Source organism: Budorcas taxicolor, chromosome 4, assembly GCF_023091745.1.
Source record: "Budorcas taxicolor isolate Tak-1 chromosome 4, Takin1.1, whole genome shotgun sequence".
Lineage (NCBI taxonomy): Eukaryota > Metazoa > Chordata > Mammalia > Artiodactyla > Bovidae > Budorcas > Budorcas taxicolor.
In genome coordinates this window covers 79,983,445-80,055,533 of record NC_068913.1, presented here as the reverse complement: position 1 = coordinate 80,055,533, position 72,089 = coordinate 79,983,445, and the positions used below count along the sequence as shown (strand labels likewise).

At 39.9% G+C, this 72,089-nt stretch overlaps 3 protein-coding genes across 3 annotated transcripts; 1 reads left to right on the top strand and 2 right to left on the bottom strand.

The window, feature by feature from the left end:
- Nucleotides 1-7,856: 7,856 nt before the first annotated feature.
- On the bottom strand, nt 7,857-10,610 carry C4H7orf25 (chromosome 4 C7orf25 homolog). Its single transcript, XM_052638869.1, has 2 exons — nt 10,483-10,610; nt 7,857-9,559 (listed from the first exon to the last, which is right to left on the bottom strand). Exon 2 carries the CDS (start codon nt 9,536-9,538, stop codon nt 8,273-8,275), a length of 1,266 nt encoding a protein of 421 aa, XP_052494829.1. The 5' UTR covers nt 9,539-9,559; nt 10,483-10,610; the 3' UTR covers nt 7,857-8,272.
- Nucleotides 10,611-15,003: 4,393 nt separating this feature from the next.
- Nucleotides 15,004-26,533, bottom strand: PSMA2 (proteasome 20S subunit alpha 2). Its single transcript, XM_052638672.1, has 8 exons — nt 26,485-26,533; nt 23,062-23,138; nt 22,362-22,494; nt 20,906-21,028; nt 20,074-20,155; nt 18,542-18,615; nt 17,052-17,109; nt 15,004-16,967 (listed from the first exon to the last, which is right to left on the bottom strand). The coding sequence occupies exons 1-8, from the start codon at nt 26,523-26,525 to the stop codon at nt 16,851-16,853; spliced, it is 705 nt and encodes a 234-aa protein (XP_052494632.1). The 5' UTR covers nt 26,526-26,533; the 3' UTR covers nt 15,004-16,850.
- A 231-nt stretch (nt 26,534-26,764) lies between these two features.
- MRPL32 (mitochondrial ribosomal protein L32) lies at nt 26,765-32,156 on the top strand. The gene is made up of 3 exons (XM_052638989.1): nt 26,765-26,895; nt 28,740-28,921; nt 31,385-32,156. Exons 1-3 carry the CDS (start codon nt 26,766-26,768, stop codon nt 31,637-31,639), a joined length of 567 nt encoding a protein of 188 aa, XP_052494949.1. The 5' UTR covers nt 26,765; the 3' UTR covers nt 31,640-32,156.
- Nucleotides 32,157-72,089: the final 39,933 nt, after the last annotated feature.

The window sequence follows — 72,089 nt, the reverse complement described above, 5'->3', positions numbered from 1 at the left end:
TATTTCAGATTCTTTTCCATTATAAGTTACTATAAGATATTGAACATAGTTCACTGTGCTACACAGTAAATCCTTGTTGTTTATCCATTATATATACAGTAGTGCCTATGTGTTAATCCCACAATCCTAATTTATCCCTTTCCACCTTGGTAAACATCAGCTTTCCTCTGTCTGTGAATCTGTTTTGTAAATAAACTCATTTGTATTTTGTTTTAGATTCCACATAAAAGTGATATATTATTTGTCTTTCTCTGTCTGACTTACCTCACTTAGTATGATAATGCCTAGGTCCATCCATGTTGCAGCAAATAGCAATATTTCATTCTTTTTCCTGGCTGAGAAGTACTCCATTGTATATACATATGTACGTATATACATACATATACATACACACATATATACACACACGTATACAATGTGTGTTTTATATGTATTTACATATATATGCATATATACTTATGTTTGCATATATTTACATATTTATATTTACATGCTATATAAATATTACATATTATATGAATGTGTATTTACATTTATACATGGCATATACATGTACCACATCTTCTTTACCGATTCATCTGTTGCTGGACACCTAGGTTACTTCCTTCTTCTTTTCTGGATATGTACCCTGGAGTGAGATTGCTGAATCATATGGTAACTCTATTTTTAGCTTCTTAAGGAACCCCCATACTGTTTTCCATAGCAGCTGTACCAATTTTATATGCCTACCAATAGTGTAGGAGGGGTCCCTTTTCTTCACATCATCTCCAGCATTTATTATTTGTAGACATTTGGGTGGTGGCCATTCTGATCCATGTGACATGATACCTCACTGTAGTTTTGATTTGCATTACTCTAATAATTACCAATGTTAAACATTTTTTCATGTCAGGTGTGATTTTTTTTAGGTGCAAGCAAATTCTTTCTAAAATATCTTGTCTTTCTCCTTGTTTCCTATGTAATGGCCTTGATTTAAGAATAGGATAAACTCAGCTGAATGAAGAAAATAATAGAGACCCAAGTTTCATTTGTTGTTGTCATCATCGTCATTGTTATTTTTCAGAGTTATCTCAAGCTTTGCCACCTGAGAACGTTAAGTCCAGTACTTACAGAAAGAATAACTGTTCCATCTAGCTGATGCTCAACAGATGATTATACTGTGGTTACAAAGCCAGATAAACATGAAGCAATCATGGAGGGACCATTTGCCCTCGCTCTCAGGAGACCAGTCAAGAACCAAGACAGGATTAAAATAAATAAATTTATATTAAAAAAATAAAAAGAAACTAGCAATGAAAAAAAAAAAAAGAACCAAGCCAGGAACCAGAAGTCAGCCACGTTACTGACTTGGATGGTTGATGCTCAGAGTCCAGTGGAAACATCAACAGCCCCACTGGGAATTCCATTCCCTATAAGCACTCTGTTCCCTGACTTTTACATGGGGACTCTGGTTGGCATTCCATTTTGTTTCAATTGGCCTATTTTTTTGTCAGTTTCCCCTCTTCATTCATGTACCTTTCACAATCCACCACTCTGCTTGGCTCCCACCCTACCACCCTTGATAAATACGGAAATAAAACAACAACTCCCCTGTAGTCAAGCCATCACCTCATTCAGCTCTCAGAAATACAGAAATGAGTAGGATCTAATATTATAGCATCTCCCATTTAATGTTCTTCCTGCAGAATTTTCGTTAGGATTGTAACCTTGTTCTACCATCACATTTTTTTTTCTTTTGAACTGATGTTCTATATTCTAGAAATCTTGCAGAAAGAATATATATTCCCTACATCCAATACACGTTGTGCAAAACACAAAGAGAAAGGGCACAGCAGAGAATGCACAGACACCCTTTTAGGAAGCAGAAATAAATTTACTTTCTGTTCTCAACTCACATTGTGCCCATTTGTCTTTTTTCATAGACCAAGACCACAAGAATCTTCAAAAGAAGAAATGCCAAGAGGGCTAGAATCTCAGCAGATGTTGGCATTAATAATGGAGCAAATGAGAACTGATGACAGAGACATCAAGTCTGAAAACAACACAAAGAATATAAATACTATGAGATAGTTCCCCCATCCCTAACTCTGCCTATTGCCAAATATTTTCATTTCTTCCACGTTATCCATGGTAAAGTACAGAACACGGAACCACACATCACATCCGAAAATGCTCTGCTGGTGACCTTGTTTGTTTCACTCCTTTTCATTGTAGATACCTTTAGATAATAAATTGATAGTTATTAAAATCACAGAATATTTACTATGAGCTTATTTTACTTATTTACTATGAGCTTGTATCACCACCTTAAATCAAAAAAGGATTTAAGGTGTTTATAAAGTGAAAAGGAAAAAGGGTAAACAAAGGCCAGAACTTTACCTAAAATCAGAACTGAAGTAGATCTTTAGGAATAAATGTCACTTTGAGTTTTTGAATTATTTGCCATTAGCACTGACACCCCACCCCTATACAATGTATCTTCCCACAAAAATCTCAACCTCCCCCTTACTCCACACTCTACCCCATAAAGACACACAGGACAGGTGTCCCAAACCTGTGTGCTCTCCCCCACAGACACAGAAAATAATCCTTATTAAAATTGTTAGGATCCCTAACAATACCCACCGTTAGGGAACCTGTGTGGTCATGCAGTGCTATTCTCAAGGTTCTCTACTTGCCATCTCTGAATTATTGCCAGAATTATGACCAGGAGTTAAGGAAAGGCAAATAATTATTTTAGGATTCAAATAAAAATCAGAAGGAATTGGAATTCTCAAAATGAAACACAGTTGAAACACAAAATAATAAAGGGTCAAGTGATCCAAAATAAAAGGATCCAAAAGTCTGTGTGTGCATGCAAGCACACGTATATATAGCATATGAAGTCTATATAAATGTATAATTTATTCCCAAAAGAAATAATCAGCATGAAAATCCGAAGCAATCATATGTCAAAAAACTGAAAGTATGACAACTAGCAAGGCCTGATGGTTACTAAGCCTTATTTTGTGTCAGATACTGTTTTAAATGTTATGCATAGAGTGTCTTATTTCATATCCTTATTTTACAGATAAGGAAACTAAAGCTTGGTGAGGTAAAGTCACTTGCCCAGGGCTCACACAGAATGGCAAAATGTATCCAACCAGCTCTGCTTCCCAAGCAAGAGCTGACCATTACTGTGTGCTGCCTCCCAGTGGCCAGAGCTGGTAATTACCAAGCCTGAATTTTGAAAGTCGCCTTAAAGCTCAACATTCAGAAAACGAAGATTATGGTATTCGGTCCCATCACTTCATGGCAAATAGATGGGGAAACAGTGGAAACAGTGGCTGACTTTATTTTTCTGAGCTCCAAAATCACTGCAGATGGTGATTGCAGCCAGGAAATTAAAAGACACTTACTCCTTGGAAGGAAAGTTATGACCAACCTAGATAGCATATTAAAAACCAGAGACATTACTTTGCCAACAAAGGTCCATCTAGTCAAGGCTATGGTTTTTCTGGTGGTCATGTATGGATGTGAGAGTTGGACTATAAAGCTGAGCGCAGAAGAACTGATGCTTTTGAACTGTGGTGTTGGAGAAGACTCTTGCGAGTCCCTTGGACTGCAAGGAGATCCAACCAGTCCATCCTCATCCTAAAGGAAATCAGACCTGGTTGTTCTTTGGAAGGACTGATGTTGAAGCTGAAACTCCAATACTTTGGCCACCTGATGCGAAGAGCTGACTCATTGGAAAACACCCTGATGCTGGGAAAGATTGAGGGCAGAAGAGGGGACGACAGAGGATGAGATGGTTGGATGGCATCACCGACACAATGGACATGGGTTTGGGTGGACTCTGGGAGTTGGTGATGGACAGGGAAGTCTGGCGTGCTGCGGTCCATGGGGTCGCAAAGAGTCAGACATGACTGAGCGACAGAACTGAACTGATTTTCCTTAGTGAATATAGTTTTGAAAAAAGTTACTTACAAACAGTTAGGGGGTTCGCATATTTAAAGGAAGAAAACCATGCCAAATGTACACATACATGTGTGCAATGCTGGATCTGTGCTATAGGTGTGCGTTGTGTTTGCTATATACCTTACTGGCAGATATAGTTGTCATCGAAGAAATAAAATACAGTGCTCCATTTGAAATTAATTTTAGTTTAGAATTCTATTCATTTTGCATGACTCCTTAAATCCTTCTGATGACGTATCTGAGAGGTGGAGGAGCAAAAACAAAATTATTTCCTGGAATGAAATCTTTCAGATTAAAAGTGTTTGTCTCCTGGGATAATCCTAATGTCTAAATTGGAAAATCTTTCATATGAATGTCTATACTGCTTTCTTCTTAGGAAGATCCAAAGAGTCAGCCAAAACTATGGAAAGAGACTGAAAAGAATAGGTCACATCCAAAGTCCTTTCAAAATACAATGATATAATAACATAATGCCCCTAAAACCTGCATAGAGTTCATCAATGAAGAAAAAATGGGAGCGTGATTCAATTCCACACAGCAGAAATGCTCCCAGGATCAGAATCCACCACAGAATTTTTAGTATCTGATTATAAATGAGAAGAAGAGTACAAAGGATCAGGGAAGTTCTAGAGCCAAGCCTGGAAGTGGTGCATATGCCCCACTCATATTCCATGGCCACAACTAATTTCAGAGGAGGTTGAGAGATGTGTTTCCACTGTGTGCTCAGGAGAGAAAGGAAATAGGGTTTCATAAACATAACAGCACTTTCCCAGTCACACACACACACACACACACACAAAGGCAAACTAGAAGATTTAGCAATGCACAGTAGATAAAAGACTCATGTCCATACTATACAAAGAGTACATGTAAGTCAATAAAAAGATGGAGAAACGTACTAAGAAAAACAGTCAAAAAGTGTAAAGTAATTCAAAGCAAATCAAGTGTACAAATGACTCAATTGGCTGGTAGTGTATCTGGGGGCTTCCCAGGTGGCACTAGCAGTAAAGAACCAGCCTGCCAATGCAGGAGACATAAGAGACTCGGGTTCAATCCCGGGGTCGGGAAGATCCCCTGGAGGAGGGCACGGCAACCTACTCCAGTATTCTTGCCTGGAGAATTCCATGGACAGAGAAGCCTGGCGGACTACATTCCATGGCATCACAAAGAGCTGGACACAACTGAACACACACACACAATGATTTGAGGCAACTGGCCTGCAATTACCTGAATTAAGATATAGCCACAGGGCTGCAGGCCGTCACAAGGGCCCTGTCCTCAAACAGAACAGCCAAAGTTCTCATTTTGGGGCAAAGGAGTGGGAGTAACTGGAACACGTCATACTTGAAATATTTCTACCCTACTTACAGGGTACTATTTTTTAAATTGATGTGAAATTCAGAAAACATAAAACTAACTGGCTTACATTCATAATGTTGTGTAACTACCAACTTTATCTAATTCCAAAACATTTTCATCACCACAAATTGTTTAGGGCAGAACTGACATGATACATTCATTTAATAAACATTTATCAAGTATCTGTCATGTGTCAGTTTGCTCATATTATTTTTCAGAGCAAGATTATTTTACATTTAAACATAAGCAAAACTTACCTAAAGGAGGTTAACTGGACCTGGAAATTTGGAGGAGGTCATTAACTATTTTAGCAATTGTCTCAATGACTATGGGTTAAGTAGGTTTTTTAGTTCTTCTTCAATTTTAACTATTCTCTAAGAAAATCATTTTTTTGATATTTTGAAGTATCTTTTCATCAATTTATTCCAAAGACTCTCTTGGCTCCTCCAGAATCAGTCACATGGTGTTAGAAAAATAATAAACATGTTTTCTGAGCTGATTTAGAATTTAATGAGATGACATCTCAACCTGATAGGGAGCATGGCTAACTTCTAAGCTTACTAAAATAGTATATATCTATTGTATATTTCCATATAATTAATCTTCTCCAAAGATGTTTTATATCCTTCTTGGTCTTGTAACTCTTACGTTGTGCTTTCTGGTTTTATTGCTTCCCTTGTGTTTTTTTACTTGTCTTCTCTTACTATATGGACCACATTTATTCTCCATGCTGGCCCCTCACTTGAAAGTGATTCAATTTGGTTTACTTTTTAGTATTGGTTCTATTTCCTGTTTGACACCCAAAATTATATTGCTCTATTTTTCAGTGGCATGCCATCTGACATGGCAGGCACTTGGTAAATGTCTATTCAACAAAGGAATAAGTATTAGGACAACTGCCTTGAATGGGCTTCCCCCAGTGGCTCAGTGGTAAAGAATCCACCTGCAATGCAGGGTTTGAGCCCTGGGTTGGAAAGATCCCCTGGAGAAGGAAATGGCAACCCACTCCAGTGTTCTTGCCTGGAAAATCCCATGGACGGAGGAGCCCGGCAGGCTACAGGCCACGGGGGTCACAATGAATCAGACACAACTGAGCTTGCACGCCTTGAATGCATCTAGTACAGAGCCATGACTATATCCCACCATATTGCACTATCATTTTTATAATCCTATCTTTCCTTCCTTCAATTATTCCTCCACACTACAAGTTTTTGTTGTTTTCCTAAGAGATTTGATCCTGACCAGATCTTGAAAGTCACCAATGGCTCTCTAATGCCAAACTCTTCAGAGAACTTGGCCTGCTTTTCTAGCTTCACCTCCAGGTTTATAGTGTCCACATGCCTGGACTCTGGACAGAACCTCATAGTCAGACTTCTGTACCTCCATCCATGCCCTGTATACTTCTTGTCAAACCTCACACCCAAACCCCTCAGAGGTTACTTCCTCTCTGACTTCTGCTCCCCACACCAAGAATTATTCCCTTATTGTTTCCACAGTATTTTAAACATTATTTTCAAAAATTCAGCACATTAATTATACTTCAATTGTTCACCTCCAGTCCAGACTAAGAACTCCTTAGAGCAAAGAGCAATTATTCATCTTTTGTACCAAAAACTGTTATAACGCTAGGTACTTAATAGTACCAAGGATCAATACTTTAGGACTTTACTAGGTACTTGAGAAGGCTTAAGTGCAATTTCTAACACTAGACAATTTCTGTTGCAATGAGTTAAATCTACCTCTCTACACTAAATTGGAGTCCCAATCACAGCCATTTCCCCCTAGCAAATGTGTTTAGTAATAAAATCTCTCCTAGAGAAACATCCCATACTCTTAATTTTGCATTTCATTTCCATTATCACAGGCACCCCCAATCACATTTCACCTACTTAACACTGTGGCTGGAAATAAGTTTACTCACAAAATAGGGGTCGGCACAGTAGAAAAGGCCAGGCTGTAGAATCACAAAATCAAGTTCTTAACGCTGGTTCCTACACTCAGCACAAGTTAATACTTCAGCTTTAAGACTTAAGTCCTGATTTTTTAAATGTAAATACATTATCTACTTTGCTAATTTCTTTTCGCTGCACATTAATAAAACACCTAGCACAAACGGACATGAAAATTCTTTTTAATTACAACTGTATCATGCAGCAGGCATGAATCTCCCTGGGGCTATTTCATGAGAGAGACGTAATGGGATAATGTGCCTATCCCTTGCCACTTGCACAAGAATAGTATCTATAATCCAAATACTGGTCATGTGGGGGCTATTTATAAGTAAAATCTGAATTATTTTATATATTTTTCAATCTATTCAAATTAACATTTAACCTTCCACATCTTAGGTGTGCAGTAGTATGACTGTTGTCTATCTTTTTACAACGGTATTTCAGATTCATGGGACTCTTGTGATCAGACTTCACTGTTTCCTTCTATGTTAACGTACATAACCACCAGGCTAGACCCTAACAGATAGCAATCAGTATTTTTTTGTTGTTAATAATGGCCATAATTTTGGAATCTAAAATTATCTGTAAACAATTAATTCCCAGGCTCAACCCGTACCAAATGCTAAATCAATATAATGAAAAGCAAGCTTCAGAGGTTGCTCGATATTTAATGCGAGATGCAATGTAGCTACAGTCAAGAGATGCGATTACCATTGGGGAGATGGAGCCCTACTGAATCAAACAAATCAAAGTATTGTGATACAGCTGCAAGCCTTACAGAGATGTATTTCTGCTCTAATTATAACGTAGCCAGTTTGATAAATACGGTTGTCTCTTATGCTTTTTCTATTTTAGGTTATTTACTTTATAGATGAGACACACCATCAACTGATTTAATAAGAGTTCTAAGTATTAATTTTACCATAGATTTTTTTTTCCAATTAAGATGGGGAGACACAGGCTTTGGTATAAATAACTTATTTCCATGACAATAAAGGATATCATTAGTGTTCGTTGTCAGTTGTGCAGTCCTTTGGTAAGGGGGTAGCTAGGGCCTCTTTGCTCTCAGTAAGTGCTCTGGGCTGATGGATAAACACACTAAACTTAACACCCTGGTTGTTGGCAGCCCTGACAAAACCACTATTGGCAGTCATTGTAATGGCTTTCAGGTTGTCTCCTGTCCCAAAAATTGTTAATGAGCGGCTGTTAATTTTGGAACTAGCCACTAGTTTCAAGGCACGCTCAGAAGGCTGGTCTGGGACCACATTAATTCGCTTAATCAGCATCGCAGCTCGCTCTCTCTCCCCAGGTCCTCCTAAGGTATCTAGAATAGATTGAAAATCCTTGACAGCAGATTCGCAAGCAAACAACTCCTTGTCCTTCATAAATGCCTCCAGCTGTGGCAGAACCTGCTCTTTCCTCTCCTGCTCTGCTTGTTCCGTGAGCACTTTTTCTTTGAAGATAAAGTGGCAGCCTCCATAGCTGAGGGCAGATACGTAGGTGATTAAAGTAGTAATGTCCAAGTTGACTCTTTTGCACACGTCCACCTTGATTTCTGTAGGAAACGCGACACTTGCTAGGATGTTTTCTCGATCTACCCGGGTCACCTGCAAAAGTTCAGGGCCCTCATCATCTGATTCACTCTCACTGGGCTGGAGCTCTTCACGGTGATCTAACAGAGAATTCACTGCTACTATGTCCCCCCTCACTGATATGCCCATTTCTTTCAGCTTCTCTGCCATGGGGCTGGAGACGCTATTGTAAAATGCAAAGATGATGTGAGGGTTGCTATACTGCACGGGCTGCTGGTGACTGGCCTGGAGGAAGTCTTCAGCCTGCTCAATAATGCTTTTGTCACCATACTGGCCCCTGCCCAGCCAAATATTATGCAGAGCTTCAGCCTTGCGGCCAATGGCTTTCACCCAAGTATGACCACCATTTGCAACAACATCCACCACAAGGGTCTGCTTTTCTCCAAAGGTGTCTGTGTAACCGAAGACATGGAGAACACTGACCACTTCCTCCAGGTTTTCTGCTGATTCCACGATGGCTCTGAGGTGTGTCAGGTTAGTGCTCTGCAAGTGAGACTCCTTAATAGCTACTTTTCCAGCTTCTACTTTCTGTAAGAATTTTAATTCCGCCTTCAACTTGCTGCACAGCTTGGCCCCACCTTCGATGCCCCCTTTTCTTGATCTGGAAAGTAACTCTGCTCTCTTGATCAGTTCCTTGGCTATGGCGATGCGTTCACAGAGCATGGAGTTTGCAGACATGCTGACAGCATTATTCCTTTCCTATGAAAACAAAACAAACCAACCGCAAGCAGTTTTTCACTCAGGACTGTAAGATTTCAATCGGACAGCAAAGATTATGGAGGCCCCGAGACTATGAACCTGGGATTCTGGGTGTCTGGAGTGACTTCCTCTTCTGAGAGCTAAAGAAAGGATGACAGCTGTACTTCCGAACTTCTTACCTACGCTGGTTTTCAAGACTCTACACTTTCATTTTTTCAGCTTTAAAGTCTTGGGATCCACAATATAACCCAGGTTAGGATAAAATGCAGCGGGCTGGCAACCTGCTACATAAGAAATTTCCTTATAAGCAGCCTTACTATTTGGCTGTCAAGATATTTTAGAAGGCTCGGAATGTCACGATAAAATGGTTAAAGTATCCACATAGACTAGCTGGTTAAAAAATTGTCCAAAAAAAAAAATTATCCAAAACAAGAGACTTTCCTAAATTGAGCACTCTAAGCTTTTCATACTTGGGTCTCCTTCAACCTCCTACCTCGTAATTCCCAGGGGCATATGGTACACGCGCCAAGCAATCAAGACTGCCTGTTCCTGCCTGTGACGTCAACCCAGCCTATTTCTAAAGACCGAAGGAGCCCACCGACTTGCCTGAAGCTCCCATTCCAAAAGAAAAACCTGAAGATAAACTCCACGGAGCAGCCCGCAGCGGCCCGAGCGGGCGGGCCTGAGGTCACTGGGCCCTTCCAAGCGGGCATTCGGCCCTTTTGGGTCCACCTGCACCGCTGGCCCCGCTGGGTGGGCTGTGGCTCCAAAATCCCCCGCGACCAGCGCCGGGTCTGCGGCGCGGGCGGAGGGGGCTCGGCGGCCCGGCGCCCACCACCCTCCCCGAGGGGCCAAGCCAGTTAAGTCCCCTCCGAACCTCAGAAGGGGCGCCCCGTACCCTCTCCCCTTCCCCGGTTCCTCACCGACAGCGCCCAGAACTGCGAGCGCAAGCAGGGGGCCACGTGCACGCGAGGCCGGGACCCGCCAGGAAACCTCACCCGGCAGCCCCCACCCAACTCAGGCCTCCGCAGCTGCTCCGCCTGCGCAAGCCCTACCGCCTCAGGGGGCCTAACGTGTCACGTGGCCCCGCGCCGGGTGACGCCGAGCCCGCGATTCCCAGGCGGCAGCGCGGCCTCGAGAGCGGGGCTGACGCTAGCATGGCGGCCATGTTTGTTGATGGCACCGACTTTTCTTAACTGCCGCCGCGGAGCGAACCCAGGGACGCGCGGCTTTTTGGCTCTAGGGGAGGGGCAGGGTGGAACTTTCAGGACCGCGCCTCTCCCACTGGACACCGACTGCTCGATGCCCAGGGTGCCTGGTTGGCTGAACCAGCACCCTAGCATTTAATCTAATAGTTAAGACTTTGCCTGGGGCGGAAGTCGGTGCCTTTTGGTGGAGAAAATTTCCCGGTGGCGCCCAGCTCCCCTCCTCGGGCTAAGCACATCTCTTTGCCGTCAAGCTCAAATCCCTAGAGTGCCAGACGACGGTTGTTGTAGCAAATGCTTGGCTCATTTTAACAGAAAACTGGCAGGAGAGGCTTGTCAGAGGTTACACAGCTGGTAAGTCCTGGAGCTGAGACTTCTGACTCCAAGCCAAAGCATTCACCACTGCATCATCACGGGCTCTGCAGTGTCATACATAGATCCTCTGCCTTTCTAAAGACAAATGGTCAGTGGCTTCCGAAGGGCTGAGAAATTGACATTAACCCTGCTACAGTGTCCAGAGTCACCCATAAAGTAGAAAGTGAAGTCGCTCAGTTGTGTCTGACTCTTTGCGACCCCATGGACTGTAGCCTACCAGGCTCTCCGTCCATCGGATTTTCAGGCAAGAATACTGGAGTGGGTTGTCATTTCCTTCTCCACGGGATCTTCCCAACCCAGGGATCGAACCCGGTTCTCCCGCATTGTAGGCAAGACGCTTTACCGTCTGAGCCACCAAAGAAGTCTTTAAGCCCTCATTCTAAAAATTAGAGAATTTGAAGTTAAAATGTATCCTATGCCTGCCTGCTGCTTTCAGTTCAGTTAAGTCGCTCAGTCGTGTCCGACTCTGCGACCCCGTAAATTGCAGCAAGCCAGGCCTCCCGAGTTCACTCAGACTCATGTCCATTGAGTCAGTGATGCCATCCAGCCATCTCACCCTCTGTTGTCCCCTTCTCATCCTGCCCTGAATCCCTCTCTGCATCAGTCTTTTCCAATGAGTCAGCTCTTCGAATGAGGTGGCCAAAGTATTGGAGTTTCAGCTTTAGCATCAGTCCTTCCAAACAACACCCAGGACTGATCTTCAGAATGGACTGGTTGGATCTCCTTGCAGTCCAAGGCACTCTCAAGAGTCTTCTCCAACACAGTTCAAAAGCATCAATTCTTCGGCACTCAGCTTTCTTCACAGTCCAACTCTCACATCCATACATGGCCACTGGAAAAACCATAGCCTTGACTGTACGGACCTTTGTGGGCAAAGTAATGTCTCTGCTTTTGAATATGCTATCTAGGTTGGTCATAACTTTCCTTCCAAGGCATAAGCGTCTTTTTAATTTCATGGCTGCAATCACCATATGCAGTGACTTTGGAGCCCCAAAAAAATAAGGAACAAACCCAGAAAGCTAAAAAAAAAAAAACAAGACTGCACAGGAGACATGTCAATACGTTTTTGGAAGACCAAGAGCAGTGAAACTTACTCAGTGCTTAACATATGGCAGGCATTGTTCTGAGCGCATTTCACATATTAATTTATTCAATCCTTTTAGCCTCAAAGATATACTTTATTTGAACCAGAAAGCCTCTCTGCAGATGGAGTAGTTAGCATAGACAAAACTGCATCAAGTGATTCACAAAGCAGAACTCCCAGAAGGTTCTGGATACCGGGGTAGTTGAGGCAGGACTGGAAGTGGGCACTGCTTATGTTGTATATCCAACAGACACAGATGTCCTCTCTCCAGTCCTGTGAAGCTGGGACTGTTACCTATCCTTCCCCAGGCAGAAGTCTAGCATTTATGATGTTGAAGATAGGGGATTAGAAAGGTTCCAGACACATTACAAAGAATGCAAGTCACTATCCTGAATAGTAAAATGCTGTTGGCCCCTTTTCTGCCTCTCACAAAACAAAGGCACTCCTGTTCCACTCCCCTCATCACCCTCTCCCCCAAACCCTGTTTTTCTCTGGATTAACAGAGCACATGAAAGACCACAGAGAAATGATTTTTAGGTGATATTTGGCATCCCCCAGTTGGTGGCTCAGACGGTAAAGAATCCACCTGCAAAGCAGGAGACCTGCATTTGATTCCTGGGTTGGGAAGATGCCCTGGAGGGATGGCAACCCACTCCAGTATTCTCGCCTGTAGAATCCCTTGGACAGATTGGTGGGCTATGGCCGCATGAGTTGGACATGACTGAGCAACTAATCACAGCACAATAAGCAGGTCTGGGACTCACAAACAGCACTTACAAACATTTTTGTTTGGAATCTAAAGGAAACAGAAAGCAGAACAAATGTTTTGTTTTTAAATATCTTTAAACTAACATTCTCAGGTGGCTCAGATGGTAAAAAAAATCTGCCTGCAATTCTGGAGACCTGGGTTTGATCCCTGGGGTGGGAAGATCCCCTGGAGAAGGGAATGGCTACCTACTCCAGTATTCTTGCCAGGAGAATCCCATGGACAGAAGCGCCTGGCAGGCTACAGTCCAGGGGGCGTGACTGAAGAGTGGGACACGACTGAAGTGACTAACACTTTCACTCAGATGAATCAAGAGAATTTTTTTCTAAAGGGGAGATAATGGAGTATAGGAAAGAGTTCTTCAAATTTAAAAATGCTATCCCAAATCTTAAAAACATCAATAGAAAAGTAGAAAGTGTCTACTCAAAGTAGAAAAGGCTACTAAAAAGTAGAATTTTAAAAGCAGGTGAAAAATACAGCAAAAACAAAAGGATCTAGTATCCAATAAGAGATTCAATGTGGAGACAATTCTTTCTAGTCTAGAATTCTTAAACCCAGCCAGTCAAGGAAAGGGGAAGAGGATGAGATGGCTGGATGGCATCACCAACTCCATGGACGAGTTTGAGCAAGCTTTGGGAGTTGGTGATGGACAGGGAAGCCTGGCATGCTACAGTCCATGGGGTTGCAGAGTTGGACACAACTGAGCAACTGAACTGAATCAAGGAACAGAATAGTTTCTACATGCAACTAGCTTAGATTAGAGCAGAAGAGAGGGTTCTTTCTTGGAATGGTGTGGAGGGTAGGGTGAGAATTGTTAAGATTACTTGATATCTGACCAAGAGGAAAACAGACTGAAGAGGGTTTTACAATCTTATTGGGGGGGAACTGGTAAGAATTAGTGAGACACAGAAAAAAACAAAGCAACAAAGTGAGGAAAAGCAATCACAGTATACTTGCGTGCTGTCACTTCAGTCGTTTCCAACTCTTTGCGACCCTATGGACTATAGCATGCCAGGCTCCTGTCCTTGGGATTCTCCAGGCAAGAATACTTAAGTGGATTGCTACACCCTCCTCCAGGGGAGCTCCCCAACCCAGGGATGAATCCATGTCTCCTGTGTCTCCTGGGTTGGCAGGCAGGTTCTTTACCACTAGAGCCATCTGGGAAGCCCTCACTTACTTACATACCAATAAAAAAACCTTTTAAGCTCAACATTGTGATCTAATTAAAGCACAGGGGAATTGAGGGAGGTATTAAGAGTTCAAAATTCTCATATTGCAGAAGAAAATGTTTATATGGTAGTTAACCTTTTGGAGTCCAGAAATGACCATATAAGCCTACTGTTCTGAAATATAGGAGTACCTGATAGAGTACTTAAAAAGTGAAAAGTGATGACTGGATCAGGGACAAGGCCTTTGATCAGGGTTAGCTGTCCAACTTTAAGCTCATGCTTAGGAAGCTATCATTTGGTAGCCAAGTATTGCTGGTTCTATAAGGTCCTTTGGAGCAGAGTCATGGCAGGAAGTATCAATTGAAGGGCCTGTGTGAAGTAATATGACATTAATACAGGACCACTGGACTGGTTTCAGGAAATTAGGATTCTAAACCAAAGGACTTACTCTTACATGTTCTCGGGCAGTCCACTGAATATTAGCTTGTGTTTCTTTACAACAGGGACTCGGAGCTTGCCTACATTTGCAATAAGGACTGAGAGCACGCATTTTCAGCCATGAACATAATTGAGCAATAGATGAAAAATCCTCTGATCATACTTATTAGCTAATTAGCACTTGATAAAGATCCGTATTACTTTTCTTCCTGATCCCCCTTTCCTTTTGAACTCCCTCCAACCCCCACACATGAATATTGAATATGTCCACATTTCACTGCTAATAACTGTTTTACAAAAACTTGAATTCACAGTTCAGTGAGGAACTAGAAAAGAAAACAAGTGGAGGCAAATGTTTTAAGAGAAGATACAAACAAAAAAGAACCAAAAATGGAAAATGTACATAAGGAGCATGATGATACTTAAAATAAGATTTTAAAAGCTAGAATCCACAGGCTAGAAGACTGAAGAGTTTGGAAATGTGTAGAGATGCATGCAATCGGTTTCTAGACCAAAAACTTTTCAGTTTCCCAAGAACTGAGACAAAAGGGAACAACTTATGGTCAGTGAAGAGAACAAACTGAGACCCAAGGGAGAAGTGTTTATGGAGAAGCTTCAGTTGAACTGGGCTTTGGATTTAATGGGGCAAGAGGCAGAGATGAGACTCTGGACACAGATGTGCTTCAGCTCATTTTTCCTCCCTTTATTCCATAGGATTTATTCTGTTAGCACTCCATAAGAACCTCCATGTGCTTTTTGTCCTAAATAAAAATGCCTCTTTCCTTCTTTGAAGAATTTTGGCATTCCTCTGATTTCTTAACGTTGGACATTAGCGAGCCTAAGCAAATTCAAAGGAGCTGAAACTAGCTGAAACTTAACCATTAACCTTGCCAGGCCTTTCACTTGCAGAATCGAGGTTAGTCCTGAGAAAACCCTCTGAGATAATTACCGTGTGCAGTCACTCGGCCAGTTGGGGGAGAGGTGAGACCTAACTCCAAAACCATTCCTTTTGACCACTAAGTTCTTTTTAGCATTCTGGATTCATAATGTACTAAGAGCCAACAAGGGGAGGCTATAATGTTAAATGAGGCCTTCAAGACAAACGTCTAAAAACAGTCAAGTTGGCATCTCTCATCTCTCATCATAACACTCCTGCCACTCTAGGGGTTACGGTGACAGTAGGGAGAACTGGGAATCCTGACAAAAATACTCCAAGATAAGTCTCTTTCCTAAGAAGGCTAAACTTAACCAAATCTTTTGAGATCTCTTGACCCACATTTAAGTCACAGAAATCCCCATCTCTTTGTTGGTAAGAAAAATGACATTCATAAATTATGTTCTGTGAGCAAGACTAATGACAGGATTTCTCTCATCCTACGAGGCCTTAAAAAAAACAAAGAAAGCTTTAAGTGCTATGCCTTCACATATAATGGAAACAGGGTTCCGATATTCCATGATTAACTTGCTGCTGGAAGTCTTAAAGTGCAGTGAAGGTTCTGATTACAGAGGTTTCATGAATGAGGGAGAGACTTAAGCCGTAATTCTGACATTTAAGGATTAGTATTTTATTTCCAGCACTCACATTCATCCTTGAGTTAGAAAGGTCTAGCAGACTCTAGGGGGCTCTTCTGAAATACATTTACGCACTAGTGATGGAAAGCCAACAGGAACTAGCACACCGCTTCTTACGTATCTACACGGTGCATCTCCTACAGGAGACTGTGGCTTAGCACGCTCGGCAGCTCCAGCGCAATCTCACAGAACAGTCTAGGTTTCACTGATCCACACCTGATGGTGCCCAAAATACAGCTATGCTTCCTACCTTGCCTCAGAATCCACGAAAGTCTACAGATTCTCTCAGCTCCAAAAGCAGTGTTTACTGAAATCAGGATTTTGCTTTCCTGAAGCAGACAACATCTGACAGTAAAGAAGATGACAAAGTTTGACTTAATCCAAACTGTGTGAAGACTAAAGACCAATTTCACCATTCTGCTTTTCAATGTAGTTTCCAGAAATCAACTGTGAGGGAAAGCAGGAAATATAACTATGTTAAAAGTTTACTAACTCCTAAAAAGCTGGAAGTTAATTTAAGAGTTTATTATGATTTATAAGTCTCATTTTAAAAACATCAGTCCATCAAACCATGTAGAAATAAGTATGCAAAAAGTCTGCAAAACAAAACATACTTTAAACATGTTTAAGTAGAGAAGTTATCTGAAATTCTGGATTTTCAGTCACTTCATTATTTGCATTATTATGCAATGGCAGCCAAATAATCCTTAACTTCAGTTGGGGTGAGCCTCCTAAATCCGGCTTCGTTGCAGATTCCAACTTCAATATTATCTTCTGTCATCTGCCCTTCAAAGCTTTCCTGATAAAGGAGGGGAAAAGGTCAATTTTCCCAGCAGTTAATTATAAAATCACTACAAATCCAATCATTAGATATTGAACTAACCTTTAGGGTTAATATGGCTGTATGAATGGCATCTTCAAGTTCCAGATCTTCATTATATCTAAAGAATTTTTTTTAAAGAAAAACGACTTATGGCACTATTAAGATGATTCATGACTAAGAAAACACAATGATAGCAACAGCATAAGATTTTTAAACATCTAATAAGACATTCTTAAAAATATTAAGTTACAGATTGATTTTCCTAGTCTCCTCACTGAGCTGTCCCCAAAATAAGAAACTGACAATTATTTGGGGTGCATTCCTGACATCATGAAGAGTGTAACCCTAACACGAGTTTACTTAAGAAATTTCCTTAAGTATAAGTATTTTAATATGATCAGCATGTGGTGGCAATATTATAACAATTTATAAAAATAAAGCGGAGAAATCAAACCTCTATCTAGTAAAATTTCATAACGTTTGGAAGACTCACCAATAATAAGTAAGAGGAAAAAGAAAGTGCTTTAAGATCCTAAGATTATTTAAGCTTACTAAGTAATCCCAGGTCTAAGATTTTTAAGTAATCTTGGCATTAATATTATCTGAGAATGTATTGAAAAGGTTCATTTGGTGGTTAAAATCAATTGCAGACTCCTCCCATCCAAAACGTAGGACACTTTTTGGTGGGCTACAATAATGCCAAGTCTAGAATACAGCTGGAATTAAGTGAGGGCAGTCTGCTGTGCTGGGCAGGGGCAGATTTTTATGTATCATTCCACTTTTTATCAAGTACATACATCACGTCTTTTTTTAATTTTGTTTTTTAATTTATATTTGGCTGCACTGGGTCTTCGTAGCCATGCGCGGGCTTTCTCTAGTTGAGGTGAGCGGGTGCTACTCTCCTGTTGAGCACAGGCTCTAGTTGTAGCCCATGGGCTTAGTTGCTTTGCAGCATGTGGGATCCTCCCAGACCAGGGATCAAACTTGTGTCCCCTGCATTGGCAGAAGGAATCTTAACAACCAGACCACCAGGGAAGCCCCATATGTCACATCTTTAATCTACCATCAACACCAGGTACTTGGGTTCACTACATATATGCATTTTTTGGAAATTGTCAAAATGAAAATGATAGAGGAGCTTGGCGGGCTACAGTCCACGTGTCCTCAAAGAATCAGTCATGACTGAGTGACTGAGCACACATACAAACTGTTATCACTTAAACCATTGAAAAACTTTCTTCCCAAATTTTTTACTCCAAATCCAATGGTCTCTTTTTTTTGAGATGGTAGAAAAAAATGAAGTAAAAAAAAATAAAAAAACATTTAGGAAAACATGAGAATGTAGAAAGAGAAGTGCTTAAGAAATTAATATTACCACTTAATATGTTGAAGGCTGGGGAGCCCAAGGACAGACAAGTAAGTTTGTTCTATCAGTAGCTAGGCTTGACTACAGTCATGCAACAAATTTGTTTATAAATTAATGAAATTATTTACAGAGAGCTGAAGACTGTAGAGTAAGTGTGGTAATGAATCTAGTTTTATAAATCTACCTTTTCTCAAGGAAAGTCTTCCCATTCACATAGTTCTTTCCCATTGCTGTGGCTTTCCAGGCAAAGTAAGCTCCCTAATCAGGAGAGGAAGAGGAAACAAAAACAAAAACACACATTTTAAATCATTAATATAATTATTTACGACTCTGACATTTATTTCTCAGTTCCATAATTTGTCTCTAACTTCTAAGATTTTCAGAATATTTATTGGAATGCAATGAGCTATGTCACAAAATAAATTAATGTGATAACAAAGAGGCATGAAGGAACTTTTGGAGGTACAGCATCTTGATTGTGTTGATGATTTTCTCAGGTATTTAATACATCAAAACCCCATCAAATACGTATAATTTACTGTACAAAATTTATGTAAAAAAAAGAAATGAGGTTAATTTAGAGCAAATAATCAAAAGTAATATTTTAGCTTACTACGATTGAAAGGCTCTAAAAATCATATCTATCTGAAAAATGGTGACCATTGGTGAACAAACTAAAAAGACACAGCTTTGCACTAAAAATTTTCAAAGGTGTTGATTTTTGTAATCTAAAGTTACACAAAAACAGCTACCACATCATATATGACTCATCTACTTAAAAAGTATATATGCACACATGTACAGAAACTGAAAGCAACAGACCATATTTTAAAAGAAAACAAGTGACTTTTAGCTATAACAGGGGGAAAGGGCAAAAGATGAAAGCTGGATTCCCATGATGGCGGCTCTGCTACTCTCAGGAAAGGAAGATAAGAGGACTTGGCATTTAGCTTCAGAAGCTCAGATATGGGGTAACAGACACTGTCAAAGTTCCTCAAATACTTAATTTTTCTGATTTAATTAACAACCTAAATATTTTTGCTTTTTCAAATTACAAAGCTAGAATATAAGATGTGCACTGAGTAAACCTGACATTACCTAATGATCTATAAACTATGAAAGATCAGTTTCTAATAGTGAATCTTTTCTTCTGGGTCTCCTCACAGTAAACATGAGTGACAGACGTGAGACACACGTGGAGGAGTGGTGCTTCTCCAGACACCTGCCAACCCAGACACCAATCTTCTGCTTTATAGCAGACGACTCATTTTGCAAAACATCAAAGTCATGACAGTAACATCAGTATTTGTGCAGAAGAGTCACTTCAAGTCAACCCCAAGATTAAACTAATGGCAAAGGGCACTGCCCACTCCCAGACAGGTTTTAACTGAACTTAAAATTAAAATTAGCTTTAATCATAATTTTTAAAAGAATTCCACAGATTTACAGAAATTTGATAACAACTACTTCAACAAATCATTCTAAGTATGTGAAGTTAATCAGCATGCCAGAAGAACAGAGGGCAGAACTAAAGGAGGTTCCTTATCAGAAGATGAAGTTATCAACATTTTAAATGTACAAGTGAACATGTATTACTTCTAAAGCCCAAATGGAAGAGAAAATACTCTAATTTGTAAGGTTTTTATGGCTTCTATTTCTATTAGGTACTCAAAGAGCACTTTAACAAACTCCTCAAATACATCTAATGGTACTTACAGATGGATCTGACTGAAATAAATATGGCCGTCCCTCATTCCAACCACAGATAAGTAAAGAAACTCCAAATGGGCGAACACCACTGAACAAAGAGAAATGAAAATTAATCGGCACCTTCATGGTGTTAAAGTCAACTTAATGTAAGAAGTTATTAATACTCTCAAGTAAAGCAAGTTATCAGGTAACTGAATTAGACTTCTGAGTTCCTTAAAAAGCATTTAACACCTTTCTAAACTAATCAATTCAAAATGAATTTTCTTTATGGTACTGAGGAACAATAGTCAAATCATTTTGGTAAATAGACTGATACAAATATTGGGGTTAATAAGTGTGGGTAACACTTCATGTCCTAATAAAATAGCAGATTTCAGCAAATGCAGCTTTTCCACTGGTTTTACATTTCAGCAATTACCTCATCATTTTCACAACCAAACTCAAGAACACTGGAATTAAAATGAATACAGATGTGTCAGTTACTACTTTCATCAAGTGCTTACAATCATTTCCAGCTAGAAGATAAATGTGGAAGCAGCAATGACTGCCTGCCCATAAAGAAATGTTTTAATCACTGTCAAAAGGACTTTATCTAGAAGCTGCTTTCTGCTGTTACATGAACAGCAAGAAAACATTTCTGCTTTCTCTTTAAGAAAATATTTCAGGTCCAGTTAAGATCAGAACTATTCATTCATAGTGGTTTTCTTCACTGATTAAGGAAATACAGGAATACTAAGTCCTCTTTTTTTTTTCCTGAAATATGTCTACTTTTACAAAGGTAAGATGATTTTTTTTCCCCCTAATTCATGACACATTTCAAATAATAAAATCAGCTTACCCTGACTGGGTGTATTCCTGCATCACAGAAGCTACTCTCTGGACCAGCTGAGCTGTGGGAATGGGTTCTTGGTAAACGAGATAGTACTGCTGAGCTAGTTTTCGAGCTCTGTGCACAAGTACCCTGAAAACAGAAAAGAAATGAGACAATTAAAATTCAGATGCTTTACATCCTCAAGACTCATTCACCTTCTACAGGCATACAACTATAGCCCAAGTCTGACATGCATCTCTTTAATAGTAGCTCTCAGCTGTAAAGCAGTCTTGTTCTTACATCCAATTACAGTTAACTTACAAGAAAATATCAGAGCGTCACTGAAGAGCTAAACTACAGGAAATGGATGAGAATAAGACAGAAGGAAAACTATGGACTAGAGGTATCAATCAGTTTAAAGAGACAGCTTTAGTGCACAGGAGAGCTTTATCTCTTGTCACAGCATCTTCAAGAGTATGCCCCCCTTACCCCAAGAGAAGCTACCTTAGGATTTGATATCACTCCAGGCAATACACTAATATGCACACACATGAACCCACATACACGTGTTAAAGCATCTCACTTTGCCTCAATCGTGTCCACAGACTGAACTTCAAAGAGTACCATGAAACTATTTATACCGTAAAAAATGTAAAATTTGTCAAAAGTGTAACGATTAAGTATATTGGCAAGACAAGCAAGATTTACCTCTCCCTGCTCAGGTGCTACTGATCTGAGCTCCACATCACCCCTGTGAGCAAGCATCCTGCCGTGTCTGTTGACACTGTGAGTGGTGGTGCACCGCAGCCTCCCTCCCTGCAGTGGCAACAGGTCCACTGCAGTGAAGCCCGAGCACAGAGCTGCTGCCGACTCACGAAAGTGAAATTCTGGCTCTACCTATCTGTTCCACAAAATCAGTAACGAAGTAACGATAATCCTTTCAATCGTTAAATGACAAACACAGAAAACTGTCAATCTCTTTAAAACTTGCTGGTACCCTGATGGAACCAGATTACTCTCTTCCTGTGAATATTAGAGAAGAGACTACATAAGCGTCTGGATCCTAACTGGCTGTCATACTCTACAACTTCCAGTGGCCTTTTTGAGAATTCTGTCCTTTTGCTAAAAACAGAAATAAATACAATGAGGTTAACTCTGGATAGTATGCTTTCTTTTGCTGTCTGGTAAACTTTTTGAAAATAAAGTTTATTATAACATGTATTGCTGAGGCCTTGGATGGTAGAAGAGAAGAGAGATGACAGGGCTAAGTACTGTATCCATCTCCTCTTTTAACAAGTGAGGCGCACTGAGCTCTCCTTCAAGTAACCCCCAGTCTGCCTCATACTGGCAAATAACTAACTTCAGCTGCTGCTGTTTAACTGAGCAAAAAACAAGCAGGTAGGCGATTGAAGGAAAACATCTCTTGTTTTTTCTTCCCAGAGTATCGAAAACAAGGAATTCACGTGATGGTGACACAAGGTACCTGTAATCTGGGCCCATGCCACTATACACCAAACCTATATGCTTGGTGATTGGTTCCACTTTGTGGACACTTCGCTCATCATACAGAATGGACTTCTGTTTCTTCTCAGTTGCTAAGACCACGCCATTTGCAGCTTAAAAAAAAAGAAAAGAGACTTGAATGCTTAATCATTTAAACACTCTGTTTTAATAGTTTCCTAGTTATAGCAGCATTTCTGCCAAACTCCTTTATTTTCTTATTTATAAAACCTTTTCTTCTGACTTTCCATATTAGAATCACCAAAGGAATGGTAAATCAGCTTTCCCTCAATGGTCATCTGTATTGCACAAGAAATCCCTGAATTAAAGGTATTATGCAACTTTTCCTAAAGTATTCTAGGACACCTTAGGGTACACAAGTTTTAAAATTATGGAATTCTGCCTACTTGGCGTACTGTTCTTGTAATTTGAAATTTAAAAACCAATGATACATTTTTGTAAGCTATCCTTAAATTTTACAATTAACCTTTTCTAAGTTAAAAAATTTAATCATCTTCTTTGGTTTATTACTTCTTTAAACATCAAAATACTGTAGATTAACAAAAAGAACTGTTAAAAATTATGCTGCCACAACTATTTATTTTTACATTAATGGCCTATTAATCCCCAAAGAGCATTACAACTAATAATAGGAATCTGAAGTGAATGAAGCATTTAATTACCTTTAATTCCCACTGAAGGAGCTCCTCCAGCTACAGCAGCCAAAGCATATTCTATCTGGACAAGTTTACCAGACGGGCTTAAAAAGAAACAGATATTGCTAAATTTCACATTCTCAAATATTTATTATAGGAGCATCTCTGAGAAAAGGGCAGGCAAATAGGCCAAATCCACTAATCAAGCATCAAGGAATAGATGGGCTTTGAAAATGTATCAGAAGTCACATAGAAACCAAATTTACTAGGTGATTTGAACATATACATAATGAAACACTAATCTCTTTCCTTTGGTTATTTTTCTTGTCTGCCATTTAAAGCAGCATCATTATTCTTTCCCTTCACCACTCACCAACAGTTTTCTCATCTGTAAAATGGGGATAATAGTGTTACCTAGTTCAAAGGTTGTTGTGAAGATTAAATGAAATGATGCCTTTTGTTCTTGGCACAAAATTAGCACTAAGTAAACACCAAATAGTAATGTTATGCTGTGAGCTGGTTATACTTAACATATCTGGTTCCACTGAGTTTGACAGTCAAATACTAGGTCCAAACTGGCTTTTTAGGTCATATATTATTTCAGTCTAGTTGTTGAGTGTTAGAACAAATACCATAAACATCACCAACCTTTCTATTTGATTGATAAAGTCTTTGAATGAAAATAATTTGTCCAAAGTGAGACACAAGCTAGGTCCACATACCCAGTCTATAATCTTTAGTTTCAGAAGATCATTTGTTTCATCTTCATAAAATTAGAGATACTGTCACTCAAGTCTCAACTTACATCATGCCATCGCGCTCCAGAGACACAACTACCCTTAGAATTCAAAAAACCCCTCTGACAAGACAATTCCTGTTTGCAATGCACTTCACCACTTTCTGGTGAACTCCTTCCAAGTCATTCTCCACACCTTAATAGAAGTGTCATTTTCTCAAGAAAAGCTGCCCTGACCACCCAGACTGAATCCCACACACTCATACCTAAGTGTCCCATGCTTCCTTCTTGGCCCAGAGTCAACACATTTGAATTATTTTGTAATATTCACAAAGTATAAGCTCTGTTCAATCAATACACCAACACATAACTGATGACCAGGTTCATCTGACTGACAGACATACATCCACACCTATTTAAGGAATAAACCTAGGGGTAGCAGTCTAAAGATTGTTAAATGACAAAATTAGCTGATTTGGGCAGTGCAGTTCCAAAGCACCAGGATCTCTATCAGGGATAACTGAAAAAGACAGCCCTCCAGCGAGTTTTCTTATTTTCCACTCTTACTTCCATTCCCTGATCCGGAGTTGCTTTTATATCATAACATCTTCCACTTAAATCCTTTAATCTTTTTATTCATTCACAATCAAAGCTCCTTACTCTGGCCTACAGGGCCCTGCAAGACTGGTCGAGACCCAGGATAACTCCCTGCTCACTATACTCTAACACACTGGCCTTCTATCAATTCAGTCTTTCTCAACTTTAGCACTTTCAAACATGGTTTTCCCTGTCTGCAACTCTCCTTACCCCTAAATTTTCAAATAGTTGGCTCCCTTTCATCTTCCAGTCCCCTCAAACAACCCCCAAACATTGGTCTTTCCTGACCACCCAATCTAAAGTTACATTCCTTCTTTCACCCTCTCTTAATAAAAATTCCTGAGTAAGGGAAAAACATTCTTCAGAGTGTATGAGTAGGCACCCATTTGTTTACCCACTGATTGTCAATGAAGTCAAAGTCGCTCAGTCCTGTTTGACTCTTTGCAACCCCATAGACTATACAGTCCATGGAATTCTCCAGGCCAGAATACTGGAGTAAGTAGCCTTTCCCTTCTCCAGGGGATCTTCCCAACCCAACCAGGTCTCCCGCCTTGCAGGCAGATTCTTTACCAGCTGAACCACAAGGGAAGCCCAAGAATACTGGAGTGGGTAACCTATCCCTTCTCCAGCAGATCCTCCTGACCCAGGAATTGAACAGGGGTCTCCTGCATTGCAGGAGGATTCTTTACCAGCTGAGCTAAGAGGGAAGCCCACTGGTTGTCAATATCCCCAACTAAATGTTATCCTCAAGAACACCTTTTCACCCTATAGTATAGTCTCTTATCACGTCTACCATTAATAATTCTGATTACAACAGGGTAGAAACAATTTTTAAAATCCAAAACAGAACTGCACCATCATATTAAAAAAAAAAACAAGAGTGTGTTTAAACAAGGAAATTTATTATAGAAAGATTCAGTCCCTGATAACATATGGTTGCTTCATGTTTCAGCTGGGATTAGGATAACACTTTCTTAAAGATAAAGGTCCAGGTTTTGTCTCTGAATACGAACAGCAGCGACCTGTCAAACTTTGTTTCATATCATTGTATATAGTATTTTAAGAAGACATTACACAGTAATGCAAAGTGTATTAATTTTGTCGTCAGAAAGAACCCAGTTTAAATATTAACCTATGACCAGGGAGGAGTTATTGAATTTGAGTTGTGGTCAGCTCATCTGTAAAATGTTTAGAAAACATGTATCACACAGAGTAGCCTAAAGAGATGGGACTAAGCGCCACCCACACAGAGAGTACTCAACAAGTTAGATGCCGCCCGTCTTTAGCTGTCAGATAATATTTTTAATTAAATAAGCCATTATTGATCTGTAGGAAAATGGCCAAACTGAATCCTTCTCCCGTCAGTACAGCCTTTGGTGACGGTTTTCTTACACCGGGAATGATGATAGTGCATCTCTGATTTATTTTGAAAAACATGCTTACATAAATATTCTAAAGTTTAAAAGCCTATCATCTTTCTTTAAATAAACATATCCCCCTTCAAAAATAACAGCCCCACAGCAAATACGGCCTATTTTGGAGCCCACAAAGACAACGGGCTAGAAACACTACCACTTTCACTTTCAGTTCTTGAGCTTCCAGTAGGGGCACCGAAGAAATCGAAAGCGGGAAAAGGTTTCCGAAGACATTAGCGCCAAATGGAAGCTAAGACTAGAACTGAACTGTAAAGTTGGGTCTTTCCAAGAAAAAGGAACCCCACAGGGCTGACCAAGATTCTGACCTCCAGAAGCTCCTGAATCAGGCCTACTTGAGTCAGGAAGAAAGAGTTCTGAACAGGAAACCTGGAAGCAGCTCATTCAAAATTGCCTTTTTCTCTAGTTCCAAAGCGAAAGAAAATCCCTGGGCGAGGGCCTCAACTTCCCACAGCGCCTAGATCTCCCAGGATACCCTGACTCGCGTTCCCACGGTCCCCAGGCACCAATGCTCCCCAGGCCGCGGGAAGGCCCCGCAAATGACTTGGCAAACTCGCATTTCCACCCCCATTTCCTACTAGGCCCTCAGGAAGCGCCAAGTCAGAGACCAGGAAGGTAAAAACCTGGCCGGCAGAGCTCCTGCAACCTCGGTTATGTGGAGGACCTCGGGAGTCCCTTCCATACCTGAATGTAGTCAGCGAAAAGCTGTAACCACGCTCCGCCATCTTTACCCGAAAACCCAACGCACATCCGCGCACATGCGCGCTGAAGCCAGTTTCGTTTCTTTTTCCCCGCCCCTCGCGTTCCTTTCTAGATTTCTGATTGGAGAAAAGGCAGAGCCGCTCCAGAAGCATGCTGGGAGTTATAGTTCCAGGTGCGCGTTTGCCCGACTCTATGTCTATGCGCATGCTCAAGGTAGGGGCGGGACCCAGAGGCCTGGTGGGAGTGGCTTTCGGCCGAGCAACATGGCGCCCACCATGCTGGTGCTGCTGGTTCCGCCGTTGCCCGTAGCCCGAGGACTTCTCCGGAACTGTTGGAAGCAGCTGCAGCGAAAACTTCTGCAGAGCCGACCAGGTTTTCCCAGTCCTCCATGGGGTACGTAAAGAGGCCTCCGTGGAGAGGGGTTTGGACTGGGGACTCCAGGCAGCGTGGTGAAGTCTGCTCGTATTTAGCCTGCTCCGGTGTAGGGATCGTTGTCCCGGACATTCACTTGCTTAGGAACAAAGACAGCAGTTTTTGCTCCCCAGTCCCCTGCAAAAAGGAAAAGAAACGTCCTCTGACTGTCCCATTCCTACAGAGAATGTAACCGAAGTGCATTAACTTAGCGTCAAGGGACACCGCTCTCTAGATCTTCTTATCTTTTCTTTCCAGTCCAGTCCACCACCTAAAGCAGTTTGCCTTCTGTAGCATTTGAGCTGTGTCAATTGACTCTTGATCCTTTATTTCCCCTGAAAACTAATTTTAAATGGAAATATCTTGGGTGTTAAAATTGTCGTTGCCTTGATATTTACATCCTACTCGATTTCGAAGTTATCCCGAACATAATAATGATAATACTCAGAAGAGCCCACTAAATGTCAAGTGAAGTCGCTCAGTCGTGTCCGACTCTTTGCGACCCCATGGACTGTAGCACGCCAGGCTCCTGTGTCCATGGTATTTTCCAGGCAAGAATACTGGAGTGGGTTGCCATTTCTTTCTCCAGGGGATCTTCCCGACTCAAGGATCAAACCCAGCTCTCCCGCATTGTAGGCAGCCGCTTTTACCGTCTCAGCCACTAGGAATGTCCCGCTAAATATCAAAGTCAACATATATTTCGTATAATCGCCACTTTCGTATAATCTCTTCGTATATTTCATATAATCTCCACTACGATCCCATTAGGTGTGTCCACTTTTGAACTGAAGAACTAGACTCAGAAAGGCCCCATGGTCACACAGACCTTCCAGAGCCTGTGCTATTAACCACTGGTCTGTGCTTAGCAATACTTTCAGGTATATTGAAAAGGAGTATCAGTTGTTAAGTGTTAAACAGGGTTGTATATTTTTAAGAGTTCCTAAAATCAAAAGAAATATTACAGGCCTGAGGAATATAGCAAGGAGAGGGGAAACAAATCTTTTTTTTTAAGTTTTATTTTATTTTTAATTTAAGGATAATTACTTTACAATACTGTGTTGGTTTCTGCCATGCATCAACATGAATTGGCCATAGGTATACATATGTCCCCTCACTCTTGAACTTCCCTCCCACCTCGCACTAATTTTTATAAACAGTTTAGAAAAACAAAAGTGAAACGGGTTGGTGGTCACAAGAGTAAATTAGTATCCTAGAAAGAGTGATGAATTAGTTCTTTTCCTTAGAGTACTTTCCTTAGGGAACAAGACTAAATATTATGAGAACTAAGTGTCTTAAAGGGCCTATCAGGTTATATGACTGAGGAGCTAACTCAATTTGAATATAATTTTAAAAAAAGACAATCAGCATTTATATCTGTGCTGGTAGGAAGTGGATTTTGAAAGCCTCAAGCTTAAGATTTCCTTGTAACTAGCTACTGCCCATCAAGTAGAATGTGGACAATTGAGTGAATTTTAATTTTTTTTTTTTTTTGCCTTGGTTTGTTTAAATTTGGTGCCTCTCACACTTTTATTCCTGTTTACTAAACCCCTCAGTTCTATATTTTAAGATGAGAAACTTTTGGTAGAATTTCACTGATTCATTTAAGCAGTGCCACTAAATATTCTGTTCTAAAGTTATTTCAGGTATGAACTTTTAAGTATATTTTAATAGCTACTAAGGTTTCCTGTTAAATGTCTATTGAATGTAATGTTTTAAGTTACATAGGCCTGCTGATACATTACTTTTGATTGTTAAAGAGAATGATACTTGGAAATGGTCATTTCAGAACTAGAAACCATTCTGTATCTCCATGGTTTATTTTGTAGGACCAGCATTAGTGGTCCAAGGTCCAGCTATATTTTCAGAACCAACAAGTGATACCAGTGGAAGTACAGAGACGTCCAGCCTTTTGGATAGTATATTTTGGATGGCAGCTCCTAAAAACAGGCGCAGCATTGAAGTGAACCGGTGTAGGAGAAGAAACCCTCATAAGCTTGTTAAAGTTAAGGTAATATGGTGATTTTCGTGGGTGTACTTTTTCTCATGTCCACCACTGCATCATCTCTTGATTTGTCCATATAACCTATGAGTAAATTATTTTTAGATCCTGTATGTCTACCTTTCCCTGCTCTAAATAAATCCAATATTCTTGTTATATATGTATGCATCTACTGTTCTGTAGGCTAAATACTCAGAACACAGTCAAGGAGGGAGTTCAGAGTCTGGACAGAGGACTGGGTTATAAAGAGTCTGTGTGACTTTTGTATTGTGAGCTGTGCCAGTCCTGAGCTGTGTGATTTTGAACTATATGTAAATAAACATTTTAACTATTGCAGAGCCTAAAAGTCAGAAGCAGTAGATCTGTTCAATATGAGGTTTTATTAACCCCGACGGATTTATTCTCTTCTTTTCCTGAGTCCAATGAGATACTGTGAAGTAAAATCCTTAGATAAGTAGTAAAAAATAGCTAATATCTTAATAAGTGCCTTTGATGTATCTAAGTGCTTTACATGAATTATATTTTCAGAACAGCTCTCTGAAGTAAATATTGTTTTGCTCAGTTTGAGAATGAAGAAATTGAGACCAAAAGAATTCATCTATGATCCCAAACTTTGGAGAAGTTTGGAGAAGGAAATGGCAACACACTCCAGTATTCTTGCCTGGAGAATCCCAGGGACAGAGGAGCCTAGTGGGCTGCCATCTATGGGGTCGCACAGAGTCGGACACGACTGAAGCGACTTAGCAGCATGATCCCAAACTTAAGTGGTAGAACCAGGATTTGAGTCCTGGAAATGACAACCCACTCCAGTGTTCTTGCCTTGAGAATCCCAGGGATGGGGAAACCTGGTGGGCTGCCGTCTATGGGGTCGTTGGACACGACTGAAGTGACTTAGCAGTGTCCTATCGAAGTCCTATTCTCTTGAAACATTTTTTGTGTGTGTTCCTATCCTTAGACAATTCTAGATCTCAGTGCTCCTTCTCCGTCTCCCCACCCCCACCCCCAGCACCCACCTACCATCTCCCATGGGTACACTTTCTTCATTGATCTAGTAACAAAAACTATAGTGTTTATTACCTTTGATTTATTAATCTATTGTTTTAACAGCCATGATTTGAGTTCATATTTATTCCACAGTGTTCCCCAGGGCAGTGCAGATAGAACTCAAGGACAGAAAATTGACTTCCATAAGCCTCCACATTCAGTATTAAAACAAACCCTTAGAACATAAGCTCAAAAGTATTACTGAGTCATGGTTGGGACCACAGTTAAAATGTGGAACTGTAAAATACTTCATTAATTTAGACAGTTTTCTGTTAATATATAATTTGTTATGCTGAGGGCTTTGTTAGGAAAAGAGCACTTACTGACCATGGGTATTTTTTCAAATCCTCGAGTTGAATGTACAGTCCAGTTTTCCACGTATTGGAGTAAGATGAGAAGTCAGTGAATCAAATGATTTGCAAGGTTCTTTTGTTTCTTTTGGGTTTCCCTGGTAGCTTAGATTGTAAAGAATCTGCTTGCAATGTTGGAGACCCAGGTTTGATCCCTGGGTTGGGAATATCCTCTGGAGAAGGGAATGGCAACCCACTCCAGTATTCTTGCCTGGAAAACCCCACGGGCAGAGGAGCCTGGCAAGCTACAGTCCATGGGATCACAGAGGGTTGGACATGACTGAGTGACTAACACTTGTTTCTTTTAGAAAATGAAGTTCTTGTTGTCATCTGCCTCATAAATGTTTGTATGTTAGTCTTCAGACATATTTAGAGTTTCTTTCATGTTCCTGTTTACTATTTTTCTTTATATTTCAAATCTACCTTTAGAACCCACTGAAAGGACTTCTTTTAGAGGTTAGAATTGTCTTATTAAAATTGGATAGATGTATAAAAACCTCACTAAAATACCCTCAAGTTGTAATATATCAAGAGTTTTACATTAAGAAATAATCAGTGTTCATTTATAGGAAGAAAAATCACACCCCATACCAACTATACATCATACAGGAATTTGAATTGCACTGTGATAATCAGGGGAAGCCCACTTGTAATGTGTTTGTCATCTTGTTCTTCCCAGGATTGATTGAAAGGAAGAGTGAATTCCCTTTGCCTTGGTCTCTTAGTTAAGATGCTGGCTGTGTGGATCACCCATGGGCTCCTTACCAGATGTTTAGTTTTTGAGGCTGGGGAATAGAGTACCATTTCACATAGTAAGACTGTTGTATTTAAGTAATAATGTACCAGATTCAAAGTTAGTAAACCTGGATTCTAATTCCAGTTTTCCTGGAATTCAAATTGATTAATTCAAATCAATATGTGTCCTTAGTTTCCTGATTAAAATGAGGTTGAACTGGGTACTCTGTGACCTTGTGCAGGATGAACATTTCCAAAGAAGTTTAAATATAAGCCTCATCCTTGATGATGTGTGCATTTTGTTGCCTCTCATTAAATTTTCTTTCTTTCTTTCTTTTTAAAGAACAATATAGACTTTTGTCCTGAATGTGGTCACCTGAAACAGAAACATGTCCTCTGTGGCTATTGCTATGAGAAGGTGTGCAAGGAGACAGCAGAAATCAGAAGACAGATAGGGAAGCAAGAGGGGGGCCCTTTCAAGGCTCCTGCTGTGGAGACCGTGGTGCTGTACTCGGGGGAGACACCCTCCGAGCACGATCAAGGCAAGAGGATCATTGAGCGAGAGAGGAAGCGGCCGTCCTGGTTCACCCAGAGTTGACATCAAACGTGTTTCAAGAGGAAAGCTTCACATAAGACTTTTCTCCTGAAAAAAGGAAGATTCTTTGCTTTTACATTGGTTGTGTGCTTATTTTTAAGTCATCGATGTAGCTTCAAACATCCTATATAAGCAGTTAGTTTTTTTGCAGGTAATTTGCACAGGAGTAAAGTCGAAATGTTTCTGCAGAGGCTCAATAGATTTCTGTGTCTGTTTCTATTATATAATGAAGTTTCAGTAAAGATAACATTTTCAGGACTGAGAGATAAAACATAATTTAAAATTCATAGCCAAAATTAGGAGTCTGGGTTCTAGTTTTATTTGTTTGCGACTGGTTTTTCTCACTTAAGAATACTTACATGTATGCTTTTGTTTAAGTAACACCTGGAAATAGGTTATGTAAATTCTCGGTATCATTTTTTTTAAGATGGTAGCTGTAGCAGTAAGAAAAAGGTTGTTCTGTTTCTTGTTTTTCTTTTGTCTTAGCAAATTAAAATTGCCTTTGTATGGCACTTGGTACGAGACATAGTATGTTACTTTTTTAAGATGAAATAGTTCTTGACATTTTACATTAAATCACAGTAATATTCAGAATTCATTAGATGTTTATGAGATCTGTAATTAATAGTTTTGGGAGAGAGATTTTTTAAAGGAGATGTAAGTGAATTCCATAGCACACAGAAAATGTACTGAAGGGATTGCTCTTGCATTTTCCTTCTAATATGACCTTTTAGTTTATTTCACGTTTTATCATATTTACCTCTATAACAATGGCTTTTTTAGCAATGCAATTCATATTTCCCTCTCCTTCCCCCATTTCTGTGTCTACTGTGAGTCCAGAGTTTGGTGTTTTCTGCCTCATGAAAAAAAAAATATTAGAAGTGAAATAGCTTATTAAAACACAAAGTAAAAAAATATATAGTTGAATGAAAAATCAGTATGCAAAATAAGATAAAGCCCAGGGATATATTTAAAACAAAGTGCATGCTGCAGTGTCCTGAATACTTATAAGAATTAGGCAGTGAATTCAGCACTGAACTTGCTTTTGCTTGAAAAGGACATCCATACATGAGTCTCCACAAGTTGACACGTGATCCAGAGCTGTACCTCTACTGTGGTGTTGTAGACAAACGCCTGAGGTATGTCTTGCCCCTGAGATGTCATGAGGATTCTGTGATCCATGTTAACAAGCATTCCTAGAAGTAAAATGACCAATTTCATGCAGTACAGTATAGACTAAAGATATATTATTAGAGTGTGATTCAGTGAGAGCAAATCCTGAAATCTTCCAAAATACTGGAGTCTCAGTAATTAGCTCTCTGAAGACTAGCTGCACCTTCATGTATTTAGAAAAAAACATTCTGAAGGAATCGGTTGCTTATTCTTATTCCAGCAGTCCTCTGCAGACAGATTTTTCCCTCTGACAAGCCTTAGAAGTGCCTAGTGCCTAGTGCCAGGTGAATATACATGAGGTAGAGTCATGATTCGTGGTGATTTAATCACTCAGTCATGTCTGACTTTTTGTGACCCCGTGGACTGTAGCCTGCCAGGCTCCTCTGTTCATGGGATTTTTCCAGGCAAGAATACTGGAGTGGGTTGCCATTTCCTCCTCCAGGGGATCTTCCCCACCCAGGGATCAAACCTGAGTCTCCTGCATTGCAGGCACTTTCTTTATCAATTGATCTACCAGGAAAGCCCACATGATTCATGGAGGCTAAGACTAACAAGGTACACACCTGAATCTGCTCCCTACTCAGCATCTCAGTGGACTATCAGGTTGCAAAGCATATCTGGGTACACATTTTCCTAGATTGGGCAGGAGGCTACAGAGCTGAACCTGGTGAGAACATGTGGTCAGGCCGACTTTTCTGTTTGCTATTCATGGAAGATAAGTGTTACTAAATGCATCCCCAAATTAGCAAAACCAGATACCTAGTTCATGTCAGAAAACCATGACATAAAGGTGAGTGCCTATCACTTTTTGAAGAGGTTATCCCACAAAGATATCTTTATAATAGGTTATATCAATTTATACCTCCAATTTTTACTATCAGAAACAAAAATCATGAGTTTGTGTAAAAGATTTGTTCATGTTTTAAACACTAGCAATGACCCTCATCCCTACTTGCCCCTTTCATCAAGATGAGACATTTTACTTTTGGAGGGAGGGATGGTGAGGAGGTAATGTCCTCTGAGCTTGGTGGCACTTCCCTCCCTCCATCTTCCTATTTTTTTTTTTTTTTTTAAAAAGCTGGTTCCTAGCAGATAGCCAAGTTCTGAAAACCTAAACATCTGACTTCATTGCATCTCCCTGCCAGAGTCCTTTACCCGTAAGCATCTCTTTCCTGAGCTGTTAACAATGAACTTGCAATTACTAGTTTGCAGTCTTCTCATATTTCTTGTACATCTTGATAGTTTTTAAATTACAGAAATAATACTATAATTAATGAAACAATGCAAAGTATATAACAGAAAGTTAAGAATCATTTCTCTACCACCATGGAGTATGTGCTTCTAAATGCCACACCGCCAAGAGATGTTTTCTGAAACAGTTTCGATAGTATCACTCCCTGATAAAAACCAGGCTCCACTGTACAGGAGACAGGGATCAAGACCATCCCCATGGAAAAGAAATGCAAAAAAGCAAAATGGCTGTCTGGGGAAGCCTTACAAATAGCTGTGAAAAGAAGAGAAGCAAAAAGCCAAGGAGAAAATGAAATTACAAGCATCTGAATGCAGAGTTCCAAAGAATAGCAAGAAGAGAAAAGAAAGCCTTCTTCAGCGATCAGTGCAAAGAAATAGAAGAAAACAACAGAATGGCAAAGACTAGAGATCTCTTCAAGAAAATTAGAGATATCAAGGGAACATTTCATGCAAAGATGGGCTCGATAAAGGACAGAAATGGTCTGGACCTAACAGAAGCAGAAGATATTAAGAAGAGGTGGCAAGAATACACAGAAGAACTGTACAAAAAGGATCTTCACGACCCAGATAATCACAATGGTGTGATCACTCATCTAGAACCAGACATCTTGGAATGTGAAGTCAAGTGGGCCTTAGAAAGCATCACTGCAAACAAAGCTAGTGGAGGTGTTGGAATTCCAGTAGAGCTATTTCAAATCCTGAAAGATGATGCTGTGAAAGTGCTGCACTCAATATGCCAGCAAATTTGGAAAACTCAGCAGTGGCCACAGGACTGGAATAGGTCAGTTTTCATTCCAATTCCAAAGAAAGGCAATGCCAAGGAATGCTCAAACTACCACACAATTGCACTCATCTCACACGCTAGTAAAGTAATGCTGAAAATTCTCCAAGCCAGGCTTTGGCAATACGTGAACCATGAACTTCCTGATGTTCAAGCTGGTTTTAGAAAAGGCAGAGGAACCAGAGATCAAATTGCCAACATCTGCTGGATCATGGAAAAAGCAAGAGAGTTCCAGAAAAAAATCTATTTCTGCTTTATTGACTATGCCAAAGCCTTTGACTGTGTGGATCACAATAAACTGGAAAATTCTTCAAGAGATGGGAATAGCAGACCACCTGACCTGCCTCCTAAGAAATCTGTATGCAGGTCAGGAAGCAACAGTTAGAACTGGACATGGAACAACAGACTGGTTCCAAATAGGAAAAGGAGTACGTCAAGGCTGTATATTGTCACCCAGCTTATTTAACTTATATGCAGAGTACATCATGAGAAACGCTGGACTGGAAGAAACACAAGCTGGAATCAAGATTGCCAGGAGAAATATCAATCACCTCAGATATGCAGATGACACCACCCTTATGGCAGAAAGTGAAGAGGAGCTATAAAGCCTCTTGATGAAAGTGAAAGAGGAGAGGGCAAAAGTTGGCTTAAAGCTCAACATTCAGAAAACGAAGATCATGGCATCCTTTCCCATCAGTCCATGGGAAATAGATGGAGAAACAGTGGAAACAGTGTCAGACTTTATTTTGGGGGGCTCCAAAATCACTGCAGATGGTGACTGCAGCCATGAAATTAAAAGACGCTTACTCCTTGAAAGAAAAGTTATGACTAACCTAGATAGCATATTCAAAAGCAGAGCCATTACTCTGCCGACTAAGATCCATCTAGTCAAGGCTATGGTTTTTCCCGTGGTCGTGTATGGATGTGAGAGTTGGACTGTGAAGAAGGCTGAGCGCCGAAGAATTGATGCTTTTGAACTGTGGTGTTGGAGAAGACTCTTGAGAATCCCTTGGACTGCAAAGAGATCCAACCAGTCCATTCTGAAGGAGATCAGCCCTGGGATTTCTTTGGAAGGAATGATGCTAAAGCTGAAACTCCAATACTTTGGCCACCTCACGCGAAGAGTTGACTCATTGGAAAGACTTTGATGCTGGGAGGGATTGAGGGCAGAAGGGGACGACAGAGGATGAGATGGCTGGATGGCATCACTGACTCGATGGATGCAAGTCTGAGTGAACTCTGGGAGATGGTGATGGACAGGGAGGCTTGGCGTGCTGCGATTCATGGGGTCGCAAAGAGTCGGACACGACTGAGCAACTAAACTGAACTGAACTGAATCAAACTCTGTCTGGTATCCTTATTATCTGTCCCAGTCTTTGCGCTTACACAAAGCATGGTATGTGTGTACACATAGTGCCCTCAGGTGGTTGAAGTCGTAACCTAGTTGAGCAGAGCATGCATGCATCTTCTCGGCATGCGTAACTCCCGCTGTCCCCTCTTGGCTCCACTCTGTGTAACATCACTGAGTCTCCCTCCCAGTCCCCATTTCTGATCCACCAGCTTTCCCCAACCTCTTTAGAGTCCCCAAGTCCCCACCCTTGAGGCTCTCATTCACTGTTCTGGCTTTAAACAGCAACTCTGTCTTGACGCCTGCCAATTTGGTATTTCTTGCATGGACCTCTCCCCTGAACTCCAGATTCATATTCAACTGTGAAGTTGGCCTTCCAGTCAAATGTCCATCAGATGTCTTAACCCAGTGTCTGCACTCAGAATCTCTTCTCAGTAGGGTCCTACTGTTCCCTCAGTCTTCTCCATCTCAGTTGATGCCAACTCTGTTCTCCAAATTGTTCAGTCATCCTTGACTCCTGAAGTCCCTCTTTCTGTGTGTGTCTCTATGTCTCTCATATCCAGTCTATGAGCACAAATCCCACCAGTTCTACATTTAAAGTATACTTAGATTCTGATCATTCATCACCACCTGCACCTCTGTCATCATCTTGCCTAGAAAAACAAAGTACCACACTAAAAGGTCTCCCTGCCACAACTTTGGTCTCCTATTGTCCATTCCCAAGGCAGCACCCAGAATCCTTTCAAAGCACATCAAGGCATGTCCCTTCTCTCTTCAAATTCCTTTACTTAAAACCTTACCTCACCCTCTCCCTCCTCCCCTCCCACCATGTCCATAGGTGGGTTCTCTATGTCAGTTTCTCCATTACTGCCCTGAAAATAAGTTTATCACTACTGTCTGGATTCCATATATACGTGTCAGTAAACGATATTTACATTTCTCTTTCTGACTTACTTCACTCTGGATAATAGGCTCTTGCTTCATCCACCTCGTTAGAACTGACTCATGCATTCCTTTTTATGGCTGAGTAGTATTCCATTGTATACCTATGGCTGATTCTTCTTAGTGTGTGACAGAAAACCGCAAAATTCTGTAAAGCAAATATCCTTCAATTAAATAAAGTGGCAAAAAAAAAAACCCTTAATTCAGATGAAACATGTAGATACATACAGGAGGATTTTTGCTTTGTGTTGATACACACACATATGTATATATATACATATTCCTTGTGAGTTTTGGTAAAAATATTTCAGGTTTACTACAGAATGACCTCTAAAGATTTGATTAAGCTTTTAAATATATATGAATGACTTTTTCATAATTTGTGTGGTGTGACTTTTAAATTTAAGATTTCCTGTTAAAGAAGTACAGTATAAAGAGTAGGGGTCTTTCATACATCCCTGGCATGGGGATCACTTCAACACTCCCCTCAGAGAACTAATTCTTACCCCTACACCTGGCCTCCCATATCCAGTTGTTATGTTTTAGAGACAGGAATAGTCCCTCAGTATTTCCAAATCTGTGTTTTGGGACTCTACTGTCTATGATTAGCATTTCTTTTCCTGGCACACATACCAAAATAGATGCTCTGTCTTTAGCTGCAGCTGGTAAAAAGCAGTGTCATCCCGTGGCCTATATCAGTGCCTAGCATCTTAATTTGTGCCTCTTGAAACAGAACGCTGTCTCTTCCAGGGCCTGGCTTCACTCATCTCGACAGCAGAGGGCAGCCGAGAGCACGTTCCTGGTGCTTTAGGGGCTAACCCAGCCCACTTTTCCCCCGGCGACTTTTACTGCTTTGGAAACACTTTCCATGGTCGTGCCTCTTCTGTCACCCAGCTCCTGCTCCTTGCTGTGCTGCTGATGTCCTGCGCCTTCCTCTTCGCCACGTTAGGGAAGTCGCTAGTGTTAAGGATGCTATTTGGAGCAAGGACGGGAGGAAAGCTAGAAGGACAACATGTTCTGTTATTTACTCTCAGAAGCCAGCTTGACAGTTCAATCTGGAAATGCAATTCGGAATTTACCGGGCATCCCGAGCCGCCTCGCTAGGGGGCAGCAGGTGAACTGTACTGACATCTCCAGTGAAATAAAAATCCCTAGGGTCCAGCAACGCTGAGAACCTGTCGTCTGTTGCTAGAAAAGCCGTCCGCATGTGGAAAGCAGACAGGATTTCTGCAGAGCGACAGGGCTTTCTGCAACGTTGAGCCCAGGTGCTGGCTTCTTTCCTCTGCCCTGCGCTTCAGCGACGCTCTTCCGTGGGGGCTCCCCTCCACCCTCTTGCGTTACTCCACACCCTTGCAGTGCACCCTTGATCAAATTCTTTCCAAGTGCTTTCTGCAGGATAAAAGCTCAGAACGCCACTACTTTGTAGCTGTTTCTCCAGCGTTCTCCAATATTAGCATCTCAGTGGCTAATAAGACGTACCATTGCCCTAATCCTGTAGTTCTTAACCAGGGCCGATTCCCTCCTGGACCCCTGGAACGGGAAACGTCTTAGTGACATTTTTGGTTGTCATCACTTGGAGTGGGGAAGGAGTAAAGCTACTGGTTTCTAGTGAGTAGACAGGGATGTCACTAAACAAGCCCCCATCAAACTCAATAAAACTAATTTTGTTTTGAATAAAATATGTAAAAAGAAAATAGTTTTCTAGAAGTTTCACTTCCATTTGATCTTTTCCATACTATAAACTCTCACGATGACCCTCAGGTCTAAGCCTCCAGTCTAATTTTCCTATTGATCACCAGACCTACATATCCAAATAATACCAGGGATTTCCATCAGGATGTTACCTCCCAGTCTAACAACTTCCAAATCTTTCCCTCAAAATTTGTTTCTCTGGTAACCTAGCTTGGATCATTTTTTCATCAAACATCTATCATGTCTCTTATTTCTTTCCAACTATAGCATATTTAAAGTGTCAGACTTTATTTTTTGGGGGCTCCAAAATCACTGCAGATGGTGACTGCAGCCATGAAATTAAAAGACGCTTACTCCTTGGAAGGAAAGTTATGACCAACCTAGATAGCATATTCAAAAGCAGAGACATTACTTTGCCAACAAAGGTCCATCTAGTCAAGGCTATGATTTTTCCAGTAGTCATGTATGGATGTGAGAGTTGGATTGTGAAGAAAGCTGAGCGCCGAAGAATTGATGCTTTTGAACTGTGGTGTTGGAGAAGACTCTTGAGAGTCCCTTGGACTGCAAGGAGATCCATCCAGTCCATCCTAAAGGAGATCAGTCCTGGGTGTTCTTTGGAAGGACTGATGCTGAGGCTGAAACTCCAATACTTTGGCCACCTCATGCAAAGAGTTGACTCATTGGAAAAGACTCTGATGCTGGGAGGGATTGGGGGCAGGAGGAAAAGGGGACGACAGAGGATGAGATGGCTGGATGTCATTACTGCCTCGATGGACATGAGTCTAAGTGAACTCCGGGAATTGGTGATGGACAGGGAGGCCTGGCGTGCTGCGATTCATCGGGTTGCAAAGAGTTGGACATGACTGAGTGACTGAACTGAACTGAATAGCATACTTCTGCTCGGCTGATTGACATTTCCAGATTAGCTCACAGAAGACTATTGATCACCCCTCTAACCCATCCCTATCAGCCAAACATGCACTTGACCCAAACTTTCCCATCTTGATAAAAAGTCATTGTCTCGTGTAAAGTTGTTAACGCAAAACCCTAGTCATTCTTGATTTTTCTCTTCCCTTCTCATCAGACTCGCAATTCAAAAGCAACTCTTCTTGATTTTACCCCTAGGACATATCTGAGACCCGGGGCAAATGGTTTGGAGCCAAAGGCAGGGATGCAGAGAATGATTAGGGAGGGGCAAGCATGGGTCTGGGGAGACAGGCCAGGGACTCTGGCAGTAATCTAGGTCAGAGATGACACAGCACAGGCCAGGATGGGGGCAGTGGACATAGAACTGGGGAAGTTGAGATATATTTCAGAGTCTTGGACTTAGTGATTACAGATCAAGGATGATTCCCACGTCTCCAGCTTGGCAACACAGGAGATGGGATCAAGGAAGCATATGTGTGGTGAGGGCAGGCTATGGGGGAAACTGAGGATACCCATTTTTGATGTTTTATTTGATATACTATTGGACATCCAAGCTGAGATAGAGAGGCAGCTAATGGACATGTGTGTGTAAATTCAGAAATAACAAATGGAATTTTTGGGGCAGGATCTCAGTTCCCCAACCAATGGCTGAACCCAGGCCACAGCAGTGAAAGCCCAGAATCCTAAGCACTAGGCTGCCAGGGAACTCCCCCAGATAGGATGTTTCTAAAGCCATGGAAATGAATGAGATTATCGAGGGCAAGTACTCAAGAGAGAGAAAGGGCCATAAACTGAGGACTTGCTGCCCTGCCACAGATCCCAAGAGAGGAGAGCATGTCAGGAAGAGGGAGCCATCCGTTCAGTCAAATGTGCCTGAATGAGGATCGAAAAGAGCCCAACGACTGTGGCAAATGGAATTGGTTTGTGACATGACAAAGGTGATTTCATTTGTGTGTTGGTGGCAGAAGCCAGATTGGAGTGGGCTGAAGAGTAGGTGAACTGAGGAGGCAGAGGCAGTGTTCCTAGACAGTTCTTTCCAAAAGTCGTCCTCTGCAGGGGAGTAGAGAAGTGAGGTGATCACTAGACGAGGGTAGGGGATGGAGGGGCCAATGTGTGTGTGTGTGTGTGTGTGTGTGTTGGAAACTGAGAGAGCAAATATGTATTTATGCTTATGAGAATTATCCAGCAAAAGAGGAGACTGTTGGCAAAATGATGGAAAGAAGACAGCCAGCCATTCAAACAGATAGACAGGGATATCTTTAGTGAAGCGAGAGGACAGGTCCAAGGCTCACTTTTCTTAGAAGAGGGATGCATCCTTTAACCTAACATCTGAAGGTTAAACTAGGAGGATGACCTGGGACAAGACTGTGCAAGCTTCATATCAAGGAAATGGTTTTGCTCATTAAAAGGAATGAGTAGAACTATATAGAAAATAGATAATCAACAAGGACCTACTCTATAGCACAGGGAACTCTGTTCAATATTTTTTAATAACCTATATGGGAAAAGAATCTGAACAAGAACAGATGTATGTGTGTAGCTGAATCACTTTGCACTATACCTGAAACTAACACAACATTGTAAATCAACTGTACGCCAATATAAATTTTTTAAAAAATGAGTAGAGAGTAGTTGTAGTATTTATGGGGAGGAACTTAAAATTGGTTTTGAAAAAGACACGATCTCAGCCTAACTCTTTTGAATCCCCAGGCTGTTAGCCAAATGTGTGATAACTTCTCTTGGGTTTTATTTTTATGCTTACAACCTTATCCCATGTTGTCAGATTAACAAAAATAATTTCTTCCACTTTTCTATGATTCGATTTTTTTTTTTACTTTGAAGCAAAGGGAGTTGGTGATGGACGGGGAGATCTGGCATCGCAGAGTCAGATGCAACCGAGAGGCTGAACTGAACGGAAAGCTTCAATCCATCTGGAACTAATTTTTACATTTTATTTATTTCTATCTGGTTACTTTGAGTCTTTGTCACTACACGTGGGCTTTCTCTAGTTGCGGTGAGCAGGGGCTGCTCCCTGTCACAGTGCACAGGCTTCTAGTTGTGGTGGCTTCCCTTGTTGCAGAGCCCAGGCTCTAGGCACACAGGTTTCACTAGCTGCATTACTTGGGCTTGGTTGTTGCAGGTTGTGGTTCCTAGAGCTCCTGAGCTCCAGTAATTGCGATGCATGAATTTTTGGTTGCCTGAGGTATGTGGAAGCCTCCCAGGCCAGGGATCAAACCCATGTCCCCTGCATTGGTAGGCAGATTCTTATCCACTGTACCACTAAGGAAGTTCTGGAATTAATTTTGGTATGTGATATACGGACAGACTAACATGATTCTGTTTTTACCCTCAGGTGCATCACTGATTTCATCTTTAGAGAAATGTCTATTCAACTCCTTAGTCCATTTTGAATCAAATTGTTTGATTTTATTGTTGTTGTTGAATTGTGGGGGTTCTTCATATATTCTGGATATTAACCCCTTATAAAATATATGGTTGGCAGATATTTTCTCATGGGTTGCCTTTTCAGTCTATGGATGGCAACCTTTAATGCACAAAGGATTCAGTTCAGTTCAGTTCAGTTCAGTTCAGTTCAGTCGCTCAGTTGTGTCCAACTCTTTGTGACCCCATGAATTGTAGCACGCCAGGCCTCCCTGTCCATCACCATCTCCTGGAGTTCACTCAGACTCACGTCCATCGAGTCCGTGATGCCATCCAGCCATCTCATCCTCGGTCGTCCCCTTCTCCTCCTGCCCCCAATCCCTCCCAGCATCAGACTCTTTTCCAATGAGTCAACTCTTCGCATGAGGTGGCCAAAGTACTAGAGCTTCAGCTTTAGCATCATTCCTTCCAAAGAAATCCCAGGGTTGATCTCCTTGCAGTCTAAGGGACTCTCAAGAGTCTTCTCCAACACCACAGTTCAAAAGCATCAATTCTTCGGTGCTCAGCCTTCTTCACAGTCCAACTCTCACATCCATACATGACCACAGTAAAAACCATAGCCTTGACTAGACAGACCTTAGTCGGCAAAGTAGTGTCTCTGCTTTTCAATAAGCTATCTAGGTTGGTCATAACTTTCCTTCCAAGGAGTAAGCGTCTTTTAATTTCATGGCTGCAGTCAAAGGATTAGTACTGTTGAATGTTTACACACTTTTCCACTATAAATTCTTCCATATGCTGGGATATGTCTCAGGCTATTCCTTCCCATTTCTGTTCATGTACCAGGAATATGGCATTTTAATTACTGCCACATTATGGTGCATTTTACAGTGAGGTAAAGGAGGTATCTCCTCTTTACTCTTCTTTGTTTAAAAAAAAAATAGCTCTGTATTTTCCAGAGTGGACTTTATAATCATCTGGGCAAGTGTTATATTCATTAGGATTTTGCTTAGGACAATATTAACTCTAAAATTTAATGAATTTGACATATTTAGTCTTTCTACGTAGCAACATTAGTATTTTTCTCTATTTCTTTCATCTTATTTCCTACCCCTAATTAAGATTATCTAGTTTTCCTCAGACAGATCCCATGCACTCATTGCAAGGATCAGTGCCCTTGACCCAAACCATTGGCAGCAAAGAGGAGATTGTATCCTTTTACTTAGATGGTGAGACCTCCACCTCCATCAGACACATCCATTTACTAAAGTAGCTGGAGAAGCCAGAAGAAATCTGAGAAGCCTAATTCACTTTCATACTTTTCTGGAATAAGCCTAGAAGTCTGGGTCTCTGACTCTGCCCTCAGGACAGCCCCCTCTACAATTTTCCTTTTCCCATTTTCCTGCCATTAGACTTAGATGAAGCAAGTAATTCCATTTGGTCTGATATATTGATGATTTAATGTTATGTGTCATGTGCCATTGCAGAGGCTTAATGGTTATTTCTGCTGATACAATCTTCTAGAATATGAAGGCCAGGAACATCTAAGTGTATACTTTGAGCTAACCTAGGATGTGATTTATAGGAGGTAAAAATGAGCACTAAGAAAGATAAATTCTCAAAGCCTTTTAAAAAATATTATTTTCAGTTAACTCTATCATTCAGAAACCATATTAGTCTTTAGGGACTTCCTTAACCATCCAGTGGTTAAGACTTCACCTTCCAATGCAGGGGGTACAAGGTCCATCCCTGGTTGGGGAGCTAAGATCTCACGTGCCTTAGAAACAAAAACCCCCAACACATAAAACAGAATCAATATTGTAACAAATCCAATAAAATCTTTAAAAATAATATAACAAAAATTAAAGGATAAAATACCTTTAAAAAAACAAAAACAGTATTAATCTTTATATTAAACTCAAAAGCATTTTACTTCAATATGTTGGTGAACATTTACTGAATAGCTATTATATGTCAGGAATTTTGCATATGTTATAAAAATCTTTAAAATAACATTGAAGAACAGATATTAATCACCGCAGCTATGGGCTATTGAGTGTGTACAACACATGAGGCCCAGTGCTGAATGTTTCACATAGATATTGTATTTTTATATAGTATATATTGTTGTAAAATTCTGATTTTTTTTCCTGTGGTATTTCTTGTATCTGATCCAAAAAGCCAGATATTTTAATTTTTCAAAGATGGAAAAACAAAAAGGAAAAAAAGAAAGCTTTTAAAAATCCTGATCTTTAAGGGAGAAAGCAGAGAAATAAACTCTTAGGGGAGGCACATGTTAGTAAACAGGACTCCTTGCCCTAAGCACTTGCTCAGTGTCCTGAGCCAGAGAGTAGGAGAAAGTTCCCTGGGCCTTGCCTGTCCCACCCAGTCCCTAGTCACTCTACCCTTGGAGGAGGGCTAGAGTCTTATTCTTTGGGTGCAGCCTCAGGGAGGCAGAAAGTCTCCAGGGAAGAAGGGGCTGCATGGTATTTTTAGGCAGGTGGGCCTTTTGCAGTATCATGGAGACATGAAAAACTACAGAAGGTCTGGTCCTGACAAGTCTTGCTTACAGGAACCAAAGATGTGCCAGGTTGTGTGGATAGAAGACCAGGGGCCAGACAGGATGATGGCTTCTCAGTGGACACCAAAGACCCATGTCTGCCCTGTCTCCTGTCTCTTGTCACTATGTAAATCCTCCAAAATCTAAAGGGAAAAAAGGAAAGGCATCCTTGAGAAAGGTAGGGAGCTGCATATGTTTGTATGGTGGGAGCGAGTGGGACCCGTGACCCCTGAATTGGCAGCTGGGTCAGTCCCCTGATGGAATGCAGCCTCACTCTGTGAGGTAGACTCAGGTGCAGAAGCAATCCTGCCTGATGTCATACAGGGAAGGACTACAATTTGAGCCTAAACTTACTCTAAATCTGAAATCCTAGGGGTTTATTTGCAGCAACATGGATGCAACTAGAGATTATCAGACCTAGTGAAGTAAGTCAGAAAGAGAAAGACAAATGTCATACAAACTCACTTATATGTGAAATCTAAAATATGACATGAATGTACCTATGAAACAGAAACAGACCCACAGACATAAAGAACAGACTTGTGTTTGCCGAGAGGGGAAGGCTGGGGGAGAGAGGGAGTGAGAGGTTGGGATTAGCAGATGTAAGCTGTTATATATGGAATGGTTAAAAAATAAGGTCTTACTGTATAGCACAGGAACTATATTCAATATCCTATGATAAACCATATGGAAAAATATAAAAAGAAGGTATATATGTGTGTGTGTGTGTATAACTGAATTACTTTGCTATACATTAGTAATTAACACAACATTGTAAATCAACTACACTTCAAAAATAAAAAGAGAAAAAAGAGCAAAATCCTAGGGGCTTATCATTAGACCACCTTTGGGTTTACAGATGGTAAAAATGACCAAAAATCACCTACAGCCTAGAGCTCACAGAGGGGAGCTGGGATCTAAGGTCAGCCTTGGCTCCTATTTCCCTGAGCCTCACGGCCTCCACAGGGTGGCCACGTGCTCATCTTAAGGCCTCTCTTTTTAATTCTATGGAATAAATGTTGGCCAGTCTCCCAGATGGCATATGGATATTCATAGTAGAATCGATTATTCGAGCTTGAAAGGAAATGACTTAGTCCAATGGCTTCATCTGAAGCTCAGGAAATTTAAGCCTAGACTTAACCCAAGATCACAAAGCCAGTGAATGGTAGATGAGAATCCAGAACTGTTTACCTGGACCGTAATACCAGCCACACTTGACTTTTAAAATGTCCATTTTTTAAGAAATAACATAAATACAAAGCATCATCAAAAATTGAGATAATGAGACATTGTCATTGTAACTTCTGGAGGTAATGATACTTCTTTCTCCATGGTTATGATGCCAGTTTATACAAACAGTAGCAATTACGAGACCTGGTGATTTCCTTGTAACGCTAGGGTTACCATGTTGAAGAGTGCAGATGCAGAACATTTCCATCATTTCAGAAAGGCCCGTGGGACACCACTGCTCTATAGGAAATCAATCAAGGAGTTAAATGAAGTTGATGGAGTTCACTCTAAACACTATCAATCTCCAAAATGTCCTTGGTATCAAAATGGTGGGGTTAACATATCCTGCACTCACTTCTTTTTTATTATTGTCTTTTTTGTTTGTTTGTTTTGTTTTAATTTTTATTTTTACTTTATTTTGCTTTACAATACTGTATTGGTTTTGCCATACATTGACATGAATCAGCCATGGGTGTACATGAGTTCCCCATCCTGAACCCCCCTCCCACCTCCCACTCCATATCATCTCTCTGGATCATCCCCGTGCACCAGCCCCAAGCATCCTGTATCCTGTATTGAACATAGACTGGCAATTCGTTTCTTACCTGATAGTATACATGTTTCAAAGCCATTCTCCCAAATCATCCCACCCTCTCCCTCTCCCACAGAGTCTAAAAGTCCGTTCTATACATCTGTGTCTCTTTTGCTGTCTCACATAGAGGGTTATCATTACCATCTTTCTAAATTCCATATATATGTGTTAGTATACTGTATTGGTGTTTTTCTTTCTGGCTTACTTCACTCTGTATAATAGGCTCCAGTTTTATCCACCTCATTAGAACTGATTCAAATGTATTCTTTTTAATGGCTGAGTAATACTCCATTGTGTATATGTACCACAGCTTTCTTATCCATTCATCTGCTGATGGACATCTAGGTTGTTTCCATGTCCTGGCTATTATAAACAGTGCTGCGATGAACATTGGGGTACACATGTCTCTTTCAATTCTGGTCTCCTCGGTGCTGCACTCACTTCTGTATGTTATACAGAGGACAATATTAGTTAAATGAATGGCAACTTAATTCACAATTCCCCAGGCTTGCACGTAAAGATCCATCTCACTGTGACATCACCAACAGTGAATACATTTTTTTGCAGATGTATTTCTATTTTATGATTCTCTCTTCAAAAGAAGCAATTTTTGGACTTATAAATTTTCCTCTTTTGCTTTTTTAATTTATTAAATCAAGTTTTGCCCTTATTTTTCAGAAATATCCATTCATCTAAACCATAATAAAACTAGTCACATCCATGTATGTTTTTATCTGTTGACTCAATCTAGGAGTAATGCATTAAAACTTTCCATAACAATTGAGTTTTTGTTTGCCTGCTTGAGGCCCCGGGTTCGTTCCCTGGCACCTCCACCAAAAAAAAAAAAAATTGAGTTTTTGAAGTTTTCTTCTTATATTTTGAGCATTAAAAGTTCCTTGTGATGATATGTTAGTTTTTTCATGGTAAGAAATAATACAGAGACATCATGCACATAGTTTAACTCAGTTCCCCCCAGTGGTAACATTTGTAAAACTGTAGTATAATATCACAACCAGAATATCAACATTCAGACAATCCATGGATCTTATTCAGATTCTCCCAGTTTTACTTGTACTTGTGTATGTGACTATATATGTGTGTTTAGCTCTAAATAATTTTATCACAGTTAAGATACTGAACAAATCCATCACCACAAGGACCCCTCTCTTGATTTATATTTTTTCTGAAGGAGTGCTTGAGTTCACATGCGACACTCTGGGGATATCTGATTTGTGGGTTAAGGGGCAGGGGAATTCAGAAAGTGTATTTCTGAGGGGAAATAAATGGATGTGGCTATAAGGGAAGAGAAAAAAGGAACTAAACTTCAGACATAAACAAAGACTCAAGGTTAGCCTGATATTTTTGTTGTTGTTGTTCAGTAGCTACATTGTATCCCACTCTTTGCAACACCATGGACCACGGCACTGGCACACCAGGCTTCCCTGTCCTCCACTGTCTCCCTGAGTTTGCTCAACCTCATGTCCATTGAGTCGGTGATGCTATCTAACCATCTCACCCTGTCACCTCCTTCTTCCCTTGCCCTCAATCTTCCCCAGAATCAGGGTCTTTTCCAAAGAGTTAGCCAAAATATTAGAGCTTCAGTTTCAGCATCAGTCCTTCCAATGAATAATCAGGGTTGATTTCCTTTAGGACTGACTGGTTTGATCTTCTTGCATTCCTAGGGACTCCCAAAAGTCTTCTCCAGCACCGCAACATTTTCAGCATAACCTCAATGCTAAACTGCATCTCTACCTACAGACCCAATAACCTTCTCTAAGCTAATATGTCCAAAAGACAACCCTTGATCTTTCTCCTTCATTCTGATCTTCTCTTCCTTCAGGCTTCCCTCTTTCAGTAAACACTAGCATTAATCATCTCCCATTTTTGGAATTATCCTGTCCTACACATATTCAGTCTTTCAGCAAAACCTGTTGGCTTTACCTTCAAAGTTCAGTATGAACCTGACCTTGTCTGTAGCCCCTCCTCCAACCCCATCCCAGCCCATTATCCTTCACTGTCTTATTGTGCTGACTCAAAACTTGTCTCCTGCTTTCTGCTGTTACCCCTGTAGTTCATTCTTCTCTCAGTTGGAGCAATTCTTTTGAAAAAAGGTCAGATTATGTTTCCTTTGCTCAAAACCCTCCCTTGGCATCCACATCTTATCAGAATGAAATGTAAGTTGCTATTTGGGGCCTCAAGTCCATTCCCAAGTCTGTCTGTCAGCCACCTACTCTTTCAACCACTTTCCCCTTTGCTCCCTGTGCTTCAGAATTTGTGTTCAGATTTTGTCCTTTCTGTTCATCAAACATGCCCAACCCTGCTCACTCCTGGGCTCCTTGATGTGCACAGCTCCCTCTGCTTGGAAGGCTGCCTGAAGCTGTACAGCGTATTCCTCACTTCATTCAGGCCTCTGTCCCAGGTCACCATCTAAGAGAGATTTTCCTGACTACTGGGACCTCAGCTCCCTTCTCTTCTGCAGGAGCCCTTTGCCTAGTGTCATCCTAATATTAAAAATATGCTTTTCATTGGTCTGTTATCCTCCTGTTACTTGCTTTTCAGCCAATTGAAAGCCAGGATTTTGCCTGTATCTCTGTTGTTGCCCCTGGACCTCTGCTGGTATCTGCCACAACTTAATGAACCTTGTTTGAATGGATGAATAAGTATCACTGTTCTATACCATGAACCATAGTAAATGTGAAATGATGTAAGAGAATGAAGCCTCACAATAGGTCCACATACTAGCTATTTTTAAATTCTCTGATGGATGCTGGAAAAATGAAAATTTCTGGATGATCAGCTGAAGCTACTGAGTGCCACTCGTCACAACTCTTGTCATAATCAACTCATTAAAGTAGGGGAGGCGCACTGTTTATCTAACTGAATGAGTGTAAACCAGGAAGGTGAGGACACAAATGTAAAGTCTGTGGGTTGAAGTTAACGTGGAAAAGTGTAGTATTAAGTAAACATAAGGGGCAGTGACACACACTCTGCACTGACAGACCTGTACACCGTTACAGGGCAAGAGGAACTTCATCTCTTGCAAAAGAGAGAAAAGAATGAAATGGAGAAGGCGAGATTGGTACTACTTAAATCTATGCCTTTATGTTTTATCTCCTAATTGTGACCCAAGGTTATAAATCAAGATAATAAAAACTGATAAATGCATTGCCTTAATTTCCCCCCAGGGGAGGTAAAGGCAGATGGAGAAAGCATCAAAACAAAACCTCTCTGGCAGAGACTCCTCATTACTGTTCATTTTATTTCCTGGCATTCAAAGACAAGAGTGCAGTTTTTACTTGTCGTTGCAGAGGAGATGGAGCCTGGGGTCAGATAATAACAGTGGAAGCCACGAGAGAGAAAGTTTCTTTTAGAGTGAGAAGTTAGAAGGTTCTCAATGACGCTGCAAATACTGTGCACAGGTCCTTTGTGCTCACAACCCAAATCTGGGGTCCATGCTCAGCTCTTAGACAGAAATAAATATTCCCAACAACTTTACTTTCAGAGGTTTAGATGAAAGGGTCAGAAATTAAACCAAAGTTGGAGGGAATTAACCTCTAGTTTAGCTGATTTCTTGCTAAATATCTACCTCCTGAGGTTCTACAGTCAAAAAGGAAGGCATTCTAGAGACTTAGCTTCTCACCCATTCTTTATTAAAATGATAGAGAATTTTTTTTAAAAAAAGAATAAGAATATATTCTCTACAGTTTTTAACAATGCACCTCTATCTCCTGAGATCTCCAGAGTGTGCTGGTAAGTTACTTTTATCTCTCATGAGAAATAGGAGGCAAATGAGTAATACAGATAATCTCTTAGAAGCCTTCAAAATAGGAAATTTGGGACTGCCCTGGAAGTCCAGTGGTTAAGATTCTGTGCTGCCATTGAACCCATTGAACCCACAAGGGGCAAGTGTTCAGTCCTTGGTTGGGGAACTAAGATGCCACATGCATGGCAAAAAAAAAAAAAAAAAAGAAAGAAAGAAAAAGAAAATTTAATCTTCTATGAAGTCAGAAATTTACTCCATGAAACTAACTTAAGAAAATAATTTCTGTCTTCAAAAGCCTCCAGAGCTTGCAATGAAGGGTAAAATCCACACCAGAGTTCTCCTTCCTTGTCCTGCCTTTGTTCCCTGAGTGAAGGTCATGGTAAAGATGGAGTAAGATGAGAAGAGGCAAATGAAGAAGCTGGGGCTTGAATAATGCACAAGCTGGAGCATTCCCATGGGAGCAAGTGGCAGTGAACTGTGGCTCCCAGGTCTCTAAACAGGGATCACTCATTCATGACCAGAAGGCTGATGGTGCTTTGAGAAGCAGGGCAGGGTGTGAACTCAACCTGGCTCCTCCCTTTGCTTCTTAGTTCAGTGGCCATGAGCCCTCAGTTTCCTTGTCTGTCAATTACATAACTTTTTTAAACATTTTTTTAATGGACCGTTTTTAAAGTCTTTATTGAATTTGCTACAATATTGCTTCTTTTTTTCATTTTTTTTTTTACCTTGAGGCAAGTGGGATCTTAGCTCCCTGACCAGAATCAAAAATGCACCCCTGCTTTGGAAGGTGAAATCTTAACCGCTGGAAAAACAAGGATGTCCCTACATAAATTGTTAATTAAACAATGCATAAATATACCTCCGCTGGTACCTACTGCATAGCAGGTGGTCCGAAAATGCCCATTTTCTTATCTCCTTATTACCTTTACTAAGAACAGGATGAAGGGCCCCCTGGACTTGGCGAGGAGAATATACCCTCAATAGATCATAAAACACATTACTAGGTGTGCCATAAAAAGACACTAATAGAATTAGAGGAGGAGACACTAGCTAGAGGGGTCAAGGGAGCCTTCCAAAAGTGGTTTTCCAGAAAGCGCCTTGAGGCCCCTGTGCCTGGTCTCCTATTCACATCTACTTGCCTCCCAAATTCCAAGTTCAGCTTTCTTTCTTCTATTTTTTGGCCTCACCATGTGCCATGTAGGACTTCTCTGACCAGGAGTCAAACCCATGCCTCTTGCATTGGAAGCACAGAGTCTTAACCACTGGACCACCAAGAAAGTCCTCTGCTTTCATCTTGATCTGGCTCCACCTTTACTCCCCCAACCATTTCATGTATGGACTTCGGATTCTCTAACTGCCCCATTCTCTGACTTCCCAGGAGGCAGTTTCCTGCTCCCAGCCCCCAATCTGGGAGACCAACCTCACTGTGGGCCAGTGGCCCTGCTATCACCTTTCCTCTTCTAACGGTTAGATCGAGGCAACTAGAAGTGCTAGGTTCAGTAGAACGAAACCTAGGCCTTCATTCCCATATCATGAATTTGCCTTTGTATTGGCTCCTGGGACCACGTGAGTGTAAGCCCTGAAGTGTAAACGCCTTATTAGGGATTTGAATGATTTTTCTTTCCAAAATTAAATCTTAAAAATGTGATTTAACATCATCGTTGTCCTTTGAGGGCTTCTGATTTTATTTTATTATTTTTTTTAAGTTTTTATTTATTTATTTATTTATTTTAGTTTTTTATTTTTTTAATTTTAAAATCTTTAATTCTTACATGTGTTCCCAAACATGAACCCCCCTCCCACCTCCCTCCCCATAACATCTCTGTGGGTCATCCCCATGCACCAGCCCCAAGCATGCTGTATCCTGTGTCAGATATAGACTGGCAATTCGATTCTTACATGATAGTGTACATGTTAGAATGCCATTCTCCCAAATCATCCCACCCTCTCCCTCTCCCTCTGAGTCCAAAAGTCCGTTATACACAGCTGTGTCTTTTTTCCTGTCTTGCATACAGGGTCGTCATTGCCATCTTTCTAAATTCCATATATATGTGTTAGTGTACTGTATTGGTGTTTTTCTTTCTGGCTTACTTCACTCTGTATAATCGGCTCCAGTTTCATCCATCTCATCAGAACTGATTCAAATGAATTCTTTTTAATGGCTGAGTAATACTCCATTGTGTGTATGTACCACAGCTTTCTTATCCATTCATCTGCTGATGGACATCTAGGTTGTTTCCATGTCCTGGCTATTATAAACAGTGCTGCGATGAACATTGGGGTACATGTGTCTCTTTCAATTCTGGTTTCCTTGGTGTGTATGCCCAGCAGTGGGATTGCTGGGTCATAAGGTAGTTCTATTTGCAATTTTTAAAAGAATCTCCACACTGTTCTCCATAGTGGCTGTATTAGTTTGCATTCCCACCAACAGTGTAGGAGGGTTCCCTTTTCTCCACACCCTCTCCAGCATTTATTGCTTGCAGATTTTTGGATCGCAGTCATTCTGACTGGTGTGAAGTGGTACCTTATTGTGGTTTTGGTTTGCATTTCTCTAATAATGAGTGATGTTGAGCATCTTTTCATGTGTTTGTTAGCCATCCGTATGTCTTCTTTGGAGAAATGTCTATTTAGTTCTTTGGCCCATTTTTTGATTGGGTCGTTTATTTTTCTGGAATTGAGCTGCATAAGTTGCTTGTATATTTTTGAGATTAGTTGTTTGTCAGTTGCTTCATTTGCTATTATTTTCTCCCATTCAGAAGGCTGTCTTTTCACCTTGCTTATATTTTCCTTTGTTGTGCAGAAGCTTTTAATTTTAATTAGATCCCATTTGTTTATTTTTGCTTTTATTTCCAGAATTCTGGGAGGTGGATCATAGAGGATCCTGCTGTGATTTATGTCTGAGAGTGTTTTGCCTATGTTCTCCTCTAGGAGTTTTATAGTTTCTGGTCTTATATTTAGATCTTTAATCCATTTTGAGTTTATTTTTGTGTGCGGTGTTAGAAAGTGATCTAGTTTCATTCTTTTACAAGTGGTTGACCAGTTTTCCCAGCACCACTTGTTAAAGAGATTGTCTTTACTCCATTGTATATTCTTGCCTCCTTTGTCAAAGATAAGGTGTCCATATGTGTGTGGATTTATCTCTGGGCTTTCTGTTTTGTTCCATTGATCTATATGTCTGTCTTTGTGCCAGTACCATACTGTCTTGATGACTGTGGCTTTGTAGTAGAGCCTGAAGTCAGGCAAGTTGATTCCTCCAGTTCCATTCTTCTTTCTCAAGATTGCTTTGGCAACTCGAGGTTTTTTGTATTTCCATACAAATCTTGAAATTATTTGTTCTAGTTCTGTGAAAAATATGGCTGGTAGCTTGGTAGGGATTGCATTGAATTTGTAAATTGCTTTGGGTAGTATACTCATTTTCACTATATTGATTCTTCCGATCCATGAACATGGTATATTTCTCCATCTATTAGTGTCCTCTTTGATTTCTTTCATCAGTGTTTTATAGTTTTCTATATATAGGTCTTTAGTTTGTCTAGGTAGATATATTTTAGAAAGACATTCTATTAGCATCTGATACTATTAACTGAGGCATGAGCTTGCCTTCATCAGAGGCAGAAAAATGTCTTTGGAAGGAAACAATATCGTTACAACTCAAACATGCAAAGCTGTATCAAATCAGCAACCTTTCAACTATTTCAATTTTAAATATTCTCACTACCTGTTGATGTTAATGAGTCTGACTCTTTGTGACCCTGTGACGGCAACACCACGCCAGTCTTCCCTGTCCTTCATGATCTCCTGGAGTTTGCTCAAACTCAAAACCTCTGAGGAAGATAAAGAAATAGAGAGTAACCTTGTCTTGAGAAGACATTGCTGCTCAGCTTTAGATGTGGTAGAGTAGAAAGACAAAAACTGCCTGACTGATAAAAAAAAGAATGAAATTTTGCCATTTGCAACAGCACGGATGGACTTGGACGGTATCATGCTTAGTGAAATACATCATGCAGAGAAAGACAAATACTGTATGATTACACTTATATTGTGATATCATACGTGGACTCTAAAAAGTAAAACTAGTGAATGTAGCAAGAAAGAAATACACTCACAGGTAATAGAGAACAAACTAGTGGTTCACTACTGGGGAGAGGGAAGGGGGAAGGGGTAAGATAAGGGCAGGGGATTAAGAGGTAGAAACTACCATGTATAAAATAAATAAGCTACAGCACTGGAAATATAGCGAATATCCTCTAATGCCTATAAATGGAGTATAATGTTTCAAAATTGTAAATCACTATGTTCAACACCTGAAACTTACGTAATATTGTAAATCAACTATATTTTAATTTAAAAAAAAAAAAAAACCTGCCTGGCTGAACAGTGTTAAATTATTTACTACGATGTGCTCCTGCAGTGGGAGTCTGTGAAATGCTGTGTTATTTTTAAGCCTAAATAACTTCAGTGATTACCATAAACCCTTAGAAATTCTCTGTACCCAATATCAAGAATATAACTTTCTAAATAATCTAATTCTCGATGCTAAGAATTAAATGTGCAATGAATTAAAAGCTATAGAGAAGCCTGTCTCTAGCACTATGTTCTGTTCAGTCACTCAGTCATGTCCCACTCTTTGTGACCCCATGGACTGTAGCACGCCACACTTTCCTGTCCATCACCAACTCCCGGAGCTTACTCAAACTCATGTTCATCGAGCTGGTGATGCCATCAAACCATCTCATCCTCTGCCATCCCCTTCACCTCCTGCCTTCAATCTTTCCCAGCATCAGGGTCTTTTCCAATGAGTCAGTTCTTTTTATCATGTGGCCAAAGTATTGGAGCTGCAGCTTCAGCATCAGTCCTTCTAATGAATATTCAGGACTGATTTCCTTTAGGATGAACTGGTTGAATCTGCTTGCAGTCCAAGGGACTCTCAAGAGTCTTCTCCAACACCACAGTTCAAAAGCATCAATTCTTCTGCACTCAGCTTTCTTTATAATCCAACTCTCACATCCATACATGACTACTGGAAAAACCATAGCTTGGACTATACGGAGCTTTGTTGGCAAAGCAATGTCTCTGCTTTTTAATATGCTATCTAGGTTTGTCATAGCTTTTCTTCCAAGGAGCAAGTGTCTTTTAATTTCATGGCTGCAGTCACCATCTGCAGTGATTTTGGAGCCCAAGAAAATAAAGTCAGTCACTGTTTGCACTGTTTCCCCAACTATTTGCCATGAAGTGATGGGACCAGATGCCATGATCTTAGTTTTTTGGATGCTAACTTAAAAACTTAAAACTCAAAAACTTTTTAAGTTTTAAGCCAACTTTTTCACTCTCCTCTTTCACTTTTACCAAGAAGTTCTTCAGTTCCTCTTCACTTTCCACCGTAAGGGTGGTGTCATCTGCATATCTGAGGTTATTGATATTTTTCCCAGCAATCTTGATTCCAGCTTGTGTTTCGTCCAGCCTGACATTTCACATGATGTACTCTCCTCCCACCTTCCTTTACCCTAAAATTGAATATATCCCAAATCTAGGTCTTGAATCGCTGGTCCTCTCACTAAAGCATGCTAACCTAGGATTTGCTTTACCTTTGCAGCTCCATCTTGAGACCAATCACCCTTCTGATCCAGATCAGGTTTTCCTATTGCTTTTTGGATTTGGACATCTTACCACATTCAGTGTCTACCAGTGGGACTCCCTTCCTAAAACTGCTATTTCTTCATGGATGCTGAAATCTGGCCTCTTGCATAACACCAGAATCTTGACTCCTTTAACATTTTTAGTAGAAAAGGAGGCACTGCTAGTTTCCATCCACTTGGGAAATTCTCTCTCCCCTAAGTCCCCTTTGTTCTGATCATTTCTAGGTCACACCACCGGGGCCCCCAGAGAAAAGTTGTTGTTTAGGCCTAAGTCTTTAGACTCTCTGTGACCCCATGGACTGTATAGCCTCCAGGCTCTACTGTCTATGGGATTTCCCAGGCAAGAATGCTGGAGTGGGTTGCCATTTCCTTTTCCAAGGAATCTTTCCCATCCCGGGATCGGATCCACGTTTCCTACATTGGCAGGCAGATTCTTTACTACTAAGCCACCAGGGAAGAACTTCCAGAGAAAAGTCATAGCCCAAACTTCTCCCTGACTGTTTAATGCCTAATTTTAAGTTCTCAAAGTATAAATAAATCTTAGAGACCTCATTTTCCCAGTGACTGCATATGATTTTGATGTCTTTTTCAAGAATTCTATTTTAAGAATTCTAAAATATACACTTGGGAATAAAAAAGCAAAAGTATTTGGGTATGTTCCAGTAAAATATTCCCCACTATAAATTTTTGGAAGACGGAGTGCTTTCCCCTAAGTATCTTCATTTCAAAGCTCTTTTTGGTTTTCCAGGATTATTCCAGTGTGGAGAAAAAGAATCAGTTCCTTTATGTCATATTTTGTTGAAGATCCAATATTTAGTTTTTTTTTTAATCTCAGAGATTATATATGCTTTTTGCTGTTTTCTATTTAAAGTTTTCTTTTTTTGCCCTGTCTAGTTATGAACTGAACTAACGTTATATGAGACTATGCACTTAAATGCTGAATTCAGCACTGGGGTGAATTTCAATAAATGAACACTTAAAACTCAGTAACTCTTAGTGTTAGATGGGAAATTATTTTTAAAAAAACACAGAGTTGTTAAGTGTGCGTGTATATATATATATATATATATATATATATATATATGCACAAGAAATCACAATCTAAACCCTAATTTTTTTTTTCTTTTCGACATTTTAAAATATATAAACAACTGATTATAGGTGAATTCACTTGCTTTCATCAGTAGTGTTAGCTGGGAATTATTTTTGTTGTAAATCAAGAAGAAGAGAACATCAAACTGAATAAAAAAATAAATGTTACTTTTGTGGCATCAAAGTTAGAAGAATTTGGGGGGAGCTGGAGCACTGACACTTCAGTGATTTGGAGGGAAGAGGTCTTAAAGCTATTTTGAATATCAAAGAAGAAATTCCTAATAAATGTTACTTTATATTAACCCACATTTAACAAGGCTGGAGCTACTGAAGAATGACACTGTAAAAGATGCTGAAATTCGATTTTGATCAGCTACACACTTTCATGACTCAACTAAGAATATCTGTAGAATTAAATAGTCAAGCACATAATTGGTATTCCTAACAATTCACTCACAAGAACACATTTCTATTGATAAGAAACCTCCCCGGAAAGACAGTGGAATTGCCCCATGAATTATGAAGAGGCTTGTCTCCATGAGCCGCTCTTTGATAGTATCTGATGGGATCACTGCTCTGAGCACCTCCTAATGTATTTGCTACTGAATTAGTAATAGGTTTCCAACCTCAAGGCACTTTCCCCCACATTCAGCCTTTTATTGTGCAGCAGACTGAGTTGAGATATATAACTAACACAGCTTCCTTTTTCTTTATTTCTTTGCTTTTAAAATGTCACCGAAAGATGCAACAAGAATATATAATATAATATCTACTTACAGTGCTTTAGCATGACAGGAAACGTTTTTATTCTCCCCCAAAAATCTTACCTTGAATTTACTTTAACAACAACTAGGCTGATACAATCTTTTTACTGAACCTTTTCGTGTTTTGGTTCCTCTCCTGCCCCAGAGTTCATTTGCTTTTGAAAAATATCCAGATGAAATTTGAGAGAGAAAAGCTGGTTCTTTTGTCATTTAGAAGAAAAGTTCTGGCTAAAAACAGAACAGGCTTTTAGGGCCTTAGCATCGAATACGGTCATTAGGTAGTTCTCAGCCAACCCTGGAACAGTGCTGGAAAAGAACCCCATGGATCACCTTTGGCATGAATAGAATGTAAAAATACTTTCATCCACCTTGAGATTCTGGCTCAGGAACCACAGAATGCAGCTCAGGCATTCAACTGATGGATTTTATTTTTAAAAAGACATACAGGCTATTTCCAGAAGAAAAGTTTGTTCTCCTCTCAAAAGGAAAGCTATGGGGTGGCATTCTAGAACAAGGAAATATTGCTAATAGAATGGTCTGGACCAGGGTCCTCTGCCTATCGGGCTTCCGTGGTGGCTCAGCTGGTAAAGAATCCGCCTGCGATGCGGGAGACCTGCGTTCGATCCCTGGGTCAGGAAGATCCCCTGGAGAAGGGAACAGCTACCCACTCCAGTATTCTTGTCTGGAGAATTCCATGGACAGAGGAGCCTGGCGGGCTACAGTCCCTGGGATCACAAAGAAGCAGACACAACTGAGCGACTTTCACTTTCCTCTGTTTATACAACTACTACTATTTATATCCAAATTAAAATTCACCTGTAAGGTGAGATATAGTCTCTTAGTCAACCTTATTTATTTACCTTTAACCTCCCTCTATTTTTAAATCAACAAGCACATGTATTTAGTTTTATATTTAGGTATCCCCTATGCTGTAGGTTTGGCTATATAGATATTGTAAATAGACTGTGCCATTTTCCGTTCTGTTCTATTTTATGTTTCCTAGATTTAAAATACTGTTGATTTCATATTAGTGATCTGGAATACGTTTTTTTCTACTCTATCGAATTATGTCCCTGAAACTTCTATTACTCTGTGACTTCCTGGAAAAGTTTTATAGAAAAAAAATTTTTAAAGGAGGAAGCGCTGTGTGCTAAGGGTTCAGCCACCATCACCTCTTTGTTTACTCCTGGGAAATTAGAGAAAGAGCAGATCACCCCTCAGGGTGGTAAACATCTGTGTCTTCAGGGAGTTTCTCTCTAGTCCTGGGTATGATATTATTAGCAAAGTTGTGAACTTAACTAGATGCCCAGGACTAGAGTGGACTAGTGAGTCCCAGGCCACCTGAATCTATAGAGTAAATGCCTCTCGGGCTACTTCAGTCTTGGTTTCAAGGAAGGGTGAAAAAGCAATGTCACTTCTCCAGAACACTGGCTCTCTCTTTTTCTATTAAATGTGTTTGTGCCATAGGAAATTATATGAAAAATGTAAGAAAGTCTGGAGCTCTGAGGCCCTAAAATATTTCCCTTTGATGTTCAGCATAAGTTACCCAAAGGACATAATTTTTTTAGACCTAAGTTTCTGAAACTGAGTGATCACCAGCCTCTTATGCATGGTCAGTCCTATGAAGAAATGAATAAGACTTCTGTACATTCATTTTATATTTTATATTTCTGTTTCCTTTTACTAAAAGTTTACTTAGATCTCAGCAGGATGACTCTGATACACCTGATTATGAAATTAATGAGAACAAAACTCAGGTTAATATTTTGAAACATCACTCGAATAATGCAAGCTGTTTTCTTGAAAGTTTCACCTTCTCTGTTACCCCTGGATGGGCTTCCTCAGCAAGAGCTTCATGCTGTTTGTAAAGTTCTCTGCAGGAACTCCACTCTCTTGCATCATTCCCAGTGTGTGTTTACTCTGGATGCTCTTCTGATTTTGTTTTTCCACGATCTCCTTGAGGCTTTGCTTATATTTTTGTTCCTTTTGGATCTACTTCCTCTCTCATCCATATATCTAAATTAGAAATGTAAAATACCTGATCAAAATAATGCCCACGAGAGAGAAGAAACATCTTTAATGAGAACTTTTGGAAAATATGGAAAAATCAAAAATCAGATAGTACAAGTTATTTTTTTCTTTGTGTTTGTTCTGACTTATAAGCTATGTTGATATTTTATGTACCATTTAAGCCACCTTAAATACATTTTAGGATGAGGTAAGAAAAAATATAGTATATAATTATATGTAGATATTGTCATTTTATATAGTAAAAATATAGTATATAATTACAAGAGCAAACATTTACATAGTACTTGATACATGCCAGTTACTGACCTAAGAAATTTCTGTATAATAACTCTTCTGCCTTGCTACTGCCTCATGTATTAAGTGCAATTATTATCCCTGTTTTTACAGATTAGTCACTGGAGGCATAGAGTTTTCCTTACCATGTGAATATCACATAACTAGTAACTGCAGAGCCAGGATTTAGACCTGAGTCATCTAGCTATGGCACTTACATTTTGACCACTGAGCCACACCCCTAATTCACAAATAAATTATTTGCTTAGTTAACAGCTGAACTCCGACAGAAAGTTTTGGGGTTTTTTTTTTTTTTAACTTATCCTATTCCTTAACTAATAACAACATGCTTATCCCAGTCCTGACTTCCTAATGATTGAACATTAAGATTTAGACCTTCCAGCCCTACAATTCTTCTCTTACCCACACACTCTCATCCCCTCCTTCCATCTTTCAATGCAGTTTCATACAATATTATGCATTTCATACATTTTTTATTGTATTTTATTTTATTGTATTATTGTATGTCATACAATATTTGGTTAAATCTATGCTAGTTATTTTTCTTTCACTATTAGTTTTCTTGGTTTGGTTTGGAATATGTTTGGTTTTCCTGGGAGTTAATAATTAACTTGTTTTTTCGTTTGCTTGAAATGTATACTATTGTTAAATATTTAACTGTTGTTAAATCTTGCCAAAGCTCTAAAACCTCTAGAATTCCTCAATACGTTCACCAGTCTCCAGTTACGAAATCTACTAAATCCAGATTTCTTTTCCAGCATACTCTCAGGACCCTTTGTCCATCTTCTGTCAGATCTTTTTGTCTCTCAGCACTGATGGTAACCTGGCTCTCCACTTCAGCCTCTTCCTGAAATTGCCCTCCCTCTACCATCTTGAATCCTCTCTCTTCATCAGATGACTTACCCTTTTGTGCTAATTCATTTTAGGAAACATGGAGTTCAATTTCTGAGAAAGAATACAAGGAAGCGAATTGAGAGATAGCACAGATCTGAAAGTCTGTGTTCTACTCTCACACTTGACTGACAACATGGTTAGGGTAGAACTAGAAGTTGGTAATAATGTTCCAGAGACTGGAAGGCTTCCAGCATTGCCATTAAGCACAACAGGATTCCAATCCCTGATCCTGTACAGAAGCCCATCGTATTTATTTGTTTCTAGGAAATTCATAACCTTCTCTTCACCTCTTGTGTTCTGAAATTTCACAGTAATGTGCTTCAATATGGGCTATTTTGAAGGGGCCCTTGTGATTTAAAAAACCATGTCCTCCCATTCTGGAAACATGTTTTATTGTTTCCTTGCTAATGTGTTCCCATCTACTTTCTCTCTTTTCTGTTTTTGAACCTAATAACCATTTAATACACATCTTCAAGATTGATCCTCTGTCCTATTTATCTTTATCTTTCTATTTCTTTGTCTTTCCAGAAAATATACTAGACTTTACCCCCTGGGTTTTTTTTTTTTTTTTGATACGTTTTCATTTTCTAAGAAACATTTTTATTTCATGATTTTTCCTTTTTAAAAATTTTTTGAGAATTATAAAACACATGACAATAAGTGTTGTTTTTGGTGGTGTTGTTCAGTTGCTCAGTCATTTTTAACTCTTTGTGACCCCATGGATTGCAGAACACCAGGCTCCGCTGTCTTTCACCATATCCCAAAGTCTGCTCAGAATAAGTGTATAAGTAATAAATGTGCATCTTATTGAATTACTATAAAAATAAGCCCCCTTTAGCCACCAGTCTAGGTAAGAAATAGAACAATGCCAGCTGCCCAGATACTCAGATACATACGCCAAATACAATCCTTTCTCACTCCCTAAATATAACTGCTCTCTTGACCTTGGAAATCGCCATTCCCTTGCTTTGTTTACATTAATAATCACCACACATAATGGGGCATCCCTGATGGCTAAAATGGTAAAGAATCTGCCTGCAATCCAGGAGATGCAGGTTCAATCTCTGGGTCAGGAAGATCCCCTGGAGAAGGGAATGGCGACCCACTCCAGTTTTCTTCCCTGGAGAATTCCTTGGACAGAGGAGCCTGGCAGGCTGCAGTTCATGTGGTCACAAAGAGTCAGACATGACGAGCAACTAACACTTTCACTTTTCATGCACTCTTAAAAACTACAGCTAAGTTTCCTTTTTTAAAAAACCATGATTTAACTGGAATTATACTGTGTAAGCTATTTTTAATCTTTTGTTCAACATTATGTCTGAGAAATGCATCCATGTTGCATGGGAGTTCATTTTTAGTCTTTACAGCCATCTATTGTATATATATGCTATAATGTGTGAATCCTTTTTACTGTTGATAGATATTTATGTTAGACATATGCCTATGAGTTGGATTTCTGGGTCATAGGGTTGGTATATCCTCACTTTAGTAAAGAAGAATAAAGTGTTTGCCCATCTGCTCTCCCAATTCCCACCCCACTCAACAGTGTGAGCCCTCCAGTTGCTCCTCACCAACTTTTAAACTTGTTTGCTTCCTAATTTTAGCCATTCTAGAAGTGGGAGATGGTAATTCAACAGGGAAGTTTAGTCACTAAGTGGTGTCTGACTCTCTTGCACCCCCTTGGACTGCAAACCACCAGTCTCTTCTGTCCATAGGATTTCTCAGGCAAGACTACTGCAGTGGGTTGCCATTTCCTTCTCCAGGGAGTCTTCCTGACCCATGTCTCCTGCAATGGCCGGTGGATTCTTTGCCACTGAGTCACCAGGGAAGCCCTGTGGTTTTAATATGTATTTTCTTGATCACAGATGAGATTGTGATTCATTGTTTTTTGTTCACTTCTAGGTTAAAATTCACTAGAAATCGATACTGTAGATGGTGTAAAGGCAAGGTCAAGTTTTTTAAAATGAGGATATCCAGTTTTCCCCAAGACATTGACTGAAATTTTTCCTTATTTTCTGCTCTTTAGATTTCATTATAAATTGTGCACTCATGCCTCTGTTTCCAGGATATCGATCCTGTTGCATTGGTCGGTTTGTCTTTCCGTGCAACAATTTCACTCTATCTTAATCAGAGCAACTTTATTATGTCTTTGTATTCAGTAGAGCAAGTATTCCCAAATTCTTGTTGCACTTTTAAAGCAGTTCTGAAATCTGCTTGTTAAGTTTCATTCATGCGTACACACACAGAAACAATGCCTTGGGATTGTTTTTTGAATTTGCATTGAATCTATGTATCAACTTGAGATATTTGCAATATTGACTCTTCCATTTCATGAACACAATCTATATCGCTACCTAAGTTTTATTATTCTTTCTCAACAAGGTGTAATTAAATTTTTGCTTAGGAGTCTTAAAAACTATTTTAAAAGACTAATTCATAATAATTATTTTGATGCTATTGTCTATGATATCTTGTTAAAATTTTATTTTTTAATAAGATGTTGCCAGTATATGGTTTGCTATTATATATTTTTTCTTCCTGAGTTGCTAGTATAAGGAATTGCAATTAGCCTTGTATCTAATAAATCCATTATTCATTCTAATAAATTTATAGATGACTTTGAATTTTCTACATGTCCAGCCATAACATTAAGTATGATATTAGCTCTAGGAATTTATAATATTATTTTCAAACTAAGGAAGTTCTCTTCTACTTTTAATATGCTAAAATTTTTATTATAACAAAATGTTGGATTTTACCAAATCCTTTTCATATAGACAATTTTATCACACTTATAAGCTTTGTGCTATTATTCTTTTCTATTGAATATAATGTACAATAGAATATTCAATATTTCTACTGAACAGAATATTTGAATATAATTCTATAATCTATACAATGTCTGTTTTTCTCACTTGTTCTATATTCTCTTGTCTCTCTTTTCTTAACTTTTATTGGATCAAAAATTACTTCATTTCTTGGGCAGTGTGGAAGACATGTACTCTTCCATTGTTTCTGCAGGTCTTCCTGAGATCACAGCATGAACCCTGACTCATCAGAGTTGAACATTACTTTGTACTTTTACCAGCTTTCTGGGCACTACAAGGACATTAGAACACTTTAGTTCAGTTTATTCTCCTATCATCCAATTTTTAATTCTGCCTACAGTGTAAACTTGATAAAAATAACAGCCTACAGTCCATATTTGTTTTGATTAATCCACATATTTATTATTTTCATTTCTTTCTGCATCTTAAACTTTGTATCTGGAATAAGTTTTCTTCTGCTTGAAGAATATCCATTAGTTTTCTCTCTAGGTCAGTTCTGCTAGTGATAAGTTATTTCAGTTTTTGCTTGTTTGAAAATATATTTAATTCACCTTCATTTTGGAAGGATGTTTTTGCTGCAAAATAGGATCCAGAACATTGAAGATATTATCCCATTAACTTTAGACATCCTTGTTCCTCTGAAAGTAATTTTTCTGACAGCTTCTATTTTTTCCTTTTATTTTTCCTTCTCTCTCTACCACCCCACCCCCTGACCTTGCCCATCACCACCTCCAGTGTTATTATTTTTAGCTGCAGATTTCTTTTTATTTTTCTAGCTTGGATTTTCTCTGGAATTTTTGAATTTGCAAATTTATGTTTTTCATTTGTCTTAGAAAGTTCAAAGGCATATGTATATTAAGACTTGTAACTACATTCCTGTGTTTCTTATCCTCTCTTTTATGTTTTCCAAATCTTTATTTTTTGCTTTCTTCTGGGTATTTTTCTTCTGGCCTTTTATCCAAGTGACTAATTTCCTTCCAAAGTTTTCTATCTTCTGTAAGTTTTAACTCTGAGTTTTTAATTTTAGTTATAGTTAGATATTTTTCTGAAATTACATTTTGTTCTTTTTGAAGATATATTATTTTTTGTTTTCTAGTTCTATGTCAATGGAACTAGAAAAATTCAACGCTGTGCCCTAGCTACTAATTCATATTAAGAGGAGTAAATTGCAGTGTCTGGAGCTATGGGGCTGTTTTCTGCTCTCTGTTGTTGCTGCTGGTTCACCTTCATGTAGTTATTGTTCAGTGACTCACGCATGTCCAACTCTTCATGACCCCATGGACTGCAGCACACCAGGCCTCCCTGTCCTTCACCATCTCCCAGAGCTTGCTCAAACTCATGTCCATTGAGTCAGTGATGCCATCTAACCATCTCATCTTCTGTCTGCTCTTCACACCAGGTGGCCAAAGTATTGGAGTTTCAGCTTCAGCGTCAGTTCTTCCAATGAATATTCAGGACTGATTTCCTTTAGGATTGACTGGTTGGATCTCCTTGTAGTCCAAGGGTCTATCAAGAGTCTTCCTCAGCACCACAGTTCAAAAGCATCAGTTCTTCAGTGCTCAGCCTTCTTTATGGTCCAACTTTCACATGCATACATGACTACTTGAAAAATCATAGTTTTGACTAGATGCACCTTTGTCGGCAAAGCAATGTCTCTGCTTTTTAATACATTGTCTAGATTTGTCATAGTTTTTCTACCAAGGAATAAGCATCATGCCTGTAGTCACCATCTGCAGTGATTTTGGAGACAAAGAAAATAAATCTGTCATTGTTTGCATTGTTTCCCCATCTATTTGCCATGAAGTGATGAAACTGGATGCCATGATCTTTTTTATTTTCAATGTTGAGTTTTAAGTCAGCTTTTTCACTCTCCTCTTTTACCTTCATCAAGAGTCTCTTTAGTTCCTTTTCTCTTTCTGCCATAAGGGTGGTGTCATCTGTATATCTGAGGTTATTGATATTTCTCCCGGCAATCCTGATTCCAGCTTGTGCTTCATCCAGCCCAGCATTTTGCATGATGTTCTCTGCATATACGTTAAATAAGCAGAGTGACAATATACAGCCTTGACACACTCCTTTCCCTATTTGGAACCAGGCTGTTGTTCCATATCCGGTTCTAACTTTTGCTTCTTGATGTGCATACAGATTTCTCAGAGGGGAGGTAAGGTGGTCTGGTATTCCTCTCTTTTAAGTATTTTCCACAGTTTGTTGTGATCCACACAGTCAAAGGCTTGTATTTACCTTTATTGTGACTTATTCCTTTTTTTTTTAAGTGAAGAGGATTGTTCCAAGAATTGTATTGTGAAATTTGTAGAAGTAATTTGAAGCCTGGAGTGATACCATTTTCCTCCAAAGACAATTTTCATTTGTTTTTGCCATGTTCCTGTAGGATCCTAGCAGTCTAAATTACATTGTTTCATTTTCATAGTTCAACATTTCCTGCGCCACTCGGTTGATTTGAAGCAGGGACGCAGTGTGAATGAGGACTTTCTTCCAGTTCTCTCTCACTCCTAGGGTACAGTCTTTTAGGACCCAAACCCAGGACACAGGCAATTTGCTCTTGGTCTAGAACCCTTACTTCTTCCTGAACTCTTTCTTCTCTCGGACTCCACAAGGCTGTGAAAAATGCTGATGAGACCGTCAACCACTTTTTCTAGACTGACAGTTGTCCCTGGGCAGAAATATATCCCAAATGATGGGCTCATCTTCCTAGTTTTCTGGGTTTAGTATTTTTGTTTATTTGGTTTTGGCTGCCTTCTCTGATACTCAACATAGTTATCTCTATCTTCTGGTCAGGCCTCTGATAACTTCAAGCATATTTATTTTACTGTGGTAAACTGTATATAACTGTATATAACTTACATAAAACTTACTGTTAAACATGGTTAATGTTTAAGCATCCAGTTCAGTGGGATTAAACTCATTCACATTGTTTTGAAACCATCACTACTCTCCATTTCCAGAATGTTATCATTCCATACTGAAACTCTGTATGCATTAAAAAGTGTATTCCCATTCCCTCCTCCTTGAACCTGTAGTAACCACCATTCCACTTTCTATCTCCGTGGATGTTACTATTTTTGGTATCTCATATAAGGACAATCATATTTGTCCTTTTATGTCTGGCATTTCATTTAGCATGGTATCTTCAAGTGTCATTCATGTTGCAGCATGTGTCAGAATTTCATTCCCTTTTAAGCCTGAATAACCTTCCGTTGCATGTACACCGCACTTTGTTCATCCATTCACCCATCAATGGACATTTCAGTTGTTTCTACCTTAGCAATGATGAGGACTGCTGCTATGAACATGAGTGTGTAAATAACTCTTTGAGAACCTACTTTCAGTTCTTTTGGGAAGATACCCAGAAATGGAATTGCTGGATCATGTAGTAGTTTTATGTGAGTCTTTGAGGAATTCCCATATTGCGTCCCACTGTGGCAATACTACTTTACATCCCCATCAACAATGCACAGGGGTTTCAATTCCTCCACATCCTACAAGAACTTGTTTTCTGGTTTTGCTTTAAAAAAAAATAATAGCCATTCTAACGGATGTGAAATGGAAGACCATTGTCATTTTCATTAGCATTTCTCTAATGATTAATGATATTGAGCATCTTTTCAAATGCTTATTGGCCATTTGTATATCTTCTCTGGAGAAATGTCTGTTCAAGTCCTTTGCTCTTTTTTGAATTGGGTTGTTTGGTTTTGTTGTTACGTATTAGAAGTTCTTTATCTATTCTGATTACTAATTCCTTATTATATATATGACTTAGAAACATTTACTCCCATTTTGTGGTTTGCCCCACACCCCCACCCCCCCGCCACCTCCTTTTTTTTTTTTTTTGGCTACACTGTGCTGCACATGGGATCTTAGTTTTCTGACCAAGGATCAAAACCACTGTGGCCCCTGCACTGAAAGTGTGGACTCTTAACCCTGTGGGTTGCCTTCTTACTCTATTAATTGTGTCCTTTGACACATAAACTTTTTTTTTTTTTGGTGAAGTCCAGTTTATCTATTTTTTCCCTTTGTTGCCTGTACTGTTGGTTCATAAGCAAGAAATCATTGCAAAATCCAATGTTGCGACATTTCTCCCCTATGGCTTCTTCTAAGAGTTTTATACTTTTAGCTCTTTAGATCTTTGACCCATTTGGGATATGGTGTAAAGCAAGGACCCCAAATAAAAGGTACATTTCTAAAAGAAATGAGTATTTCATTCCTTTCTATATGGATATTCAATTTTCCCAGTATCACTTGTTGAAAGAACTGGGTTGTCCTTCCTTCATGCATGGCCCATGGTAACAGCAGCTGCCTGTGACCTTGTACAGAGCACTTAACTGTCCCAAGAAGTCTTCATTTTCCATCGTGGCTCATGTTACTTTGTCCTCTGCTTATGTAATTCTCTTTCTAATTTTTCACATTTGCCAAATTTTAATGAAATTTTGCATCCTCTGTGCCTCTCTATCTTAATAGCAATTGTGCTGGTGTCACCGTAAGTAGATTTTCACTTAATCTTCTTGCTTGACTGTGACCCTCAGAACTACCTTCTGCCACACCTGTTGCCTCTGGGTTCTGTGCCACATATGGTCTTTTCCTTCAAAGAGTACATTTCCCTTCTCATGCTAGGGTAGAAGTGGGGCCATCACCTGACTATATAGGGATAGGAGTTAGAGCTATGGACCTATGTTTTCCTTGTAAAGTCTTTTAATAAATCCCCCTGTGTTTAGTGGACTCCCCATTCATGCCTCCAGTTCATGGGTCTTTCTGTAGTTCTGTGACACGGTCTGCTTGCTTCTTGCCCTTCTTCAAACATACAGGATTTAACATTCTCTCCTAAGTAAGTTGCCACTTTTTCTCCCCCTTTTTATCTTCTGAAAATGTATTGATATCCCTCACCTGCTATCCTTTTCTTCCCCATTCTGTTTTCCCGTATGAGTTTATATGCTTTTACTCTATTGCTCCCATTTTGATGGCATCACAGGACAAAGTAGGGGTAGTGTGTGCTTAAGCTTGCAGGTTTAACCTAAAGCCCACTTTGTTCTCTCAACAACACTAAGAATAACTGTGCTGATTTTATATATGAAATTTCATGACATTCAATTAATAGAGGGTGAGGCTACACTTGGAACACATTTGTCTGGGTCGAGAAGACTCCTTGGAGAAGGAGCTGGTAAACCACTCCAGTATTCTTGTCTGCAGAATGCCAAGACAGAAGAGCCGGGCGGGCTACAGTCCATGAGGTCACACAGAGTCAGACAGAACTGAAGCAACTTAGCACACAGAACACATGCTATCGTGGTATACCGTGATATGCTTGCCCTAATAAGACTCTTTCTCCTCTAAATAAGCAAAGATTGCATTTAAAGAGAATACATCCATTAATTTAATGCAGAATAGCCTTAGGCAAAATCAAGATATTTTCATTTTTTTCCTGATAAAGAAAACTTATCCCAAAATCCTCAAGTAATTATGCGCATCTCAGAAAAAAAGTCTTTCAACTCACATGTGTTTTACACCTTCATTTCTGCATGTGAAAATTATTACTCAAAATGATATCAATAATGGAAAGTACATATGTTTATTAAACTCAGGTATGCATCCCAATTTTCAAAGAGTTGATATCTTACATAAGTGCTAATTATATTGCAACCTCTTTCTATCTACATAACCTCTTTCTATACCACATGATTAGGTGGACTTTTTTCATTTATGAAGACTGATTATCGAAACTCTACCATCTTGGTGTTAGGGAGCAAAATCAAGGCTGACAGTGCAGTTGATGACTAATTTGCTTTTTACTCCACCAGGAAAAAAAAAATGATGGTCTCTTATTCTACACATTTCAAGGTAGGAAATAATAATAAACTACAGTGTGGATCACAACAAACTGTAGAAAATTCTTAAAGAGATGGGAATACCAGACCACCTGACCTGCCTCCTAAGAAATCTGTATGCAGGTCAAGAAGCAATAGTTAGTACTGGACATGAAACAACAGACTGGTTCCAAATCAGGAAAGGAGTACGTCAAGGCTGCATATTGTCACCCTGCTTATTTAACTTATATGCAGAGGACATCATGTGAAATGCCAGGCTGGATGAAGCACAAGCTGGAATCAAGACTGCCGGGAGAAATATCAATAACCTCAGACATACAGATGACACCACCCTTATGGCAGAAAGTGAAGAAGAACTAAAAAGCCTCTTGATAAAAGTGAAAGAGGAAAGTGAAAAAATTGGCTTAAAACTCAACATTCAGAAAACTAAGATCATGGCATCTGGTCCCATCACTTCATGGCAAATAGATGGGACAAAAACTATGCAAACAGTGAGAGACTATTTTGGGGGGGAGGCTCCAAAATTACTACATATGGTGACTGCAGCCATGAAATTAAAAGGCGCTTGCTCCTTGGAAGAAAAGATATAACCAACCTAGACAGCATATTAAAAAGCAGAGACATTACTTTGCCAACAAATGTCTGTATAGTCAAAGCTATGGTTTTTCCAGTAGTCATGTATGGATGTGAGAGCTGGACTATAAATAAACCTGAGCTCTGAAGAATTGATGCTATTGAACTGTGGTGTTGGAAAAGACTCTTGAGAGTCCCTTGGACTGCAAAGAGATCCAACCAGTCCGTCCTAAAGGAAATCAGTCCTGAATGTTCATTGAAAGGACTGATGTTGAAGGTGAAACTCCGATACTTTGGCCACCTGATGCGAAGAGCTGACTCATTTGAAAAGACCCTGATGCTGGGAAATATTGAAGGTGGGAGGAGAAGGGGACGACGGAGAATGAGATGGTTGAATGGCATCACTGATGCAATGGACATGAGTTTGAGTAAGCTCCAGGAGTTGGTGATGGACAGGGAAGTCTGGCATGCTGCAGTCTATGGGGTCACAAAGAGTCAGGCATGACTGAGTGACTGAACTGATAGTGTGGTTGCTGATTGCAAGGACTTTGTACTTAGTGGGGCTTTGTTCAAATCCTGGGGCCCACTAGTTGTGCAGTCTTGGTGAATAATATATCTCTAAACACAGAGTTACCTTAGCTAGAAAATGTGGGCAATAGGAATAGAGCCTAAGCTACTCTCGCACATTCCTTGCTCCGCTGCCCTGAGGTAACACTGCTCTGTGTTAATCACTCCTCCACTTTACCTAAAGTTTCCTGCCTATCCCTGAAAGATGTATTTTTAGATCTTCCCCATTATGATCTTGCAGGACATTATGTTTCTGTGATTCATCCATGTGGCCACAGTTTATTCACTTTTGGGGCTATATTCCTTGGTACAAATATATCCCAGTGTATTCTTCCAATCTGATGTTTACAGGCATCCTCACAGTTTACACTCTTTCCTCCTATGAGCATTCTTATCCATTCCTGTAACAAGCATGCAATGATGTTTCCAGGGTCCTTATAAGGAATGACTTTATTCATCAATGTTATGCTAAAATGTATAAAGTACAAAATTCATTCTTCCTCCTTTCTTCACTCATCCCTAAGAAGGGTGAACATTAATTCTCCATTTGTCATGGGATTTTAAAAGTAATTTCATGAGTTATTTTAGAGGGCAAGTGCCTAGATAGAAAGAATAATCAAATTTTAGAGCAAGAAGGAGCTTTAGAGATTGCTGGGGAGAATCTGATCTGTCCACAGAGGAGGAGACCTAGGCTTAAAGATGTAAGCATTTGCCCAAGTTCTGACCATGGATGTTTGGAGGGTGGTTGAATTATCTGTTGATGAATCTTGAACTGAGGCAGAGGAATATTTTTCCTCATGGAAGACTAACCGGGACAATAGCTCATACTGTCTTGTGACTCTTTGACACAAGCACCCATCTTCAGGCACCCTTACCTTTCTACCTGGAGTAGAAGAAGAGAAGCAACATAGCCTCCATCTGTGGTCACATACATCTGGTCAGCCTCAAGATTTTCCAACCATAATCCCACCCACACCCAATCAAAGTCATTTCAAGTATTTACAGTGGACTTAATATGAAGAATTTATAATATATAAAGTGTATCTAGTACATGTTAGTTCTATTATTTTTATTGATTTTTTTCCTCTATTCTCTCACATTTCCCTTGGCCAGCAGAGCCTAAGCAACTGGGGTTCCAATGCATCCTCAAAAATTTCAGAAGGGAAATGCACTTATCAACATGCAATAGATATCTGTTGAGAGATCACAGAACCAAAAAGACCTATCCTAATGATGCTCCAAACCAAGTACATGTCTTGTCTTCCAATATCTACAACCTCTTATTTTTTACTGAAAAAT

What these genes read in the sequence shown, in the direction of transcription:
- C4H7orf25 (XM_052638869.1), bottom strand. Translation starts at nt 9,538, where the DNA reads ATGTCTGCAAACTCCATGCTCTGTGAACGCATCGCCATAGCCAAGGAA.
- PSMA2 (XM_052638672.1), bottom strand. Translation starts at nt 26,525, where the DNA reads ATGGCGGAGCGTGGTTACAGCTTTTCGCTGACTACATTCAG. An exon ending in GGCATGGGCCCAGATTACAG is followed by an intron (nt 21,029 to 22,361) that starts GTACCTTGTGTC and finishes TTCTGTTTTCAG; the next exon opens with GGTACTTGTGCACAGAGCTC. An exon ending in TATTTCAGTCAGATCCATCT is followed by an intron (nt 18,616 to 20,073) that starts GTAAGTACCATT and finishes TCTCCTGATTAG; the next exon opens with GGAGCTTACTTTGCCTGGAA.
- MRPL32 (XM_052638989.1), top strand. Translation starts at nt 26,766, where the DNA reads ATGGCGCCCACCATGCTGGTGCTGCTGGTTCCGCCGTTGCCCGTAGCC. An exon ending in TTTTCCCAGTCCTCCATGGG is followed by an intron (nt 26,896 to 28,739) that starts GTACGTAAAGAG and finishes TTTATTTTGTAG; the next exon opens with GACCAGCATTAGTGGTCCAA. An exon ending in ATAAGCTTGTTAAAGTTAAG is followed by an intron (nt 28,922 to 31,384) that starts GTAATATGGTGA and finishes TTCTTTTTAAAG; the next exon opens with AACAATATAGACTTTTGTCC.